At 46.6% G+C, this 71,710-nt stretch overlaps 3 protein-coding genes and 1 pseudogene across 5 annotated transcripts; 2 read left to right on the top strand and 2 right to left on the bottom strand.

Annotated features, from left to right (window-relative positions):
* Positions 1-31,216: 31,216 nt before the first annotated feature.
* Positions 31,217-39,884, top strand: LOC125511462 (eudesmanediol synthase). 3 transcript variants are annotated; one of them, XM_048676848.2, is made up of 6 exons: positions 31,217-31,434; positions 32,310-32,586; positions 33,272-33,623; positions 38,536-38,754; positions 38,941-39,076; positions 39,194-39,884. In XM_048676848.2, the coding sequence occupies exons 1-6, from the start codon at positions 31,222-31,224 to the stop codon at positions 39,731-39,733; spliced, it is 1,737 nt and encodes a 578-aa protein (XP_048532805.2). In that variant the 5' UTR covers positions 31,217-31,221; the 3' UTR covers positions 39,734-39,884. The 3 variants fall into 3 exon arrangements, with proteins under 3 accessions (XP_048532805.2, XP_048532804.2, XP_048532806.2); XM_048676847.2 differs by having other exon boundaries at positions 31,219-31,434; positions 39,188-39,882; XM_048676849.2 differs by having other exon boundaries at positions 31,220-31,434; positions 33,281-33,623; positions 39,188-39,882.
* LOC147973855 (uncharacterized) lies at positions 36,422-38,529 on the bottom strand (annotated as a pseudogene).
* A 12,970-nt stretch (positions 39,885-52,854) lies between the features above and the next one.
* Positions 52,855-57,923, top strand: LOC125511463 (cyclin-dependent kinase A-1). Its single transcript, XM_048676850.2, has 8 exons — positions 52,855-53,016; positions 53,124-53,308; positions 53,662-53,782; positions 56,676-56,849; positions 57,030-57,193; positions 57,296-57,383; positions 57,499-57,552; positions 57,631-57,923. The coding sequence occupies exons 1-8, from the start codon at positions 53,008-53,010 to the stop codon at positions 57,718-57,720; spliced, it is 885 nt and encodes a 294-aa protein (XP_048532807.1). The 5' UTR covers positions 52,855-53,007; the 3' UTR covers positions 57,721-57,923.
* Positions 57,924-58,677: 754 nt separating this feature from the next.
* Positions 58,678-61,381, bottom strand: LOC125511464 (uncharacterized). The gene is made up of 5 exons (XM_048676851.2): positions 60,971-61,381; positions 59,923-60,184; positions 59,616-59,815; positions 59,345-59,532; positions 58,678-59,202 (listed from the first exon to the last, which is right to left on the bottom strand). The coding sequence occupies exons 1-5, from the start codon at positions 61,078-61,080 to the stop codon at positions 58,916-58,918; spliced, it is 1,047 nt and encodes a 348-aa protein (XP_048532808.1). The 5' UTR covers positions 61,081-61,381; the 3' UTR covers positions 58,678-58,915.
* Positions 61,382-71,710: the final 10,329 nt, after the last annotated feature.

The following is a 71,710-nucleotide window of genomic DNA, read 5'->3' as shown; positions in this document are numbered from 1 at the left end:
TTTTCATGTAGAACACTCTCTCTAATACCTTACGGTTTAATAGCAGTTTCGATTTTACCGAAAAGCGGACACTCTGTTCTTCGCGAGACCAAAATCATCATATTTACTGCATCAGACAGAAGAACGCACTGCTTCAGACGAAATACCGCACTTCATTAGATGGTCAAGGGCATTGCATGGTTTCTTTTTGTTTAGACGTATTTTTTCTCGGACGGGGAAAGAAGAACGCACTGTTTCAGACGGAATACCGCACGTCATTAGATGGGCAAGTGCACTGCATGGTTTTTTTTGTGGGACGTAAATTTTTCCAAACGTGGTGGAGTGCACTTCGTGTCGAGCGTTGGTACTGCAGGGACGAGGTGAATGCACTGCATCAATTTTTCTTTTTCCAATATTCTTTCTACTGCACACAACAACAGAGTGAGCTGCATTAAAAAATCAACTTTTCCAATTTGTTTTTGCACTCGGCAACATAGTGAACCACTGGGAGAGAGAAGATCACTACGGCAATGAAACAAGTGAGCTGCACCTAAACTATTTTTTTGTTGTTTTCTTCAATGAATGTTTCCGAGAGAGCTGCGATCTGTACATATCTGGACTACGAGCCGGGGCAAACGAACTACAGTGATCCTCTTTTTAATCCATAGTACAAACACACACAAATTACAATGACGAGGAACTACTACAACAACAAAAAACGAACTCCACGTTTTTGCACAAACCGAGCTGCACTGGAGTGGCACCAGGAACTGCAACACGCCATGTAGAGCACCTCCTCTCTCACTCCAACGATCTGCAAAGGACAGCGTGGCCAACCACACAGAGAGCGGCCGCTGGCACATCCACGGCACTGCACCAAGATCATAGGCAAACTGCAGACAAGCAAAATCTGAAGAAAAAGAAGGTCCCAAAGTGCAATAGAACGACGGTGATGCACCGCACCATAGCGTGGGGAACCAAGCGAACTGTAAGCCGACGGCGCCCTATCCTCAACAGAATGCCGGTGATGGGAGACAAGATTGAGATGCCCATGGCGGCACCTGCGGGCATAAGGGAGATGAAGTTGCAGCCCACCACCACCACACCCCCAGCGGTCGAAGTCCAGCGGGCCGCGCGTGGCATGGCACGCAGGCCTGGTTGCCCGGATCCAGGGGCGCGCGGTCAGGAGGGGCAGCATGAGACGGACGGCGATGGAGGATGGTGGTCGGGGTCAACACAAGATGCACTGAAACGCATGCACTCACCGAACGCACTGCACGCACGAGCGCCACCGAGCTGCACTGCCACCGAGCTGCACCACAAGCGCCACCGAACTGCAGAGAGTCCTCTCGCCCAGGAGCCACCGGAGGCATGAGCGACCTGGACCCATCAACCATCAAGTCCAGGATGGGGAGGAGGCCGGACGGGGGAGCTGCCCCGGCCGCAGCGGCGGGGGTCTAGGCGGGACGCGATGGAGGCGGATCCCACTGGATCCAGCACAGGGAGAGGTTGCTGTGGCGGGGCGATCGCCATGGATGTGGAGGAGGCAGTGGTGCTGGCCGGAGGGGGCGGACCGGAGGGGCTGGATCCGGCGGCGGGCCGTCGCGGGTGTCCGGCGGGGCATGGATCCGGCACGGCGGGGTGGTGGGGCGGGGATCCGACGGCGCGGGGTTGGAAGGGGAGAAGGTCGGGGGTGGTGGAGCCGTGGCGCGGCGGGGCTCGCCGGGGTGGGCGCGGTGGAGGAAGGTGGGGGCGAGGCAGGGGAAAGGTGGGAGAAGGTGAGGTGGTGCTCTGGCGGCGGCGGCGGCGCCGGTAGAAGGTGGAGGGAGGTGGGGGTTTGGATTGGGGGAAGAGGGAGGTGGGTGTCGTGCGGGAGCTGGGGGTGGGCTTTGTTAGTGGCAGTGGGGTGGTTCGGTTCGCGGTGCGGTACGGAGAGAGGTGTTAGCAGAATAAGCGATTCGGTGTGCAGAATAAGACTCTTAAGGGTGTTATCATAATAGATCCACCGTATATATATATATAACAAGAATGCAATAATAGTCATAATGTCATGCATTGTTTGTTCAAAAAATTGCGTTAAAGCAGAGTGATACAGATAGTGCGATAAGCAAAGAGTAGGACTATGTCCCTTCCAAGGGCAAGCTGAGGAATGATATTAAATCGAATATTTTGCTTATTACTGTAATCCACCTGGGAATTCCGTGGTATGACGTAGCTGTCTGCCTCCTTGGTTGCTGCACCATGTGTTCGGCGATAGTGCTGCCAGACAGTGTTTCCAGAGATTAATGTCCTAAAAAAAGAAAATTAACCAAACGAGAAGCCCCTAGTGCAGTTTAAGCCGCGTCTTGGGGCGTGCCGCAGTTGTGCCCCCCTCCCCACTTGTCCCCATGGTATTTTTAATGCGTAATTATGTACGCGCGGCACGAGTTTCGCCATTGGGCTGGGACTGGGGGGTGTCCGCCGTATTGCTACGTGAGCTCAGATCGCGCCAGGCGGTCTATTTGCCGATTGCTCCGAGCGCGCTTGAAGGTGTCCAGGTCTTGAAACGCCGAACTGGTGGATTGCCATGAGAGGCTGTTTTGCGCTTCTGCTGCGAGGGCCGCAGTGTGCTCCTCTGTTCGGAGAGAGCGCTCTGTGTTTCCATTGACTGTAATAACCCCGGGAGGTCCTGGCATCTTGAGCTTGAGGTATGCATAATGTGGTATCGCATTGAGTACCGCAAATGCAGTTCGCCTGAGCAGTGCATGATAATCACTGCGGAACGGGACTATATCGAAGATTAACTCTTTGCTTCGGAAGTTATCCGGGGATCCGAAGACCACTTCCAGTGTAATTGAGCCTGTGCAATGGGCCTCTACACCTGGGATGACGCCTTTAAAGGTCATTTTTGTGGGTTTGATCCTTGAGGGGTCTATACCCATTTTGCGCAATGTGTCCTGATAAAGCAGGTTCAGGCTGCTGCTGCCATCCATAAGGACTCGAGTGAGGTGAAATCCGTCAATGATTGGGTCTAGGACCAGTGCGGCGAATCCGCCATGACGGATACTAGTGGGGTGGTCCCTGCGGTCGAAGGTGATCGGACAGGAGGACCAAGGGTTGAACTTTGGGGCGACTGGCTCCAACTCATATACTTCCTTGAGCGCACGCTTCCGCTCCCTCTTGGGGATGTGGGTTGCGTATATCATGTTCACCGTCCGCACTTGCGGGAGAAACCTCTTCTGTCCTCCATTGTGCGGCTGCCGGGGCTCCTCCTCGTCATCGCTATGCGGCCCCTTGTCCTTGTTTTTGGCAATTAACTTGCCGGCCTGCTTGAACACCCAACAATCCCTGTTGGTGTGATTGGCTGGCTTGTCTGGGGTGTCGTGTATTTGACACGAGCGATCGAGTATACGGTCCAAGCTGGACGGACCCGGCGTACTTTGTTTGAATGGCTTTTTCTGCTGACCGGGTTTAGAGCCTTTGAATCCGGCATTGACTGCCGTATCCTCGGTATTTTCGCTGTTAATGCGGCGCTTATGTTTGTTGCGACGTGACCTGCTATTGGCGTCCTTGGTATCAGAGGTACCATGGTTCTTTGATATGTTATTACTGCGAGCCAGCCAGCTGTCTTCTCCCGCACAAAAGCGGGTCATGAGCGTCGTGAGAGCTGCCATAGATTTCGGCTTTTCCTGACCAAGGTGCCGGGCTAGCCACTCGTCTCGGATGTTGTGTCTGAAAGCCGCTAAGGCCTCTGCATCCGGACAGTCGACGATTTGATTTTTCTTTGTAAGGAACCAAGTCCAGAATTGCCTGGCCGACTCATCTGGTTGCTGAATTATGTGGCTCAAGTCATCGGCGTCTGGTGTTCGCACGTAAGTGCCCTGAAAGTTGTCGAGGAATGTGGCTTCCAGATCTTCCCAACAGCTAATGGAGTCCGCTGGCAAGCTGTTAAGCCAATGCCGCGCTGGTCCTTTGAGCTTTAGTGGGAGGTATTTGATGGCGTGTAAGTCATCACCGCGGGCCATGTGGATGTGGAGGAGGAAATCCTCGATCCATACTGCGGGATCTATTGTGCCGTTGTATGATTCAATATTGACAGGTTTGAAACCTTCTGGGAATTGATGATCCATTACTTCGTCTGTGAAGCATAAGGGGTGTGCGGCGCCTCTGTATTGGGCTATATCGCGACGCAGCTCGAATGGGTCTTGCCCGCTGTGTTCAGCCCGACCGGATTTGCTTTTACTGTATTCGGCGTGACGTTTATCGTCTCGCAGAGTTGTGCGCCCTTGTGATCCGTAGATCGATCTTGCATGATTTTCTTTGTCCTCCAATATGTCTCGCAGGTCTGGCGTATCTCCCCATGCCTTTTTATTTGAATGGTGTCGGGGTGGAGGCTGAGTTTTTAGCTGGAATGTCTCTCTATCGCGGCCACGAGGTGGCCGATCAGCCGTATCATACGCTTCTTCCTCCAGTCGGGGTAGTAACCTGCACTTTGGGTAATTCTTGGAGGGGCGCTCGAGTTTACATTCCTCGGCCACGAGGACTGCAGTCCATTTGTCAGCTAGCAGATCTTGATCAGCTTGAAGCTGTTGCTGCTTTTTCTTCAGGCTATTTGCCGTGGCCATAAGCCGGCGCTTGAAGCGCTCTTGTTCGACGGGATCCTCTGGTACGGCGAATTCATCGTCACCGAGGGTTGCCTCATCTTCGGAGGGGGGCATGTAATTGTCATCCTCCTCCTCTCCGTCTGCCGCTCTCTTAGGAGGGCTGGCTCCTCCATCCTCCTGCTCTAAATCTTGCTGGAGGAGATTGTTGTTGTCTTCGGCACTATCCGGAGTGTTATTATCTCCTGTGTCGGTATCACCACTTTTGCTTTGGCGGGACTTAGAGCGGCGCCACTGACGTCGGCGCTTGGGTTGCTTCTTGGAGGGGTCATCCTCCGTTATCTCATCGACATTGCCTTCTTTGGGTGTATCCACCATGTATATGTCATATGACGAGGTGGCTTTCCAGTGCCCTATAGGTGCTGGTTCATGTTTGTCTCCTACATCGTCGTCCATACCGTCGATGTCTTCGGAGTCGAAGTCGAGCATGTCGGTTAAATCATCGACAGTGGCTACGAAGTGGGTGGTGGGTGGGCGTCAAATTTCTTCGTTGTCCGCATCCCAGTCCTGTTGGCCATAGTCCGGCCAGGGCTCTCCTGACAAAGAGAGAGATTTTAGTGAATTTAGAATGTCGCCGAAGGGCGAGTGCTGAAAGATATCTGCGGCGGTGAATTCCATGATCGGCGCCCAATCGGATTCGATTGGCAGGGGCACAGACGGTTCGGAGTCCGGAAAAGAGTCCGGCACCTTGGGGTCACGGGCTTCGTAGAGGATTAGGCTGGTGTTCGGCTCGATCGCCGTTGAGATTGCAGCTCCTAAGGCGGTGTCTAGCCACCCGTCCTCGATTGGCGCAGTTGGCTCCGAGCTAAGGGTCGGAGCTGATGCGGGCGCGACCTCTGGGGTACTGTTCGGCGGCAGAGCTAGGTCATACCCATCGTGACAGTGCAGCGCGCCCCGCTGTGGCTCGAACCCGTCGAAGATCAAGTCTCCGCGGATGTCGGCCATGTAGTTCAAACTTCCAAATCTGACCTGATGGCCAGGGGCGTAGCTTTCAATCTGCCCGCAGTGCAAAGCCGCCGAACACGAAGATCTGTCCGGGGAGCAAGGTCTCACCATGGACCGCATCGTTCTTGATGATCGGAGGAGCCATCGGGCCTAAAGGTGACGACACAGAGGAACTCTCAATGAAATCACCAATGTCGGTGTCAAAACCGGCGGATCTCGGATAGGGGGTCCCGAACTATGCGTCTAGGCCGGATGGTAACAGGAGGCAGGGGACACAATGTTTTACCCAGGTTCGGGCCCTCTTAATGGAGGTAAAACCCTAAGTCCTGCTTGATTAATATTGATGATATGGGTAGTACAAGAGTAGATCTACCGCGAGATCAGAGAGGCTAAACCCTAGAAGCTAGCCTATGGTATGATTGTCTGTTGTGGTTGTTGTCCTACGGACTAAAACCCTCCGGTTTATATAGACACCGGAGAGGGTTAGGGTTACACAAGGTCGGTTACAAAGGAGGAGATATCCATATCCGTATTTCCTAGCTTGCCTTCCACGCCAAGTAGAGTCCCATCTGGACACGGGATGAAGTCTTCAATCTTGTATCTTCATAGTCTAATAGTCCGGCCAATGGAGATAGTCCGGCTGTCCTGGACTCCCTCAGTCATGTTGAATTTTTCTTTCATTTTTTTATGCATCATAACTCATAATTGCAAACTTAATTTTTAGCGAACCCAACAAATGCATTCCAGAGAACCATCTTCTATGGACCCCTCAGCTCAGCGTTGTAATAAGGGCAGAAAGCGAAAAAAGAAATCAGCCAATGAACCTACCGCTAGTATGGACCAAGACAATATGTGGTGAATATTTCCGTTAGTCTGTGTATCATGCAGATATTTAAGCCCGGTGAACCGATGTTTCCACTGAAGGAAATATGCCCTAGAGGCAATAATAAAGTTGTTATTTTATATTTCCTTATATCATTATAAATTTTTAATATTCATGCTAGAATTGTATTAACCGAAAACTTGATACATGTGTGGATACATAGACAAAACACCGTGTCCCTAGTAAGCCTCTACTATACTAGCTCGTTAATCAAAGATGGTTAAGTTTCCTAACCATAGACATGTGTTGTCATTTAATGAACGGGATCACATCATTAGGAGAATGATGTGATGGAAAAGACCCATCTGTTAGCTTAACATATTGATCGTTTAGTTTTATTGTTATTGCTTTCTTCATGTCAAATACATATTCCTTGGACTATGAGATTATGCAACTCCCGGATACCGGAGGAATAACTTGTGTGCTATCAAACATCACAACGACACTTGGTGATTATAAATATGCTCTACAGGTATCTCCGAAGGTGTTTGTTGGGTTAGCATAGATCAAGATTAGGATTTGTCACTCTAAGTATCGGAGAGGTATCTTTGGGCCCTCTCAATAATACACATCATAATAAGCCTTGAAAGCAATGTGACTAATGAGTTAGTTACGGGATGATGTATTATGGAACGAGAAAAGAGACTTGCCGGTAACGAGATTGAACTAGGTATGAAGATACCGACGATCGAATCTCAGGCAAGTAACATACCGATGACAAAGGGAATAGCGTATGTTGTCATTACGGTATGACCGATAAAGATCTTCGTAGCATATGTGGGAACCAATATGAGCATCCAGGTCCTGCTGTTGGTTATTGACCGGAGAGGTGTCTCGGTCATGTCTACATGGTTCTTGAACCCGTAGGGTCCGTACGCTTAATGTTCGATGACGATTTTGTATTATATGAGTTATGTGATTTGGTGACCGAAGATTGTTCGGAGTCTCGGATGAGATCACGAACATGACGAGGAGTCTCGAAATGGTCAAGAGGTAAAGATTGATATGTTGGATGATAGTATTCGAACAGCGGAAGTGTTTCGCAATGTATCGGGTACGTATCGAAGTATCGGGGGGGTTACCGGAACCCCCCCGGGGGAAGATATGGGCCACATGGGCCATAGGAGGGAGGCAAGCCAGCTAACAAGGGTGCCCCCCCCCCAAGGGAGGAGTCCGAATTGGACAAGGGGAAAGGCGCGGCCCCCCTTTCCTTCTCCTCCTCCCTCTCCTGCCCCCTTTCCCCTTCCGGTAAAAGGAAAGGGGGGCAAATTGGACTAGGAGTCCAAGTGGGACTCCCCCCACTTGGCGCGCCCCTAGGCCGGCCTCCTCCCCTCTCCCTCCTTTATATACGGGGGCAGGGGGCACCTCTAAGAAACATCAATTATTCTTAGCCGTGTGCGGTGCCCCCCTCCACCGTTTACTCCTCCGGTCATATTGTCGTAGTGCTTAGGCGAAGCCCTCCGCGGATCACTTCACCATCACCGTCACCACGCCATCGTGCTGACAAAACTCTCCCTCGACACTTTTGCTAGATCAAGAGTTCGAGGGACGTCATCAAGCTGAACATGTGCAGTTCTTGGAGGTGTCGTACGTTCGGTACTTGACCGGTTGAATCGACAAGTGCTACCTCTTGAGCACTGCGTTGGTTTTCCCTTGAAGAGGAAAGGGTGATGCAGTAAAGCAGCGTAAGTATTTCCCTCAGTTGTTGAGAACCAAGGTGTCAATCCAGTAGGAAATCACACACAAGTCCCACGCACCTACACAAACAAATAAGAACCTCGCAACCAACGCGATAAAGGGGTTGTCAAGCCCTTCTCGGTCACTTACGAGAGTGAGATCTGATAGATATGATAAGATAATATTTTTGGTATTTTTATGATAAAGAGAAATAAATATGCAAAGTAAAATAAACGGCAAAGGAAATAACTAAGTATTGGAAGATTAATATGATGGAATATAGACCCGGGGGCCATAGATTTCACTAGTGGCTTCTCTCAAGAGCATAAGTATTACGTTGGGTAAATGAATTACTGTCGAGCAATTGATAGAATCGAGCACAGTTATGAGAATATCTAGGTATGATCATGTATATAGGCATCACGCCCGAGACAAGTAGACCGAAACGATTCTGCATCTACTACTATTACTCCACACATCGACCGCTATCTAGCATGCATCTAGAGTATTAAGTTCAAGAGAACAGAGTAATGATTTAAGGAAGATGACATGATGTAGAGGGATAAACTCATGCAATATGATATAAACCCCATCTTTTTATCCTTGATGGCAACAATACAATACGTATCAGTTCCCCTTCTGTCACCGGGATCGAACACCGCAAGATTGAACCCAAAGCTAAGCACTTCTCCCATTGCAAGAAAGATCAATCTAGTAGGCTAAACCAAACTGATAATTCAAAGAGACTTGCAAATATAAACCAATCATACATAAAAGAATTCAGAGGAGAATCAAATATTACTCATAGATAATCTGGATCATAAACCCACAATTCATCGGATCTCGACAAACACACCGCAAAAGAAGATTACATCGAATAGATCTCCAAGAAAATCGAGGAGAACTTTGTATTGAGATCCAAAGAGAGAGAAGAAGCCATCTAGCTAATAACGATGGACCCGTAGGTCTGAAGTAAACTACTCACACATCATCGGAGAGGCCATGGAGTTTATGTAGAGGCCCTCCGTGATCAATGCCCCCTCCGGCGGAGCTCCGGAAAAGGCCTCGAGATGGGATCTCTCGAGTACAGAAGGTTGCGGTGGTGGAATTAGGTTTTCGTGGTGCTCCTGGATGTTTGGGGGGGTACGTGGATATATATAGGAGGAAGAAGTACGTCGGTGGAGCAACGGAGGGCCCACAAGGGTGGAGGGCGCTCCCCCCTACCTCGTGCCTTCCTCCCTTGTTTATTGACGGCCACTCCAAGTCTCCTGGATCACGTTTGTTGAGAAAATCATGTTCCCGAAGGTTTCATTCCGTTTGGACTCCGTTTGATATTCCTTTTCTTCCAAACCCTAAAATAGGCAAAAAAACAGCAATTTGGGTTGGGCCTCCGGTTAGTAGGTTAGTCCCAAAAATGATATAAAAGTGTAAAATAAAGCCCATTAACATACAAAATAGATAATATAATATCATGGAGCAATCAACAATTATAGATATGTTGGAGACGTATCAAGCATCCCCAAGCTTAATTCCTGCTCGTCCTCGAGGAGGTAAATGATAAAAGAAGAATTTTTTTATGTGGAATGCTTCCTAACATATTTCTCAATGTAATTTTTCTTTATTGTGGCATGAATGTTGAGATCCATAAGATTCAAGATAAAAGTTTAATATTGACATAAAAATAATAATACTTCAAGCATACTTACTAAGCAATTATGTCTTCTCAAAATAACATGGCGAAAGAAAGTTATCCCTACAAAATCATATAGTCTGGCTATGCTCTATCTTCACCACACAAAATATTTAAATCATGCACAACCCCGAAGACAAGCCAAGAAATTGTTTCATACTTTTGATGTTCTCAAACTTTTTCAATCTTCACACAATATATGAGCATGAGCCATGGATATAGCATTATGGTGGAATAGAATGGTGGTTGTGGAGAAGACAAAAGGGGAGAAGATGGTCTCACATCAACTAGGTGTATCAACGGGCTATGGAGATGCCCATTAATAGATATCAATGTGAGTGAGTAGGGATTGCCATGCAACGGATGCACTAGAGCTATAAGTATATGAAAGCTCAACAAAAAAACTAAGTGGGTGTGCATCCAACTTGCTTGCTCACGAAGACCTAGGGCATTTTGAGGAAGCCCATCATTGGAATATACAAGCCAAGTTCTATAATGAAAAATTCCCACTAGTATATGAAAGTGATATCATATGAGACTCTCTATATGAAGAACATGGTGCTACTTTGAAGCAGAAGTGTGGAAAAAAGGATATTAACATTGTCCCTTCTCTCTTTTTCTCTTTTTTTATTTGGGCCTTCTTTTTTTTCTTTGGCCTCTTTTTATTTTATTTTTTTATTTTTCGTCTGGAGTCTCATCCCGACTTGTGGGGGAATCATAGTCTCCATCATCCTTTCCTCACTTGAGACAATGCTCTGATAATGATGATCATCACACTTTATTTACTTACAACTCAAGAATTACAACTCAATACTTAGAACAAAATATGACTCTATGTGAATGCCTCCGACGGTGTACCGGGATGTGCAATGATGCATGAGTGACATGTATGAAAGAATTATGAACGGTGGCTTTGCCACAAATACGATGTCAACTACATGATCATGCGAGCAATATGACAATGATGAAGCGTGTCACAATAATGGAACGGTGGAAAGTTGCATGGCAATATATCTTGGAATGTCTATGGAAATGCCATAATAGGTAGGTATGGTGGCTGTTTTGAGGAAGGTATATGGTGGGTTTATGGTACCGGCGAAAGTTGCGCGATACTAGAGAGGCTAGAAATGGTGGAAGGGTGAGAGTGCGTATAATCCATCGACTCAACATTAATCATAAAGAACTCACATACCTATTGCAAAAATCTACAAGTTATCAAAGCAAAGTATTAAGCGCATGCTCCTAGGGGGATAGATTGGTAGGAAAAGACCATCGCTCGTCCCCGACCGCCACTCATAAGGAAGACAATCAATAAATAAATCATGCTCCGACTTCATCACATAACGGTTCACCATACGTGCATGCTACGGGAATCACAAACTTCAACACAAGTATTTCTCAAATTCACAACTTCTCAACTAGCATGACTCTAATATCACCATCTCCATATCTCAAAACAATTATCAAGTATCAAACTTCTCATGTGAGTCTCTCTCAAAGGTGTGTAAAGAAAGGATGATTGTGGTAAACTAAAAGTCAAAGACTCAAATCATACAAGACGCTCCAAGCAAAACACATATCATGTGGTGAATAAAAATATAGCTCCAAGTAAAGTTACCGATAGACGAAGACGAACGAGGCGATGCCTTCCGGGGCATCCCCAAGCTTAGGCTTTTTGGTGTCCTTGAGTTTTACCTTGGGGTGCCATGGGCATCCCCAAGCTTAGGCTCTTTCCACTCCTTGTTCCATAATCCATCAAATCTTTACCCAAAACTTGAAAACTTCACAACACAAAACTCAAAGTAGAAAATCTCGTGAGCTCCATTAGCGAAAGAAAACAAAACACCACTTCAAGGTACTGTAATGAACTCATTCTTTATTTATATTGGTGTTAAACCTACTGTATTCCAACTTCTCTATGGCTTATAAACTCTTTTACTAGCCATAGATTCATCAAAATAAGCAAACAACACAAGGAAAACAGAATCTGTGAAAAACAGAACAGTCTGTAGTAATCTGTAGCTAATGCAAGTTCTAGAACCCCAAAAATTCTAAAATAAATTTCTGGACGTGAGGAATTTATCTATTAATCATCTGAAAAAAGAATTAACTAAATATAACCTTCCAAATAAAAATGGCAGCGATTCTCCTGAGCGCTAAAGTTTCTGTTTTCTACAGCAAAATCAAAAAGACTTTCCCAAAGTCTTCCCAACGGTTCTACTTGGCACAAACACTAATTAAACACAAAAAACACAACCAAAACAGAGGCTAGATAACTTATTTATTACAAAACAGGAGCAAAAAGCAAGGAATAAAAATAAAACTGGGTTGCCTCCCAACAAGCGCTATCGTTTAACGCCCCTAGCTAGGCATAAAAGCGAAGATAGATCTAGGTGTTGCCATCTTTGGTAGGTAATTCTTCAATGAGACACTTATAATTCTTAGGAGTTTCTTCATTTTTATTAATTATCAAACTCCTAGGCACAAAATCAAGAAAATCATTTGTATCAAATGGTTCCTTAATGATAGCAAAAAGATTAGGGTGAACACTTATTGATTTTAAATCCGCAGTTTACTTACTAGAGGATTCACCCTTATTCTTAGGAACATAAAAAAGCTTGGCAATTTTAGTAGGAGGATTTGGAGTATTTCTAACGGAAGAAAAAGCGGATCCCAAGTTGGTGATAATTCCCTCAAGTTTATCGATTCTAGTAGAATCTTGATCTATTCTTTCTTTAACTATGGGTTCTTTTTCCTTAAAAAAATTCAAAGTAACTCCCACTTTAGATCCATATTGGGTAATTTGCTTGTGGATCTTTTTATCCAAATTCTCAATTAACTCTACAGTGGCAACTTTATTCTCAATAATTTCAAGCCTTTGCATCACATGTTCCAAAGTTAACATAGTTCCATTAACCAAAAGAGGTGGTGGGCCAAACAAATCTATCATAGCATTATAAGAATCAAAAGTATGGCTACCCAAGCAATTTCCTTCGGTAATGGTATCAAGAATATATCTATTCCAAGGAGTGATGCCTACATAAAAATTGCGAAGAAGAACGGAAGTAGATTGCTTCCTAGTAGATTTATTTTGAGCATTGCAAATTCTGTACCAATCATCTTTTAGATTTTCTCCCTCCCTTTGTTTAAAATTAAGAACTTCATTCTCAGGATACAAAGGAGTAGATAAAGGACTAGCCATAACGATGAAGCAAACAGAAAAGAGGCGAATAGGGAAGGAGAAGGGGAACGGAAAGAGAGGGAGAGAGGAAAAGAGGGCGAATAAAACGGCAAGGGTGAAGTGGGGGAGAGGAAAACGAGAGGCAAATGGCAAATAATGTAATGCGAGGGATAAGAGTTTGTGATGGGTACTTGGTATATTTTGACTTGGTAATGGCGCCAGAAATGACTCGTTGTGGGAGTCAAATCTTGACTTGACTTGGCGCGAATCTCCCTCTTGAGCACTGCGTTGGTTTTCCCTTGAAGAGAAAAGGGTGATGCAGTAAAGCAGTGTAAGTATTTCCCTCGGTTTTTGAGAACCAAGGTATCAATCCAGTAGGAGATCACGCACAAGTCCCAGGCACCTACACAAAAAAATAAGAACCTCGCAACCAACGCGATAAAGGGGTTATCAAGCCCTTCTCAGTCACTTACGAGAGTGAGATCTGATAGATATGATAAGATAATATTTTTGGTATTTTTATGATAAAGAGAAATAAAGATGCAAAGTAAAATAAACGGCAAAGGAAATAACTAAGTATTTGAAGATTAATATGATGGAAGATAGACCCGGGGGCCATAGGTTTCACTAGTGGCTTCTCTCAAGAGCATAAGTATTACGGTGGGTAAACGAATTACTGTCGAGCAATTGATAGAATTGAGCATAGTTATGAGAATATCTAGGTATGATCATGTATATAGGCATCACGTCCGAGACAAGTAGACCGAAACGATTCTGCATCTATTACTATTACTCCACACATCGACCGCTATCCAGCATGCATCTAGAGTATTAAGTTCAAGAGAACAGAGTAATGCTTTAAGGAAGATGACATGATGTAGAGGGATAAACTCATGCAATATGATATAAACCCCATCTTTTTATCCTTGATGGCAACAATACAATACGTATCAGTTCCCTTTCTGTCACTGGGATCGAACACCGCAAGATTGAACCCAAAGCTAAGCACTTCTCCCATTGCAAGAAAGATCAATCTAGTAGGCCAAACCAAACTGATAATTCAAAGAGACTTGCAAAGATAAACCAATCATACATAAAAGAATTCAGAGGAGAATCAAATATTGTTCATAGATAATCTGGATCATAAACCCACAATTCATCGGGTCTTGAAAAACACACCGCAAAAGAAGATTGCATCGAATAGATCTCCAAGAAAATCGAGGAGAACTTTGTAGATCCAAAGAGAGAGAAGAAGCCATCTAGCTAATAACTATGGACCCATAGGTCTGAATTAAACTACTCACACACCACCGGAGAGGCCATGGAGTTGATGTAGAGGCCCTCCGTGATCAATGCCCCTCCGGCGGAGCTCCGGAAAAGGCCCCGAGATGGGATCTCTCGAGAACAGATGGTTGCGGCGGTGGAATTAGGTTTTCGTGGTACTCCTGGATGTTTGGGGGTACGTGGATATATATAGGAGGAAGAAGAACGTCGGTGGAGCAACGGAGGGCCCACGAGGGTGGAGGGCCCGCCTAGGGTGGTAGGCGCGCCCCCCTGCCTCATGCCTTCCTCCCTTGTTTCTTGACGGCCACTCCAAGTCTCCTGGATCACGTTTGTTGAGAAAATCACGTTCCCGAAGGTTTCATTCTGTTTGGACTCCGTTTGATATTCCTTTTCTTCGAAACCCTAAAATAGGCAAAAAAAACAGCAATTTGGGCTGGGCCTCCGGTTAGTAGGTTAGTCCCAAAAATGATATAGAAGTGTAAAATAAAGCCCATTAACATCCAAAATAGATAATATAATAGCATGGAGCAATCAAAAATTATAGATATGTTGGAGACGTATCAACAAGACGTTCGACTACATCAACCGTGTTAACCTAATGCTTCCGCTTTAGGTCTACTCCGTACGTGGACACACTCTCCCCCTCTCGTTGCTATGCATCTCCTAGATAGATCTTGCGTGATCGTAGGAAATTTTTTGAAATATCATGCTACGTTCCCCAACAGTGGTATCAGAGCCAGGTCTATGCGTACATGATATGCATGAGTAGAACACAAAGAGTTGTGGGCGGTGATCGCCATACTGCTTACCACCAATGTCTTATTTTGATTCAGCGATATTGTTGGATGAAGCGGCCTGGACCAGCCTTACATGACCATGTTCATGAGACCGTTTCCACTAACAGACATGCAACTAGTTTTGCATAAAGGTGGCTGGCGGGTGTCTGTTTCTCCAACTTTAGTTTAATCTAATTTTACTGCGGCCGGTCCTTGTTGAAGGTTAAAACAACAAACTTGATAAATCACCATTGTGCTTTTGATGCATAGGTAAGAATAGTTCTTACTAGAAGCCCGTAGCATCCATGTAAAACTTACAACAACAAAGTAGAGGACGTCTAACTTGTTTTTGTAGGGCATGTTGTGATGTGGTATGGTCAAGACATGATGTGATATACGTTGTTGTATGAGATGATCATGTTTTGTAGAAGTTATCGGCAACTGGTAGGAGCCTTATAGTTGTCGCTTTATTGTATGAAATGCAATCGCCATGTAATTGCTTTACTTTATCACTATGCGTTCGCGATAGTTGTAGAAGCTATAGTTGGCGAGACGACAACGACGCTATGATGGAGATCAAGTTGTCAAGCCGGTGACGATGGAGATCATGACGGTGCTTTAGAGATGGAGATCAAAGGCACAAGATGTTGACGGCCATATCATGTCACATATTTTGATTGCATGTGATGTTTATCTTTTATGCATCTTATTTGCTTAGTACAGCGGTAGCATTATAAGATGATCCCTTAACTAAATTTCAAGGTATAAGTGTTCTCCCAGAGTATGCACCGTTGCGAAAGTTCTTCGTGCTGAGACACCACATGATGATCGGGTGTGATAGGATCTGCATTCACATACAATGGGTGCAAGACAGTTTTGCACATGCGGAATACTCGGGTTAAACTTGACGAGCCTAGCATGTATAGACATGGCCTCGGAACACTGGAGACCGAAAGGTCGAACATGAATCATATAGTAGATATGATCAACATAGAGATGTTCACCATTGAAGACTACTCCATCTCACGTGATGATCGGACATGGTTTAGTTGATATGGATCATGTGATCATTTAGATGACTCGAGGGATGTCTATATAAGTGGGAGTTCTTAAGTAATATGATTAATTGAACTTAATTTATCATAAACTTAGTCCTGATAGTATTTGCAAATTATGTTGTAGATCAATAGCTCGCGATGTAGTTCCCCATTTATTTTTGATATGTTCCTAGAGAAAAATAAGTTGAAAGATGATAGTAGCAATGATGCGGACTGGGTCCGTGATCTGAGGATTATCCTCATTGGTGCACAGAAGAATTATGTCCTTGATGCACCGCTAGGTGACAGACCTATTGGAGGAGCAAATGCAGATGTTATGAACGTTTGACAAGCTCGGTATGATGACTACTTGATTGTTTAGTGCACCATGCTTTATGGCTTAGAACCGGGACTTCAAAAGGGTTTTGAACGCCATGGAGCATATGAGATGTTCCAAGAGCTGAAATTGGTATTTCAGACTCATGCCCGCACTACTAGGGAAAAGCCTAGTAGTAGCACGTGTTAAATAGCTAGTAGTAGCGCGGGCACCCGCCCTACTACTACGGCTTGTAGTAGTAGCGAGGGTGCGCCCACGCTAATACTACGTATGTTAGTAGTAGCGTGGGTGCTACCCGCGCTACTATTATTAATTTCAAAAACAAAAAAATGCTCGATCATGTGTGTGTGCTGTCAATGGAAGCAATGCTTCGATCCAGCGATGCTAGGGTTGCCGGAGCTGCGGAAGGGCAGAGGCAGACAAGATCCAACGCCAGCTGCTGCAGAGGGCCCGGATCCATGGCTAAGCAAGGTGGCGGCGTGGGGCTCCTCTTCGCAGCCAAGGCAACGAGCTCCTGGTCGTCCATGGCGATGACATGCATGGACAAGGACATGGGAGGGTAAGTTAAACCAGAGGGCAGAGGGAAAAAGAGAAAGAAGGGAGAGAGGAAGGAGATGGAGGGAGCACTGGGGCTAGTCGTTGGTGGTGAGGTGCTCCAGTGTGGTGGCGGGAGGCGAGGGGGAAGATCGGCGAGCTCCTGGATGCTAGCAGCGTGAGGCGACGACCTCGTTGGGCGCCATGGAGGAGGAGATGCGCATGGGCAGTAGCGCCATGGGAGAGCCTATTGAGAGAGAGAGAGAGAGAGGAGGAGGATGAGATGGATGGGGGAGAGGAGTGATTTGGACGAGGAGATGGTGATTTCAGGGCTGTTAAAAAATCCAGTACTTAGTAGTAGCGCGGGTTTTTACCCCTCGCTACTACTATGGCATGTTCCGGGGGCACGGTAGAGACCGCTTAGTAGTAGCGAGGGGTAAAAACCCGCACTACTACTATCAACTTAGTAGTAGTGTGGGTTTATAAGCCTCGCTACTACTATGGCATGTCCCGGGGGGCACAGTAGAGACCGCTTAGTAGTAATGGGGGTTTAAAATCCGCGCTACTACTATCAACTTAGTAGTAGCGAGGGGTAAAAACCCACGCTACTAGTAAGTAGCAGTAGCGAGGGGTATAAACCCGCGCTACTAGTAAGCATCTGTATATAAGCTTTTCCCTAGTAGTGTCGTGTCGAGAGGTATGCGACTTTTGACAAATAATTTGCCTACAAGATGGAGGAGAATAGCTCAGCTACTGAGCATGTGCTTAGAATATCTGGGTACTACAATCACTTGAATCAAGTGGGAGTTAATCTTCCAGATAAGATAGTGATTGACAGAGTTCTCTAGTCACTATCACCAAGCTACTAGAACTTTGTGATAAACTATAATATGCAAGGGATGAAGAAAACGATTCCCGAGCTCTTCGCGATGCTAAAATCGGTGAAGGTAGAAATCAAGAAAGAGCATCAAGTGTTGATGGTTGACAAGACCACTAGTTTCAAGTAAAAGGGAAAGGGAAAGAAAGGGAACTTCAAGAAGAATGGCAAGAAAGTTGCCGCTCCCATGAAGAAGCCCAAAGCTAGACCCAAGCCTGAAACTGAGTGCTTCTACTGCAAAGGAAATGATCACTGGAAGCGGAACTGTCCCGAATACTTGGTGGATAAGAAGGATGGCAAAGTGAACAAAGGTATATATGATATACATGTTATTGATGTGTACTTTACTAGTGTTCATAGTAGCCCCTGGGTATTTGATACCGCTTCAGTTGCTAAGATTAGTAACTCGAAACAGGAGTTACAAAATGAACAGAGACTAGTTGAGGGCGAGGTGATGATGTGTGTTGGAAGTGATTCCATGGTTGATAAGATCACCATCGCATACTCCCTCTACCTTCGGTATTAGTATTGGACCTAAATAAATGTTATTTGGTGTTTGCGTTGAGCATGAATATGATTGGATCATGTTTATTGCGATACGGTTATTCATTTAAGTCAGATAATAATTGTTGTTCTATTTACATGAATAAAACCTTATATGGTCTTACATCCAATGTAAATGGTTTACAGAATCTCGATCGCAGTGATACACATATTCATAATATTGATGCCAAAGATGCAAAGTTGATCATGATAGTGCAACTTATTTGTGGCACTGCCGCTTAGGTCATGTTGGTGTAAAGCGCATGAAGAAACTCCATGTGGATGGACTTTTCGAATCATTTGATTATGAATCATTTGATGCTTGCCAACCATGCCTCATGGGCAAGATGACTAAAACTCCGTTCTCCGGAACAATGGAGCGAGCCACTGACTTATTGGAAATAACACATACCAATGTATGCGGTCCGATGAGTGTTGAGGCTCGCGGCAGGTATCGTTATTTTCTAACCTTCATAGATGATTTGAGCAGATATGGGTATATCGACTTAATGAAACACAAGTCTGAAACATTTGAAAAGTTCAAAGAATTTCAGAGTGAAGGGGCGAATCATCGTAACAAGAAAATAAAGTTTTTACGATCTGATCGCGGAGGAAAATATTTAAGTTACGTGTTTGGCCTTCATTTAAAACAATGTGGAATAGTTTCACAACTCACGCCACCTGGAACACCACAGCATAATGGTGTGTCCGAATGTCGTAACCGTACTTTATTAGATATGGTGCGATCCATGATGTCTCTTACCGATTTACTACTATTGTTTTTGGGTTATGCATTAGATACAGCTGCATTCACGTCAAATAGGGCACCAACTAAATCCGTTGAGACGACACAGTATGAATTATGGTTCGGCAAGAAACCTAAGCTGTCGTTTCTTAAAGTTTGGGGTTGCGATGCTTAGTGAAAAAGCTTCAGCCTGATAAGCTCGAACCCAAATCGGAGAAGTGCGTCTTCATAGGATACCCAAAAGAAACTGTTGGGTACACCTTCTATCACAGATCCGAAGACAATATCTTTGTTGCTAAGTATGGATCCTTTCTAGAGAAGGAGCTTCTCTCGAAAGAAGTGAGTGGGAGGAAAGTAGAACTTGATGAGGTAATTGTACCTTGTCTCAAATTGGAAAGTAGCTCATCACAGAAAACTGTTACCGTGATGCCTACACCAACTAGAGAGGAAGCTAATGATAATGATCATGAAACTTTAGATCAATTTGCTACCAAACCTCGTAGGTCAACCAGAGCACGTTCCACACCAGAGTGGTACGGTAATCCTGTCCTGGAAGTCATGTTACTAGAACATGACGAACCTATGAACTATGAGGAAGCAATGATGAGCCCAGATTTTGATAAATGGCTTGAGGCCATGAAATCTGAGATAGGATCCATATATAAGGACAAAGTGTGGAATTTGGTGGACTTGCCCGATGATCGGCAAGCCATTGAGAATAAATGGATCTTCAAGAGGAAGACGGACGCTGATAGTAGTGTTACTATCTACAAAGCTCGACTTGTCGAAAAAGGTTTTTGACAAGTTCAAGGTGTTGACTACGATGAGATTTTCTCACTCGTATCGATTCTTAAAGTCTGTCCAAATCATGTTAGTAATTGCCACATTTTATGAAATCTGGCAAATGGATGTCAAAACTACATTCCTTAATGGATTTATTAAAGAAGAGTTGTATATGATGCAACGAGAAGGTTTTGTCAATCCTAAAGGTGCTAACAAAATGTGCAAGCTCCAGCGATCCATCTATGGACTGGTGCAAGCATCTCGGAGTTGGAATATACTCTTTGATGAGTTGATCAAAGCATATAGTTTTATACAGACTTGCGGTGAAGCCTGTATTTACGATAAAGTGAGTGGGAGCACTACATCCTTTCTGATAAGTATATGTGAATGACATATTGCTGATCGGAAATGATGTAGAATTTTCTAGAAAGCATAAAGGAGTGCTTGAAAGTAGATTTCCAAAGAAAGACCTCGGTGAAGTTGCTTACATATTGGGCATCAAGATCTATGGAGATAGATCAAGACGCTTGATAAGACTTTCAATGAGTACATACCTTGATAATATTTTGAAGGAGTTCAAAATGGATCAGTCAAGGAAGGAGTTCTTGCCTAATTTGTAAGGTATGAAGTTGAGTAAGACTCAAAACCCGACCACAACAGAAGATAGAAAGAGAATGAAAGTCATTCCCTATGCCTCAGCCATAGGTTCTATAGAATATGTTATGTTGTGTACCAGACCTATTGTGTACCTTGCCATGATTTTGGCAAGGGGGTACGATAGTGATCCAGGAGTATATCACTGGACAGCGGTCAAAGTTATCCTTAGTTACCTAAGAGGACTAAGGAAATATTTCTTGGTTATGGAGGTGATAAAGAGTTCGTCGTAAAGAGTTACGTCGATGCAAGCTTTTACACCGATCCGGATGACTCTGAGTCTCAATCTGGATACATATTGAAAGTGGGAGCAATTAGCTAGAGTAGCTCCATGCAGAGCATTGTAGACATAGAAATTTGCAAAATACATACGGATTTGAATGTGGCAGACCCGTTGACTAAACTTCTCTCACTAGAAAACCATGATCACACCTTAGTGCTCTTTGGGTGTTAATCACATAGCGATGTGAACTAGATTATGGACTCTAGTAAACCCTTTGGGTGTTGGTCACATGGCGATGTGAACTATGGGTGTTAAATCACATAAAGATGTGAACTATTGGTGTTAAATCACATGGCGATGTGAACTAGATTATTGACTCTAGTGCAAGTGCAAGACTGAAGGAAATATGCCCTAGAGGCAATAATAAAGTTGTTATTTTATATTTCCTTATATCATGATAAATGTTTATTATTCATGCTAGAATTGTATTAACCGGAAACTTGATACATGTGTGGATACATAGACAAAACACTGTGTCCCTAGTAAGCCTCTACTAGACTAGCTCATTAATCAAAGATGGTTAAGTTTCCTAACCATAGACATGTGTTGTCATTTGATGAATGGGATCACATCATTAGGAGAATGATGTGATGGACAAGACCCATCCGTTAGCTTAGCATATTGATCGTTCAGTTTTATTGCTATTGCTTTCTTCATGTCCAATACATATTCCTTCGACTATGAGATTATGTAACTCTCGGGTACCAGAGGAATACCTTGTGTGCTATCAAACATCACAACATAACTGGGCGATTATAAAGATGCTCTACACGTATCTCCGAAGGTGTTTGTTGGGTTGGCATAGATCAAGATTAGGATTTGTCACTCCGAGTATCGGAGAGGTATCTCTGGGCCCTCTCGGTAATACACATCATAATAAGCCTTGCACGAAATGTGACTAATGAGTTAGTTATGGTATGATGTATGACGGAACGAGTAAAGAGACTTGTCGGTAACTAGATTGAACTAGGTATGAAGATACCGACGATCAAATCTCGGGAAACTAACATACTGATGACAAAGGGAATAATGTATGTTGTCATTACGGTACAACCGATAAAGATCTTCGTAGAATAGGTGGGAACCAATATGAGCATCCAGGTTCCGTTGTTAGTCATTGACCGGAGAAGTGTATCGGTCATGTCTACATAGTTCTCGAACCCGTAGGGTCCGCACGCTTAACGTTCGATGACAATTTTGTATTATATGAGTTATGTGATTTGGTGACCGAAGATTGTTTGGAGTCCCAGATGAGATCGCAGACATGACGAGGAGTCTCGAAATGTTCGAGAGGTAAAGATTGATATATTGGACGGTAGTATTCGGACACTGGAAGTGTTTCGGAATGTATCGGGTACGTATCGAAGTACCGGGGGTTACCGGAACCCCCCGGGGGAAGATATGGGCCACATGGGCCATAGGAGGGAGGCAAGCTAGCCCACAAGGGTGGTGCGCCCCCAAGGGAGGAGTCCGAATTGGACTAGGGGAGGGGGCACGGCCCCCCTTTCCTTCTCCTTCTCCCTCTCCTTCCCCCTTTCCCCTTCCGGTAAAGGAAAGGGGGGGCGAATTGGACTAGGAGTCCAAGTGGGACTCCCCACACTTGGCGCGCCCCTAGGTCGGCCTCCTTCCCTCTCCCTCATTTATATACAAGGGCGGGGGCACCTCTAAGACACATCAATTGTTCTTAGCCGTGTGCGGTGCCCCCTCCACTGTTTACTCCTCCAGTTATATTGCCGTAGTGCTTAGGCGAAGCCCTGCGTGGATCACTTCACCATCACCATCACCACGCCGTCGTGCTGATGAAACTCTCCCTCGACACTTTTGCTAGATCAAGAGTTCGAGGGACGTGATCGAGCTGGACGTGTGCAGAACTCGGAGGTGTCGTACGTTCGGTACTTGATTGGTTGAATCGAGAAGATGTTTGACTACATCAAGCGTGTTAAACTGACGCTTCCGCTTTCGGTCAACGAGGGTACGTGGACACACTTTGACCCTCTCGTTGCTATGCATCTCCTAGATAGATCTTGTGTGATCTTAGGAAAAAATTAAATTGCATGCTACGTTCCCCAATAGCCACAACACAAGTTGAGTGCACTAAGCGTTGAAATTTAGCTTCTACACAAAGACGTAATAGCTAGGTCAGGAAAGGGTGAGATGTATTACACCGCCAATGTTATAGAGGGCCTTGGATTTGTCGACAAGTACCCTGCTGATAAAATATATCTTGGATTTGAGAGCGTGGTCACCGACAATATTTTCTATGTGGACGTAATCAAGCCGTCTTTGATGAGTCTTTGGTCGCTCTGGCATGCTACAAACCCATTACTCCAGAATGAGGAAGTTGGCTTCCTTGATCCGTATCTCATGCATCGGGCCAATGTAGATTCTGATAAAGGCCAACGTATGTCTTATGACAGATTACCTCCACAAGACCATTCTTTGTAGTCCTCGGACCAAGCACAACTTTATCATGCCTTACTTCGAAGCGTAAGTTCATTTCTTTTTGCTTGCACAATACACATGGGTACTTTGATGTCAATCTAATTAATGTTGCGTTGTTCAATTGTTTTGCGCAGCAATGAACACTGGATCGTCATCCACTGATGCCCCGGGATGGACGAACTTATGTCTTTGATTCCAGGAGAGACCCTAAGAAGCCGTGGACTGATCTGAAGAAAGTTCTCAATGCTGATCTTCTTATGTGTCATAACTCCGACCGTAAGAACATGTCGCATTCGCAGTACAAATTTAACACTTGCTTTTGTTGCCGGCAACAATTGAAAGGGGAAATCATGCACATGTCTGGCTACTATGCCATGGTCTTAATGGATGACTATGTGCGCGCAGGACCACTATTAAGAAGTGATTCAATGTTGCAGAAATGGTCTGAAGAGAATGAGAAGGAAGTTAAGCTAGCTCACTTTTGGACAGAGCACGAGCGCCTTTAGAGAGTGCTCACAAATATCATCAATCGCCATGTAGTGAGGGATGAGGGGATGTTCTACTTCGGGGCAGAGAGTCAAGAAGAACGAGACATGAGAATGAAACATCAACATGGCGATATACATGATCCTTTCTAGTCTAGTAACCCGTGAAAATCATTAAACTATATCATGACACAATGATTGTTACCTTGTGATCTCTACTTTATATGTATAAGTGTCATATTTTTATATATTAACCTTGTGATCTTTTCTATATGTATATATTTTGAATGTTATTGTCTATTAAAAATAACAGATGGGAGCGCCAGAAGATTTGTGGAGGGGGTATTTGCGGTGGACATGGAGAAGCACTATCTAGGGACACGGGAAAAGTATCGGGCAGAGCGCCTCAAGGAGGCGATGTTAGCTTGGGTCAAAAGTGTTCCAATGGCCCATTGTTCTTTCACGGCGATTGAGAAGATTGTAGAGAGGCGGTTCACTGACCTCGCAGTGTGCATCCTTGCGGAGGCGGCCCTAGATGAGAGGCTGAGGATCTGGCCAGGTATGAGTCCAACCACTATACCCACGTCCGATGAGGTTGTGCAATGGGCTCTTCGAGAGGCCAAATCTCTAATTTTAGAGCAAGTGGCCCGTTGGTCCCCGTTTGTTCTGTCAAGTACTAATTCATGTAGTATGTGCGGCTTTTACTAACGGTCTGGGTGTTGAACATCTGCCAACACTCATTTCACTCAAAAAAAACTCGTCAAACCATTAATTATGTGATGAGTGCGACATATGTATGCTTATTAATTATTGTAATGCACTTGTTATATTCTATAACTACTACTTTCCATTAACCTGAAATCATTGTAATGTGGTGCATGTATGTGGATCAAGGTTCAAACCAGAATTTATGTACCAAATGCAATATGTGGATCAAGGTTCAAATCATTGTAATGTGGTGCCTGTATGTGGATCAAGGTTCAAACCAGAATTTATGATCTGATCCAGGTGCAATATGTTGTAATTCAATCATGTCGACATGCAACAATAGCAATGGCGAGCGGCAGAAAAGGACCGCCACAACAGTGTGAAATTCCTGTGGCGGGCATGACGTAGAGCCCACCACTTCTCATGGCCTAATAGTGGCGGGCGGACGCCCGCCACTGATGGTGTTCTAGTAGTAGCAGGAGGTCAGTGGCGGGCAGCCTTGAGAGCCTTGCCCGCCACTGCTAGACTTTTCTCACCCGCCGCTACTAGGCATTCCTGCAGTAGTGCCGGATCTACAACGAGCGCGCGAGCGAGGAGGCCGTGGCGGCCATGGCCGCGGCGAACCCCAACTTCGCCGCAGAGTAGCGTGCCATTTACGATGTCGTCCGCACTCAAGCTGCCACTTGCCAGGAAGCGGCCGCCACGGAGGCACTAGTCCAGGCGATTGCGAAGGAGAACAACGCCAGATGCGCCTCCTACGCGCCGGCGACGAACCATCCGGCGGCCTGGTGGGAAGGGGACAACGTGGGCGCCACCATTTTCATCGTGCACCTCACGTCCACCGTTGACGGACAAGGCGCAGACTCCTCCGAGGATGATTAGAGCACGGGAGGCGGCAGGGCCTTGTGTCCCATGTGGGCCGATCCGTCTCCCGTGATCTACTCTTCCTCGCCGGAGACCGCATCAGCTTCAGTTCATCGGTCTTATTGTTGGTGGTCATGGAGACGAGGATGAAGGACGACAAGGGGTTGGATGTCGGACGCCGTCGTAGGATAGATTTAGGGTCGGGTCGGAACGGATTTTTTTTTCTAAATGTTCGAAATCTAACAAAATTCCGCTGTGTTTGCATGAATGTCGTCTGGTTTGTATGAAACCTGTCTTGTTTGTACGAATTTTGTTCAATTTACTGACAAAGTGTTTGAAATGTATGCGAGCAGCTTTGGATAATAGCCTCCCACATTCGTATCCGTGAATTAATCACCTGTCCGCGGACAGACGCGGAAAAAAAATTACGGGTTACCGTTGAAGATGACATAATAGGGATTCCTAGGAAAGTCCCTTAGGGCAGTTGAAGCGGTCAGCAATGCTTCGAGTAACTAATAGAGATTTTACATTTTGGTACGTGTCACCTGTAATTTGCAAGAGTAGTGGTGGGTGGCGAGAGATCAACACGTGAAAACTATGTCTTGGTGAGGACTCCCGGACTTGTGTACATATGAACCATTAGATTATTTATTTATTTTTGCGGCTGATATAAACCATTAGATTGAGATGTAGAATTGTTCAGGTCCAAATCTTTTAGAATGATGACTTGGGGTGAACTCATCGAATTACTAGAAAAGAAAATTAAAGGTTGTATGCATCACTCGATGCAGAGGCCAAGGGATGTCCCCTCTTTACAAAAGAAAAAAGACTAAATTTTTGTTTAGACCTCCTGCAATACTGAGGGCATTTCTAACCGATCCCCTAAAAGACCATAAGGAAGTAAAAATTCGATAATACTCCCTTACGACGCATCTAGCCGATCCTCTATCCGGTTTAGTTGAGTAAATTTTTTACTTCAACTCCCAATATCCCCCCAAATCTCCTTATTTTTGCTTACTCCCATGGTGGCCGAGTAAAACTAGCGCCTCTCTCTTTCTCCCACACCGCGCCTCCTTGTCTCCTGCCGCCAAAGCCGCTGCACCCTGCCATCGCCACCGATGACCATCCAGCCGGCCGGAATGGATAGCTTGGGCCCTTCCCTCACCCCCGCCGTCCATCGTTGTCGGAAATTATCCATGCGCCGCCACCCGTGCCGAAGAAGATTTTGGGGATGAAAAAACCCACCGCGTCAAAGCTCCTCCAAGGGAGGCCACCGCCTCTCTAGCAACGGCCCATTGCCCTCCCGCCGCACCCTTCGGAGCCAAACGAGCTCGAAAGCCAATGGTGGAGGCAGGGATGCTCGCTGAGGCGGTCGCGAAGAAGATGAAGAAGGCCAAAGTGGCGCCTCGTGCAGCTACTCTGGCGCCCCCTACGGCCACTGCTCCGGCTCGGGCGGCAGCCGTAGCCGACAACAAGCATCGCGGCCGCCAAGTGCTCGGTGAAATGCCTACAAGGTAAAAACAAAAACCTCGCGTGTTGTAGGTATCCGATAGTGATTGTTTGTAGCCGGTAGTGATTGTTGGTAGTGTTTGCTTTGTTTATTGTAGTGCGGAGATGAACATGGCTGAATTCCTCACCTCCTTGGAGTCCTTGGCTGTTGTTGGACTTGATGAGCTCCACTATGACTCGTTTTGGGATCATTCGGAGGCCACCCAAGACATGGAGCAAGAAGTGATCGGGGAAGAGGAGGAGGCTGAAGAGGTGGTGACCGGGGAAGAGAAGGTTGTGGAGGTGGCCAAAGAAAGCACGAAGGTGCCAAGGTGCCGCACCCAAAACTACAACCAAAAGGAGGATATTGCTCTTTGCGATGCTTGGTGTGTGATCTCCATGGATGCAATGATCGGAACGGATCAAACCAAGACCATGTTTTGGGAGAGAATTACCGACCACTATAACAACTCCGTGGATGTGCGATCAAGCCATACTCATGGTTCTCTTGGGCATCGTTGGAGCACCATTCATGACCAATGCAACCGATGGTCCGGTTACATCAACCAAGTGAATCATGCACCACCGAGCGGTGTGCAAGTGGCGGAGTATGCCCCCTACATCCAAGAACTATTCAAGCATAGAAACACCAAGTTCGGCCACAAGCCTTTCACGTTGCATCATTGCTACAAACAGCTATGTAAAAATGAGAAGTGGATCCAAAGAATCGTGTAGACCACTCCAAAGAGATCAAGGTTGAGCATTTCCGTTGAGGTGGACGATGAGATTGATGAAGATGCCAACAATAGACCGGAAGGAAATAAGATTGCAAAAGAAAGAAAGAAGATAAATGCATTCGGTGGCACTACAAAGAAGAACTTGTGGCAACGATCGAGACTAAGAAGATGTTGGCGACCGAGCACAAAGAAGAGAAGATGGCGAGGTGGGATTAGCTCAAGGCATTCGACGATGAGAAATGGAAGGCCAAGTCGGCGGCCGAAGAGAGAAAGTTAAAGGCGGAGGAGCGTAGGCTTACACTTGAGAAGGAGAGGATTCGTGATGCCAAGAAGGCCGAAGAACACGCTTCCATGTTCATGAATCCAAACACAATGGATAAAACTGCAAGAAAGTATTGGGAGCTCACTCGGGGAGAGATTTTGGAAGCCTCTCTTCGGAATGTTGGTGGTGGCCAAGGAGGTGGTGTTGATGGTGGTGGCCGAGAGGATGGCGATGGTGATGGTGGCCGAGAGGATGGTGCAGTTGATTTCTTTGCCGACGACATCGTTTTGAGTGGTGGTGGCCGAGGGGGTGGTGGTGCATGCCATTGGTTGACTCGTTTCACAACATATACATGCTATGTTCGTGGTGATTTTGGATCAAACGTTGTGTTTGAAGTGATGTTTTTTGGATGAACTTCGCATGTTTTAATTTAAAAAGTGCGATGACGAAACTTTATGTTATGGTGGTTATGCTATGCATGTTTTAATTTGAATGTTTTTAAAATATCCATTGTGCAATGTTTGAAGTTTGTACAGCTAGGACACAAAATCTACAAAATTTTATTTTTACTCCACAAACTATAGGGGATCGGCTAGGTGTGGCCACCATTAGTGAAGTAAAAAAATTACTCCACTAACTTTACTTCGTCGGATACTCCACTAACTTTTAGAGGATCAGTTAGAATGCCCTAAAAAAGAAAACATTCATTCACGAAAACGAAGGAAGTTACCCCGCAAAAAACGCGAAGGAAGTTAGACGCACTAAACACGAAAAACACACCGAACTTGTGTTATTCTTTCCTCTTTCGACGGCACGCCGCTCTTGAACTATTTTCACATCAGTAGACGATCCATCGCCGACACCGTGTGTTGAGCAGAAGCCAGAAGCTGACCTCTGAAGTAGCAAAACTTGATTCATCAGCCTGTCCACTGCCTCCTTCACGGTCTGTCGGCATGCCCTACTTGATACCAGACGTGCTGAAAATCCTTAAGAACGGTTAGCTCTACACGCGCGCGCGCGCCCACACACAGCAGAAGCAGCACTAGACACTACACATCGGCAAACTACTATTCCAGATAGATTGTGGTCAGAATCAGATCCGCTGTGGCGTTCACAAGTAAAGAATCAAATAATGCACGCACCCACACACACTAGAAGCATTACTAGACACTACACACGGGCAAATACATGTTCCAAAGATACTGTGATCAGAATCAAATCAGCTGTATATAACAGACGTACTCATGCCCAATGAAAAAAATAATGTGGCCCTTTAAATATGTTATTAGCGTGCTATATCATGCTATAACATGTTATTAGCTAGACACTGTATATCGATGTATTTAGTGATACATTGCATAGTGCACTATTTTTTTTCACTGCTCATGCCTCAAGTCTCGTGCTCGTAGATCAACGTTGTTACGCCGCTAGGCGCCAGCAAAGCTCGTGGCGTCACGCGCTCCAACAAAGTCTTCCTCGACGAGGCCTCCTCCGGTCCTCCCCTTTCTCTTAAAACAGACTTTCGCCCTGTTTTACAGATAAAGCAAAGTCATCCCCTTCCTCTTGTGGCGGCCACCGCTACATCTATTCTTCATCACATGATCGTGTACCGGCCGCTTGACAGTATACACAGTTGTCCGATCCCGACGAGCTCCCCTTCTTTGGCAGCCGCCGGCTACCAGGGAAATTAGATGTGTTAGCTCAGTTAAGCTCACACCAGATAGGCTAGGCTGCTTTGCTTTGTTTTGTTTTTCGTTTAAAATAATGTGCAGCAGGGTCGGATGTGACCCATGCATGCATGACGATCACGTAGATCGTGGAGGGGGGAAATTATATGAGACCAGGTCTCACGGGTTAGCAGGTGAGACCCACCCTGATGGATGAGACGTGGCATCACAAATCATAAAGCATCTAATCTCTTCTCCCCCTGATTTCAAGTGGGGGATGGGATAGATGCTTTGTGATTGTAAATAACACGTGTCATCCATCAGGATGGGTCTGACATGCTAGTCCGTGAGACCTGGTCTCATATAATTCGTTTCCATCGTGGAGACGCTGTTAGCAGGCGATCTCCTTTTCTGTTACCTGAACTCTCTCCTGGTCATGGGCCTTGGCTGTGAACACAATTGCGGGACCTCGCGCATTGTGCGGATCATAGCGGTCAGACTGGGAGAGAAAGTCAGCTCGTTTTGTATTCAGATAAAAGAAAAGAGAAAAACCGGAAAACGCTGCGCAGTTACAGCAGCATCAAAATCTACTCGTCTCTCTCGTGTTCGTCTTCCTTCCTTGCTCGTTCCTCTCTCTCTCTCTCTCGCTGATCCGACGATGACAAGATGTAGTGCCTATTTCAGAAGCTACCAATGGAGGGACTCTATAGATCAACCAGACGTCTCCACTGACCAAGAGTTAAGTGATGAACCACCATGGTACCAATTACCAAAGACATAGAAGTTGTGAAAGTTTACGATCTGCACTCTAGTTTTTGGTGGGATGCGGCCTATACTGACGGACGTGGATCGTGCGTGAGAGGGCCATGCGAGGCACAGCTGGAGGAACAAGGACGGCGAAGTGGACGAGCGCCCGGCAGTCGAGGTCAAGTGCACCGGCGGAGGGTGGTGGCAGGAGTGCGCCGGGATATAGAGACACGACGGCGAGTGCAACTACAGCTCGGGTAATTGAACGAACAGAGCGACCGATTGCTGCTGGGCTGACGTTACAATGGAAAAAAGAAAAATATGATTAGATTACCCTCACGAAATCAACGGCGGGATGATTGTATACTGCTCTCCCCCCTCTATAGCAGTAGAGGGTACCGTAAAAATGCTCATGAATCAGGAACTAATGATTGACCCATCAAACCAGAGAGTTGCCAAACTAGAAACCATTCATGGACGTACGTAGCACGGTAGCAGTAGTTTGTGGGTCAGCGAAGCTGGGAGAGCGATTTGCCAGATAGGGACACCACACGCATCGTGTTCCGCGTGCCTCGAGTCCGGCTCGACCATTTTTAGCTTGGAAAATACGCGTGCTTACGTAGCGTACATCCATTGGCGGTAAGGTTGTTTCTCTCCTCCTGCTTCAAACTTACTCTGTCGTCCCTGTCACCCTGATCTCTTACGTAAAATTAATCAAGTAACACGGCGCGCACTTGGACCTTGAGGTTGTATTGTCGTCCCTGTCACCCTGATCTCTTGCCATATGATGTCGTTGTAACGCGTAGTACAATGCAATAACTGACACATGAATGAGAATCCAATAATTGCGCCCCCTCCCGACAGTGTAGAACGTTGCCTTGTTTCATTTGCGAGGCTGCGGCAGTGTTGAACCTGTTGGCGCACTCGATTAGCTCGCTCCCTCGCTCTATAAATAGAGACCGCTAGCAAGACCATGCCATGCACAAGATATACACACACTAATAGAGAAGTACAAGCTCTGCAACCAGTGCAACTGTGCAAGTATAAGCTTATACTCATATTACACATGGCTGCTAGCAAGCCTGCCACTGCTGCCGCTGCTGGTCCTCATAAGCTGGAGATGGGCGCCTTCCAACCCTGCGTGTGGGGTGACTTTTTCGTCACCTACAACCCTCCCCTCTCGCAGGTCAGTCGCATACACTTTTACATACTCTTTCTGTTCCAGTGAATAGGCGCACACGCGTTTTGGGATTTAAGTTTGACCAACAAGATGTCGGTTTTCCCCCGGATCAAGAGATTTTTTTACGGTGCATCATACTACCTCTGAAAGCGAGTAGTATTGAATCATCTCGGCCGTTGATTAGCGGGGTAGTTTTGTCATTATTTTCATTTCCTAATTTGTCAAATCCCTCGCGGTGACGATCCTCGTGAGGCCTCGTCGTTGCCATTGCCCATGATCAACAGCGCATGCCCAATATCGATCAGAGCTAGCCTGACTGCCTGAGTGCCCTTCAAGTGGGAGCTCCAAGCCCCCGACCTGGCATCAAATCTACCAGCAGGCCACAGAACCGGCGGTACGACGTCCTGATCAATCGCGGCGTCGTCGCTGCAGCTTCCTATGAGGCCACCGCCGCCGGCTTGATCGCCGGAATCACTAATGCATGTATCCCCAAATGATCAATCAATCTATTGTACATGGTGATTTCCTCGGCCAAAAATACCAGCCGGCAAGGATCCATCGCTGTGTACAATTGTCTCTGTTGCATTGAATGTCGGCCGGAAAGTATTCGGCCGGACCGGTCCAAGCAGGACAAGAAAACACACGGATTCCTCAATGGATGTAGAATTTGGGTATTTATTTTCTAAGTCTTCCAATTTTACCCCCTGAACAAAATATACTACTGAATTGCTTTGATAGTATTGGTGGATCTAGTCCATTAACTGACTGAAAATGGACGGCTCATATTATTTTGATGCACCGTAAAAGGTCAAAAAAAAAACAAGATGTCGGTTTTGTACGAGAAAGGTTATAATGTTGAATTTTACGTGTGTGATGTATAGAGCTCGGAGATGACGATGCAAGAGAGGGTGGAACAACTCAAGGTCCAAGTGCGCGCCCTGTTAGAGGACAACAAGAACAGGAGTGTGGCTGATGTTGTGACACTCGTGGAAATGCTCGAGCGGCTTGGCATCGGCAACCACTTCCGTGGGGAGATTGGCACGGCACTAAGGCACGTGCTAAACGAGGAGCCGGAGTTTCCAGCTAGCTCTGACGACCTCCACATCGCCGCTCTTCGGTTTCGCCTACTTAGGCAGCATGGGCTCTGGGTATCTGCTGGTATGTATATTTCCTTAAAACAAACCAATGATGTATATTGAGTTGTCTTTGAATCGGTACACCGGCCACTGTAGAAAAGTTCAGTGATCTCAAAGTCAATCTAAATTTATGTTGGGACTTCGGACAAAAATTCGTGGATCTAGCAATTGCTCTTTTTTTGTTCAGATCAACCCAAAACCTTCAACCTATCCTATTCTATCATGTTTGTTTAGGATTGATATTCGTTATGCTCTTTGATCTGAAAAACATGTTGCCATGTTCATGATTTATTCATGGATTAAATTAATCAAAATATTGCTAGTATACTCGACAAAACATACCATGAATCAACCAATACATTAACTGTTTTGCTAACATCGTAAAGGGGCACACATCATGATGCATGTATATACCTCGGGGTGGGTTTATAACTAGGGCATGTTAGGTCTAGAATTTAACTAACAAAACATGTGTAATTATGCCATATAACTTATGTTTAGAAATTTCGTTCGACGATGAATCTCAAGTTATATTTTTTGTGGCATCCAACACATGGTTCCCTAGGTGAATTGAAAACCTAAAATACCATGCCCGACTTACAAACCCAACCAGAGTGAGTAGCAAATGTGAGAACACGCACCTAGAAACTGAACTGATATGATCAAACTTACATGACTGCATGCAAACATATTTGACAAGTTCAAAGATGAGACAGGAAATTTCAGCACAAGCCTATGCAGTGACCCAGTGAGCCTTCTGAGCCTTTACAATGCAGCGCACCTGGCAACACCTAGTGAGGATGCACTAAGTGACGCAATCGTCTTTTCGAGGTACCACCTCGAGGCAATGAGAAACAAGCTTAGGCCACCAATGGCAGAACAAGTCTCATGTGCCCTCGACATTCCTCTCCCACGGACCGTCAGGCGGTTGGAAACAATGCATTATATAAAGGAGTATGAGCAGGACGAGTCTAACAATGGCCCGCTCTTGGAGCTCTCCCGGCTTGACTTTGAATTGGTCAGGTCCCTTCACCTCAAGGAGCTTAGGGATCTATCTTTGTAAGTTGATGTTTTCCCCTTTCTATGTAATGTTGTTTTATTACCTCTAATAACGGTTTTGCTAATTGCAAATTGTTTAATATTTTCTTATATCAAAGCCTTCTGAAAAGTCCAACTTAAATTCAAATTTCACTTTTCTAGATGAACTTTTCTAGACCAGCTGACGAGGGTGGCGCCAAGGTAAACACAGTATCCGGAGGTTGAGCGGCGAGTGTCAGGACAACCCGCCCAATCCGCGTCGGAGTAGGCAACTATCTCTGTCGACGAGGAGACTGGCAGCAGGAGTCCATGGGCGGTTGTGCCACGAATGTACCGCAAGATACGCTTGACGAGTGTGAGGTGACTGTCCCGAGGATCATGCATGTGAAGACACGCCTGTTGGACAGCATATGCCAGGTCTGCACGCGTCATGGTGAGATATTGCAGGCCGCCGGCGAGACTGCAATAGTTGGAGGGATCGGCGACGGGCCGACCGGCATCGGCGGCAACCTTGGGCGAGGTGTTGACCGACGTGGCCGCGGGGTGGCAGGTAGACATGCCGGCGCGATGAAGAAGGTCCTCGGCGTACTGGGCCTAGTCGAGGAAGAACCCACGCGATGTACGCTGAACCCGGATGCCGAGGAAGTAGTGGAGAGCACCCATGTCCGTCATCGCGAACTCGTGCTGTACCTGATCGACGAGTGTGCGAAGAAGGGCAGTCGAGGAAGTCGTGATGACGATGTCATCAACGTATAGTAGAAGGTACGCGGTGTCATCACCCCGCCGTAGGATGAACAGCGAGGCATCGGACCGCGACGCGACGAACCCAATGTTGGCGGCGAAGGTGGCGAACCGCTGAAACCAAGCCCGTGGGGCCTACTTGAGGCCGTACAAGGACTCGGAGAGACGGCGGACGTGATTCAGCCGAGTGGTGTCGACAAATCCGGCGGGCTGATAGCAATAGACTTGCTCGTCAAGGACGCCGTGAAGGAAGGCATTCTTTACGTCAAGCTGATGCACCGGCTAGCCGCAAGACCACGCGAGGGTGAGCACCGTCCAAATTGTAGCCGGCTTGACCACCGGTGAAAATGTCTCGCCAAAGTCGATGCCGGGCAGTTGAGCGAAACCCCGGACAACCAAGCGGGCTTTATACCGCTCGAGGGAGCCGTCGGTGTTGGTTTTGTGCCTGAAAACCCACTTTCCAGTAACCACATTAGTGTGAGGTGGGCGAGGAACAAGTGTCCAGGTGGAGTTCGCCATGAGAGCATCGAATTCAGACTGCATGGCAGCGCGCCAGTTTGGGTCGCAAAGGGCAATACGGACGGATGAGGGAAGGGGGGGTATGGTAGAGGCGTGCAAATTTGTGTAGCGAGGGTTAGGCTGGAAGATCCCGTGCTGTGCGCGCGCCATCATCGGATGTGGCGCACGAACAGGAGGCGACGAGGGAGAAGGATGAGGCGAGGGGGGTCGGGAGAGGTGGTTGGGCCGGAAGGTGGGGTAGGCGGCCCATGAGGCGAATGGCTGGCGGGCTGTGGAGACGTGGGAGGGTTTGGTGCGTTGGTGGGCTTGGGGGAGCCAGTTGGCGATCCAGGAGGGGAGGGCGAGGGCAGCAGCCATGTAGGCCATGCAGGATCGACATGAATCGCGGGAGGTGGATCAGGAGCGGATAAGGGCGCAGTTTGAGGAGGAGTAGGTAGCGATTTGAAGGGGAAAACAGTTTCCACGAAAGTTATGTGCCTGGAAAAGATAATGCACCGGGATAAGGGATCGTAACAACGATATCCTTTCCTATCGTCGGGGTAGCCTAGAAAGACACAAGAAACCGAACGTGTGGAGAGCTTGTTGGGGTGGTGGCTAAGAGGTTGGGATAGCAAAGACATCCGAATACACGGAAGTGAAGAAAGTCGGGTGCATGCCCAAAAAGAAGCTCGTAGGGGGTGGTCAGAAGTTGAGGTTCGTAAGGACGCCGGTTGAGGAGATAAGTGGACGTGGCTAGAGCTTTAGCCCACCAACGGGGAGGCATGGAAGCGTGAATTAGAAGGGTACGAACACCGTTGTTGAGAGTACGAATAATGCGTTCGGCCTTGCCATTCTGTTGGGACATATACGTGCAGGTGAGGCGAAAGAGAGTGCCGCAAGTTGCGAGAAGAGAACGATTTGCGAGGTTGTCAAATTCTTTGCCGTTGTCGGTTTGAAGAGCGAGAATGGGACGAGAGAATTTTGTGTGGACATAGGCAAAAAATTGAACTAATAGGCCATGCACTTCGGATTTGCGACGTATAGGAAAGGTCCATACAAAATGTGTGAAATCATCAAGAATGACCAAGTAGTATTGGAGACCAGACACACTTAATATTGGACTTGTCCATAGATCACAATGACAAAGTTCGAATGGAAAAGTAGTATGAGAAGTACAAGAACTAAAGGGGAGCCTAGTGTGCTTGCCGAGATGACATGCATCGCAATGGGTCGACAAGCTCTTATTAAAGCTGAAATCGAAATATGTGGAGGCCTTGGCGAGGACGGCAGCACCGGGGTGGCCAAGGTGCTGGTGCCAGAGATCGGCGGTGGCGGTGAGGCAGTGATGGGACGGAGCGAAGGTCTACAGATCGCCGATGGAGTCACATCGGAGAAGCACCGTCTTGGTTGCGAGATCCTTGATAGAGAAACCATAGGGGTCAAATTCAATCGAGACTAAATTATCACGAGTGAAAGCACGTACGGAAACGAGATTTTTGATAAGAGAGGGAGATATGAGAATTTCTAAGAGGGAGAGAGGGCGGGAGGGAGTGGGGAAGGAGGTGGAACCGACGCCGGTGATTGGCAGCAGAGACCAATCACCAACGACGATGGAGGAGGGAGAAGAGGATGTGGGAAGGGAGAAAGGAATACCAGAACCGGAGCTCATGTGGGAAGAAGAGCCGCTGTCGAGGACCCATTCACCATCGGGGCAGAGGGTGGATGCAGCACCATCTGATTGAGGGCGGCAATCAGCGCCGCCTGATCCCAGTGCGACGACGGCGAGGCCACGGTCGTGTCCTGGTACGCCTGGGGTGTAGAAGGAGCGGGCGGGCGTGCACCGAGGATGCCTTGGAAGGTGTCGGCGACGGTGGTGGGGGAGCGCTGGGCAGGAACGTAGCCACCAGAGATCCCGCCACTGAAGGAGGAGCCGCCAGGGAGAGCCCTGCCGGAGGAGGAGCCACCAGGCCCGACCGAGGGATTCTGCTTGCACTTCTTCTGTCGGCCGCCGCGGTTACCGGAGGAGCCGCCTGCGCCATGCTGGGTGGGGCCGAGAAGGGCCGTGGGAGCGCCGGCGTTGAAGAGGGCCGGCGCGGGCGCAGGGGGCTGCGGCCGAGCGGCGTAGTAGGCATTGGCCGGCGCGATGAGGACCGTGCAGGTGGCGTTGCGCGCCAGCCGGCTGAGATGTTGTTCCTCCAGCTGCAGGAAGGAGAGGAGCTTGACGAGGGAGGGCCGGCGACCACGGGTCATGTGCGGCACAGCGTGTTGGAGGCGCTCATCGAGGCAACGCAGGACGTTGTGAACCAGTTCGCGATCCTTGATGCGATGGCCGAGATCACGCAGAGTGCCAGCCATCTGTTTCAGCCGAGAGGTGTAGTCGACGATGGTGAGGTCGCCTTGGATGAAGCTGTGGGACTCGTCGAGGAGGTAGGTGATCCGGGCATCGCGGTTGCTGCGGAAGAGAGAACGGAGGGAGCGCCAGAGGGTGTACGTCGTGTCCTTACGATCCTCGACGATCTCCAAGGTCGAGGGGTGACCGTGGCATTGTACCACGACAGGACGACGAAGTCGTTGAGGACCCAATCAGAGGTGGCGTGAGCCGGCGAGCCGTCGACGTGGTCGGTGAGGCCGAACTTGGCGAGGGCGGCGAGAAACTGGCGGCGCCAGAGGCCATAGTTCTCCTTCTCATAGTCCAAGGTGAGCAAGACGTGATAACGAATCCGCGGGCTTTGGATCTGAATGGTGGGAAGGGTTTGGGTGGCCACGGGGAGGTCGAACTACTCATCGGCGGAGGACTCGCCGGAAGAGGAGACCGAGGAGGAGGAGGTCATGGCGGCGAGGTGGGGAGAGAGGGCAGCGGAAGAGTAGGATCTTAGTTAAACTGATACCATGTTCGAGCCAGAGCGATCGGGAGAGAGAGATGGGTCGTGCAACTCACTGTATTCACAATATGGGGTTACACAGTTATATACATGCCGACTCAGCCAACTAACTCACCCACTAGCCTGAAGACTAGGACTAGCAAATTACATGACACATACGTTCGCTAACAACTTAGACATAAAAAGAATCTCAATCTACTAAGACGTAGACATATCCTATCTTTAGTTCCTACTGACAAACTAAGCTGCAGTTTTATTTTAGCTCAAAAAAAACTTTCCATATGTCGGCAAGTGAGATCCAACTGACAGCATAACATCATCTCATTTATTTCCTTCATTTCCACTATTCCCCATGTCCCTCCGGTCTTTCATGGATTCCTCTCTAGCAATGGCCACACCTAGTGGATCATGACATAGCATCATCTGCACCACGAATGGCGGCACCACCACTGGCCCTTGCACCTCCCTCTTCCTCTCCCTTGATATAGGAATAGGAGTACGGCACAACTACTGCACTGAATGATGCAATTATTCCCTATTAACTTCTACCAATATTCTTTTAGAATGAAGGTGCAAAGAGCGCTCGGTTTTATATTATAAATTCCATAAATGGAAAGCAAACAAAGTCGTACGACACGAAAATTTATGGCGTGAGGTAAAAGACAATGTTGCGGATGCCAGCTAACATAATGCAGCTCAAAGGAGTACACGGACTTGAAATTAGAACAAGCTAATAGGGAACATAAAGTAATTATAACAGTATGCACCAAGATCTTACTTGATATTTGGGTTAAAATGGATGCAATCTGCAGGTGGTGGAGAGATCTTTATGACAATGTGAAGCTAAGCTATGCCCGGGATCGTCTAGTGGAGAACTATTTCTGGACATGTAGCATGTTCCATGAGGAGGAGTACTCTCGCGCACGACTGATGTTTGCAAAGACGTTCGGTCTGCTATCCCTGATGGATGACACCTATGATGTCCACGCGACCCTGGAGGATTGCTATAAACTCAATGAAGCTATACAAAGGTGAGATGGGATTTTATGCAAAATAATAGTGCTTACATAGGCCAATCGCTGAACTAAAGCTTAACATGGCTAAGTTTAATTATAACGGAAATTTAAACCATCAATCTTGTAAAACTATCCAGCTGGATTGATCAAGATTTGAGCTCATAGCACTCTCCTAGACTCCTAATTCCTAATTTATTGCAGATGGGACCGAAGAGCGGTGTCTATTCTACCTAAATACCTGCATATGTTTTACATCAGATTGTTGGCTAACTTCAAAGAGTTTGAGGATACGTTGGGACCACATGAGAAATACCGTGTATCTTACGCAAAGACAGCGGTAAGAGCTTGTGAAAAGAAAATAAATTGCACTGAGTTTAACAGTTGCGCTATTCAAGCTATACTCATCATGCTACATCTCAGTATCTCACGTTTCTCTGTGTGGATGTAGTTTCAGTCATCGTCTGAATATTACCTCTGTGAGGCCAAATGGTCCAACGAAAAGTATGCCCCGAGCTTCAAGGAGCACCTAGAGGTTTCACGTATGTCGTCAGGCTTCCCCACATTGGCCCTTGTGCTACTCATGGGTGTGGACAACACAGCAACCAATGAGGCATTTGACTGGGCAGCCGATGTCCCAGACATTGTCTGCGCAAGCGGAGTGATCGCTCACTTTCTCAACGACATCGCTTCTTACAAGTTGGGAAAGACCAAGAAGGATGTGGCTAGCTCTGTGGAGTGCTACATGAAGGAGAACCTCGTAGGGGGGCAGGAGGCTATCGTGGCAATCTCGGCGTTGGCCGAAGATGCGTGGAGGATGATCAACCGAGCATGTATGGAGATAGAACCCACACTGTTGTCGGCGGCACAATTGGTGGTGAACCTGACAAGGACGTTGGAGGTTATATACCTTGGTGGCAGGGACGGCTACACATTTGGTGGTGACCTCAAGGGTCTCATCGCCGCGCTCTTTCTCAAGCCCATATATGTCGTTTAAATTATCACTCATTAAGTTTGATGGATTGTTCATGTTGTTATTTGCTTAACTTCGGCTAGTTTGTATGCTGGGCAACATTTCCACTTTTGTGTAATCTAATAAATTTATAATCTTTGTGTCTACCTTTTCTTGAAACATGAAACCGAGCTGAACTTATGACGTCATGTTTAAAGTACAAATACACATTTTCTTTTTTAACGAGCCTTAAATCCATGCAGAAGGCCTGAGAGTTTTGTACAAGTTTCAATTGCATGTATATTCACTCTCTCGAACTTCTCAACTAAAAATTGAATGGCTCAAACAGTTGGGAACTCTAAAACAATATCAGGTTTAAATAAAAGGCATATATGTGATCTATTAGTAGGAAGCACCAATACAAACCCCATGAATTTTGGAATGCAAATAAAAACATAGACTCTAAGTGTAAAACGATGTATAGAGTTTGATACATGCTCAGTGCTGGAAGGTCGGAAGGAGAAGTGTGATAAGCTTTGCATGGAAGCCTGAAAAACAGCTGCAGTGACGTTAATTGTCATAAGGTGGCGAAATTCATTTGTCGGATAAGTGCTTAACTAGAGTAGCAACCTGCACGGATGGTGTAATGACTGCCCCATTGTCTTCGACATGGACCCGTTGAGATTGAATTCTCTATGAATATGTACAATACTAACGGGTAGATGGTAAGACCCCGTGCACCTTGACTATAAATTCACAATGACAACCTTGACCAATTGTGTAGGATAGGTGGGAGGTGGTAACACACAAGGACCAATCATGTAAGACCACTCTTTCATCTAGGGATGCCTAATCGCCTTAACAATCATTCAGGGAGTGGGGGCACTGTGATGTGAGTAGTTTATTTGGATCGAATGCCTCCTAAATAGTAATGTAGGTGTCATGCACATTTCACACTCAAGCTTCGATACCTACGGAACCACCAATATCGATCAAGTTTTTGTGCACGTCCATTTTTTGACTCCTCATTGTCATGCATGCTTATCTATGCTAGTCCTTATCTTCTAAATCACAAGAGATCGTCATGGAAGTGAGGATAGTTAATACATGCATTTTGCATCAAATTTTGAGGATGAATTTCCCAATCATCATGTATAGGGGGCACGACCTGGCCCTAGTGCGAGTGGCATGGACACATGGGTACCACAGGGACCCACCTACATGCCCTTTGTACCCGAAGCTAGAATGGGACCATCGAGGACACCCTGACTTCCTCGAATTATCTTCTTGACAAGGCTTAGGGTTACTATAGGGTGAATATGTTTATAGAAACCCAGGAGCATTGCACACGCTCGTTGAACACTCACCATGTGCGGTGAGTCAAACTTCACAAAGTAGCACTCAATATATAATACGTGTCGACAATGTGACACCTCACATCACACATGGGTGTTCCTAGCCGGTCGTGTATCACGAGCCACATCAATCATGCTAGGTCCCATCACTTTGCAAACATGTGCAGATTGGCCTACGCGTGTGACACTTATTTCACAAATGCTTTTGAACCAACCATGTGCGATGAGAGGTTTTGTTGGACATCATCCGTAATAGTGCTTCCTTTCTCGGAGGACACCACACCCGAGAGGTCTCTACATATCGGATTCCTTGCTCTCCTCTGGTCGGTGGATTGGATCTACTGATTCTGTTGATGTGGGTTGGATCTTAATGTAACGCTCCTTCTACCCTAGACATCTAGGTTACCAAATCCAGTCGATGTGGTGCTAGGAAGTATTTATTGCTCCATGTAGTTTATCTTGCCAAAAAATATTTTGCCCCCAAGTAGAAGGGTTTGTCGGTAGCACCAAGTTTTCCCTCGGTGAAAAACTAAGATATCAATTCCTGGAACTGATTCCCACACCAATCCTCAGCTTTGTAATACAAATAAAACTTCACTTGTCTCCCCAAAAAGTCAATGAGGGTTTCAACCTCATTAGCTTTGCACTCTTTGATCGTGATACCTCTGGATCATCCAAGTATTAAGTAATAAAATAGAATATTGCCTTGGGAAAGATGACATATTGTTGATCGTGATGCCCATGGATCATCCAAGTATTAAGTAATAAAACAGAGTATTGATTTGGGAAAGATGGCATAATGTTGACAACATAACTTCTTCTTGGGCAGTATGCAATCATTTATCCTTAGTGGCAAAAGTACAATTACTCATTTTTCTCTCTTATTGTTCCTTACCACATTCCTTCACAACCATATCGATGTGATATTTGGAACAATTCATCAACTCTAAAACTAGTGGTCTCTACTAGTAAACACAAAGCCCACCATTATGTCATTGCTGCCCTCTCCATATGCACAATCATACTGCAGAGTACCTGCTGAGCCCTCCATGTGATTCTAGGCTACTTGTGTTTTCTCCATGCATAAGATCGTCGACGCACGTTCCTGAGCAAATATTGTATGGCTCATGAACTGTCGCGAGGTCGCCCTAGCCCACGACACTTCTAGCACATGGTATTCATTGGTTCCAGCGAATACCAAGTTTCCTAGTTTTTTGGTGATACAGATCGCCATTGCTTCTTCATCTCCCATGGCCAAATATATAACAGTGGGGGAAGGTCGTGAGAAGAGGGCCCCCAACACCATCTAAACCTCCCTCATTTTGTTCTCCCATCGTACTGGGTACATCAACTAGTCAAGCTTCTTCCTCAGTGCATCTCCCTTCTCCTAGGCCTTGTCAGTAACTCCATCCCCTTTCTTCACTGGGCCGGTAGCGGTGTCATTCTCTTCCTCCTCCTGTGAGCACATCGATGCCTCTCGTGAAGACCTTATATTGCCATTTTCAATCCAAGACCGCCACTTCTACTTTGTAACCTACCTCGTTAGAGCACGAGTTCCCATTGGACGGGGACGTGTATGGTATAGCCCTCATCCGTGTTATCATTCACCTTCCAAGTTGCATGTTCTTCGCCTCCCATACCTCATATCCGCATTCTTCATGGTTGTATCTCGTGACACCATAAACATTACATAAGAACGAAATGTTCTCGTACTTTAATTGCATCCACCGGTGTCCTTCTCCTACCACATTTAGTGGTACAAATTTGGATACAGCTTTCGCAATGAGTACACACACATAGTTCAGCTCATGTAACATAGAAGGACTCATGTACACCCCCCAAAACCGGCCAATACGGTGAGCAAGTTGGTCAATGACCTCCCCCCCCCCCCCCGACGATGCAACTTTAATATTTTGTATAGTTGTAGGCGATTAAGGTCCATCACCTCTAAACAACCATTGTGGTCCTCAATTAGCAAGAGCATCTCTCTGAAAATCCATGGCCCTTGATGCACCAGCTTCTTCCAGTCCCTCAAACACTGCATCTAAAAGATGGACAATTTCTCCTATATGTTCTAAAACTTCGGTAGCTAAGTATGGTCCCATGTAATTTTAAGGAATTCAAACATTGAACTCGAGCCGACGAGCATGTCTATATTCGACTTCCCTATAGCTAGCCACTGAGCATGTTCCTCAAATTCCTTTGCCTCGGCCTCGCTGACAAAGACATCATCGAGCTCATCTTCCTTGAGATTGAGGTGTTCCAGCATCTCATTAATCCCTCCATCAAAGAACTCCCCTATCACCGAGGGTCCCCCTTTCACCATCGTCTAGGTTATTGCTTCCTCCTATCACCTAGTGGACAACTCGACCACGTTGTCTGCATCCTGATAAGATCAGGGATCGACTCATTGAGATCGGTGGTTAATGCCGATGGTAAGCCACCACCAAAGTACAAACACTAATAGGGAGGGTAGAACCGAAAGTGTCTTTCTAAACTCGAGCTCGTATGAGCTCGAGTGAACAGTAAAATCCGGAAAAAAAATCAAAGAATAAAAAATTCTAAATTTTTTTGTGACAACATTTGACAAATGTTTTCAATGCTTACAAAGTTTCAACATAAATTGACATTCGTGCAAGTCGTTGCAAAAAAAAAACAAAATCAGCACTCCAAAAGTAACTTTTTTGAAGCATCGATTTTGCTTTTTTTCACGACTTCCAAGAATGTTATTTTGTGATCAAATTTTGCAAGCATGTAAAACATTTGTCAAATGGTGGCACAAAAAAATCAGAATTTTTTGAATTTATTTTCATGTTTTTCCCGGATTTTACGGTTCACCGAGCTCATATGAGCTCGAGCTCGGTTTATTCGCTTCCAGGTAGAAACCTTTTTTAATCCTTCCATGCACTTAGCAGCTACAACCAATCCTTCCAGCTGGAGACGTTCAGTGCGAACCAATCAGTGGTTGGATATTTAGGTGGACAATGGTATCCCCAACCCACCAGGTTTCAAGTCCTGATGCTTGCATTTATTCTGAATTTATTTCAGGATTTTCGGCGATGCTCGTTCAGTGGGAGGAGACGTTCCCGTCGACTAGGAAGCGCCTACGGTGACTTTGTAAAATCTCAAGGTGATACGTCTGGTCAGTCTCTCGAAGATGCTCATAGGGGTAGGGTGTGCATGTGTGCGTTCAAAAAGATGGGTGTATGTGCATATATTTAAACGCTTGCGTGTGTACTGTGTTTAAAAAAAACTAGAGACGTTCAGCCGCATGTGTGGAACTTGCAACCCAAGCAAACAAAACCATATTTTGTTACCAAGTGGTTAGCTTGATAAGATAAAAAATTGCATTCAATGAAAACCATATTTCGTTGATCAATTCTTGATTTTTTAGCATAATTGGTCAAAAGAATGAGAAAGCATAATTGGTCAATTGTATGGAGAACGAGATGCCTCAAGTGGTATATGGGCTTCCACCAGAATTCTTAGAACTGTCAGGTCCAGTACACCGGCAAGGCCCATTTGTACCACCAAGCCGACATCGTCTGTCAAAAGAAAAAAGAAAAAGCCCAAGCCGACATCGTTTCTCGTAAACATCCATTTCAGCGAGCTACTAGCAGTGGTGGTAAGTACTTTCTTAAAATACAAAGTCATTTCAGCTAACTAAATTAGCTAAGTACTCTACGCCTATTGTCTGGATGAATTCGTCACCAGATGAGCTGATCTCCTTCCTTGTAAGTGATACAATCATTTTGATGGAATAAAGGAAGAGAGTAATTATCAAAAAAATAGTCATTTCAGCTAAAAGAATACAAGTAATCTCTGGCACGTCGTCATGTTGCAATACCATGGCCTCTATTTGCCCATGATCTAAACACTTCGGGAGTTTTTTATAGCTGGAATCCTCAATGATCATGTAGCTAGCGTGCGTGCATACGTGTGGACAATGTGGATTAAGCAAGGTATAGGTATCACGGGGAAGACTTGTATAGGATCTGCTTTTAGATGAGATCAATGTGATCAATCTTTTTAACGACACAAAACATGTTCAAAAATTATGAAAAAAATTGGAGACACGCATCCATCTTTGATGTACAAGCTTATAAAGTTTCAACTCCTAATTTGAACTACACTTAGAGGAACAAAAAAGACAAAATCAGATGTAAATAGTGTCAAAACTATTCACCTAAAGCTGACACTATTCATATTCAAATTTGTCTTTTCAAATCTCTAATTGTAGATTGAGTTTTGAGCTGTTTTTTTGGAGTTGTAGACATAACCTGCAGGTATGCTATAAATTATTTTCAGAATTTTTTTAGATTGTCTAAATATGAAAAATTTAGGTTAACCCTACGATCTCGTCTAAAGAGTTGATCCTATACTAGTCTCCCTGTATGTATCACGCCATCCCGGCCTTGCCGTCTCGGGGAGGACACACACATCAACGGCAATGCGCGGTGGCACCACCCTACATGACGATGGGGTCCTACTGCCGACAGCACCCGCGGCTTGCCTTGGCTCGGCACAGCAAGAGCATCTACAACCGGGCGCCCCGAACCCGCTTCAAACGTCTGCGCGGGTCGTACAGTCACTAGCCGGTCATGAAATTTCAACCCAGACGAACATCTTAAACGCATCTCAAATGTTTGGGCTGACCGGCCTTCTCATATCCGGCCCAAATATAAGACGTATATGGTGCACCCAAGCGTGTCCGCCACGTCGTACTCAGCCCACGCTGGCCCATCCGACCTCACATATATTCGGCCTCATCCGCTCGTCGGACCAAACCCTAACCACTTCACGCTCCAGTCCCCTCCACTCCCTCCGCCACCCAAACTCACCTCCGACGATTTTCGGTCATCTCCGGTATGGCGGACAGCGAAACCGAGTCCTTCACCTCGAGTTCTATCAACCCCGAGCTCATCCACGTAGCCCCGAGAAGGAGATGGTCGTCCGTCTTGTGCTCTGCCGCTCCCAGGAGGAGGCCCGTGCCCAGCAGCGCTTGGACTCCTTCCATCGGGAATCCATTGCGTCCACCCAAATGTCGCATGGATCCGGCGCTAGGTGTGCCATCGCTGCCTCGCTGGAGGTGGTGCAGTCCGTCGGGCGTCCGAACGCGGTGGCGGACGCGCAACCCCTCTGTTGGCGCGTCGAGCATCGACGCACCATGGCCTCGTCCAACGAGAACTTGGCATGGCGTGCCCGCCGTGCGAGGCAGAGGACACGGGAGACGGCGGCAGCCCTCGCGGCGGGGGACGTCGGCGAGGGGGAGTTGCATTCTTCAGCACCACGTATGGTGCAGCAGTTCAGGTGCCGCAATCGCATCGTAGTGGACGTTGCCGGCTCGTCCTAGGACAGATCCATCATCTATCTGACGTCCACCGGCACCATTCGGGTTCCGGGCTCCGGTGAGGAAGAGTAAGGCATGGAAGACGGCAGCGCCTTGAGTCTCGTGAGCCATCTTGTGTTCCATGTCCTACTCTACCTTGCCAGCAACCGGACCAACGCTATGTGGGGCGCAGCGGCCGTCGGACATGGACACGGCAAAGCCGGACAAGCTCCGCTTAAAAATCGTTGTGTTGCATGTAATAATATGGATTTGGGCTTTTATTTTTTGAGGTATTCAGATATGAATGCATTATTTAAGATATGATCGGTTATTGAACGCGTCCGTGGATGTTTGAGGGTCGGATTTGTAAGTCCGGCTGTATATGCTCTAAGGCTGGTCACAATGGGGAGGAATTTAGGAGTAACATCACACACGCTGTATATGCTCTAAGGCTGGTCACAATGGGAAGGAATTTAAGAGTAACATCACACACTTCAATACAACTTTGCTTATGTGGCACATATTTAATGAAGAGAGAGGTGCTTGTGGTAACTAGCTAAGTTACCGGAACATCACACATTCCAAGAAACAATGAGTCTATAACCTAATAAATATATCGTTGCATGACACTATATAGATGTTCCTACCCACTATGGAGATAGTAATATAGTCTAAGGAAGTATGTAAGTTACTAGTTTATGTTCTTGCCCATTGTGACCAGCCTAATGGGGAGCAACTACTCCACTGAGTGCGGGAGGAACCGAAGCAGCATCCTTGACCTGCATTGACCTGGGCGCTCGACACGACAAGACACGACGGGGTAGACGGGTGGTGCCGCGCTCTCGGGGGCCGGGGGCCAGGGCCAATTGGCCGAAGCAAGGCCGAGGACGAGCAGAGGAGAGGCTTTCCGCTGTGGCGCCTCGTGCTCGTGCTGTTTACTTGGCGGGGCCGGGGCCAGCCACCTTTACGCCGCCCGCCTGCCGCTGCGTGCTGCACTGCACTGCCCTGCCCTGCCCTGCTGGGCGCGAGAGGCGCCGATGATCGCTCCCTCTGATGGGCGTCACATGCGCCATGCATGCATGCAGTCCCACTCCCAGTCGAGTGAGCTCCTCTTTTCACGCAGCGTCGCGGTGCCGACTGCCGCTGCCGATCTCGCCGTGCCACCACCCCGCCGGCCGGCCGCTGTCTCCTTGCTCCGTGCCGGCGCGCCGCGGCGCACGAGGAAACCGGCCGCCCCACTCGACACGTCGACAGCGCGCGACGCTGTTTTCCAAGCGGATAGCGAGCGCCCGCTCCCTGGTCCGAGGGGCGTGGAGATCCAAGCGCAAGCGCGCACTGCCGTGCCGCGCTCCGTCCTCGGTGCGCGCGCGCGGTGCTCCGGCCCTTTTTCCTTTTGCCTGACCAGACGTCTTTGTACGCATGCGTCCACGCGACCCTAAACTAAAGCTCGCACACACGCACGCACGGCCATGCGGATAGATGTGGCGTGGTGATGGTGTCGTGCCTGCCTCGCGAGACATGCATTCCGAGCATGTGCATCGTCCCGTTTTCCCGGCGCAACGCGTACATGCGTGCTGTCAGCGTCTGTGCGAACACACTAGGGCATCTCCTGCGGCGACTCTCAAGCCGCCCGTGGACGCTGCATCCCAGCCGTGCTGTCCGGGCGGGTTGTGCCATTCAACACAGGTCTTTATCGATCCACAGGACAGTGTAAAACATGTTTTTTACTATAAACCGAAGACAAACGTCGGGTTTTACGGACGTCCGGACTAAGGATGGAAATTTTACTCATGGGTACGGATACCCGCGGATACCGTACCCGCATGGACAGGGTATGTGTACCATTTTATACCCACAGATAGTACCCATATCCTACCCATTAAGTCATGGGAAATGCACGGAGATGGCCTTTTATTCATTGATATACCCATACCCTATCCGTTTATACTAATATGTGAAACTTACCCATGATTCACAAGTGTATCTATGTTAAAGTTGTGTCATGAGCTTGTGAATCTTGTTAAAGTTGTCATCAATTTTTAATTTGAATTAAGATAATCCTCATGTATTCATCTATCAGTTATTGAGTTGAGATTAATGTTTTTTTTGTCAAATGTGTTATAGATGAATGTAAAATTTTCAATAATTTGTCCACAGTTCGATCTACCCGGTGGGTATCCAATGGGTATGGGTACCATCGGGTATGGGTATAGGTAAACTTTTATACCCATGGGTACGGGTATGGGTAGAATTTTGTACCCATTGACTACACGGGTATGTGTATGGTATTGCTCTACCCGCCCCATACCCCTACCCATTGCCATCCTTAGTCCGGACTGCTACCATGTTTGCTTTCTGACCGCCCTGACCCAACCCCCCTCCCCCCCTCCCCCCCCCCCCCCCCGCACACACAAACATCGCCCCTCCCACGCTCTGCGCCGCTTGCCGCGCCGCATTCATGCCGACCCAGAGCATGCAGCGGCCTGCATTGATGCTCGTGATTTGATCGGACGGCAGGGCAACGCAGGCGGACACGACCTCTCATTGCCGGCATTGTAGCGGCGAACCAACCGAAAAGATTGTTGCTTGCTGCTCGCCCGGCTAAACACGCCTCCTCGACGCATTCAAACGGTTGGAGACTGGCCGCCTTCCTTCATTAAAATTCGCGCGTGTGCCAAAAAATCTACTCCGGCCACACGTCCATTCGCGAGCCGCCTGTCATTAAACACAACACATGTTGGCTCCGGCCTCCACACCCCCCTCCCGCTATTTAAACGATGCCAGACACCGGACAAAAATCGCACCATAATCTGCTCCCATCTCCTACTTGCACATCATTTTCTCCATAAAGCTCCATGGCATCCATCGAGCAGGAAGCCGAGTTCTCCGGCATACAAGTTGGTTGGGTGGCCAATCAAGCCCGCCGGATATGAGCCAAGCAACTCCCTGCCCCGCCTTCGTCGACGGTCCTAGTGGTTGCAGGCTAGCTCGCGAAGGCGGAAGCTCTAAGCCGACGCGTTGTTCAGCAACTCGCCGCTCCAAGCCAGCTCGTCGAGGAGTGGCGTGTTGCTCCATGCCGACACGCGGTGGATCACAGTGGCACATGCATCGTGCCTCCGTGGACAACGTCGTGCCGCACTGCTCCTCCTATGTCGCTACTGCTCGCGCCATCCATCGTCGATGTGCCGGCAGATGTCGGCGGCGCGGTGTCCAGCACGTCCGTGTCCGCCGCCATCATCGGGAGAAGTAGAATACAGGAGGCCTCCGGCGTTTGGGTCCCATGGAGGCTACCGTCGAGGCGACGCTGGCGTACACAACTGGTGTCTTGCCTGGTTCAGCGCAGATCATCGTCGTCCCCTGTCTGGGCTTCATGGATGCGGAGCCCCCAATTCTCTTCGGCTGAAGCACCCCATTTGCCACTCCGATGAGCAACGCATCCGTACATAGGGAAGATATGAGGGAAGAATATATCTCCGGGGTTCATGGTAATCCAGCAAAGCGGACTGCCGGACATGGGGAAGACAATGCGATCCACGGTGGCCGACCATAGACTAGTGTAGTGTAACCGTGTCGTGGGAGTGGAGCTCCGCACGGCCAGATCTACATATAGTTTTAGCTATTTTAGTTAACATGTGTCCAAAATGTAATGAATTTCGTCTGGTTTGTATGAAATCTGCTGTGTTTGCATGAATTTCACCTGGTTTGTTAAAAAGGTATTTGAAATGTATGCGGGTAACGTTGGATGGCGGTCTCCCGCATCCGTGTTCATGAACTGATCCTCTCTATTCACGGACAAATGCAAGAGAAAAATTTTACGGTTGGAGATGCCTTTACAGTCATGTTTTTCTTTTATAAAAATAATCAAGGAGTTGCTACATGTGCAAGCCGCATACGCACGGGCATATCCTTAAGAAGGATGTGCCCTCTTTTGGCGTTAGAGCATCGGCAAACGGACTCCTTAGATTGATAGGGGTAAATTATGTATGTTTGCGTTCATAAGGATGAGTGTATGCGCGTGTATATGAACACTTGTGTTTGTACTGTGTTTAGAAAAAAAAAATCATTGACCGAAGAACAAAATCAAACGAGTTGCTACATGCACGGACGTACCCGTGGGAAGGACGTGCTCTCTTCTCGCATTTACAATCCCACACGTTAGTTCGTTACTGCGAGTACTCTGCCTGCTTGATGGAACTACAGTAGTGATCGGTTAACAAAGACGGTTTGTGTACATGCAAGTCAAGTCCTCGCCGAACACATGCCACTTTTCTTTAGCTTACGCAAGCCACTTTGTTGCCTGGCCTTGGACGTACTTGTCAACTGAATTTGGTTTATAAGGCTAAAAGAACTGAATTTGATTTCACATCGATTTTCAACTTTTTCAAAATAAAAAAAGAAACTATTGACGATGGTGAAACCTACCTAATTTGTTTTCATGCGATCTATTGTACGGTCTTCTTTTTAACAAAAATCTAATTATGCTCTTGGGAGCATATGCTCCTATCCGCCAAAACATATTTTTGCAAATGCCAAAAATTTGAAAAAAGACAGGTGTGTTTATTGTCACACTCAATTGCTACCTGCAAATTGTTTTAAAAAGATTAAGCATTTTGACATGTCAAAAAAATCGACACTAAATGTTACCTCTAAATGTTACACTTAATTTTATTTTATTTTCACTGACAAAAGCACTGCTGTCTCCTTCCGCATGAAAATGACAGGCACGCTTGTTAGACTAACATGAAAATCCACAAAAAACAAAATTTTAAAATTTTATTTACTATTTATTTGAATTTACTGTTCATCCAGGAGCATATACTCCCAGAGTCAAAACGTATTTTGTAGCAATAATTTATTAATTAACCAAACAAAATACATCAAATCTTCCCTGTATGTAGATGGATGGCATCCTATACGTTAACGCAATCTCTAATGTATACTATGCTTCCCTGATCACTACTCTCTCCGTTATTAAATATTTGTCTTTCTAGATATTTTAACAAGTGACTACATACGGAGCAAAATGAGTGAATCTACACTCTAAAATATGTCTACGTGCATCTGTATGTGGTAGTCCGTTTGAAATGTCTAGAAAGACAAATATTTAGGAACAGAGGGAGTAATATCTATTGGAATATTCTGACAAAATTAATAGTATTTATTATCCATATATTTTCCACGACAATTCTGATGATTAATGTTTACACCTTGCCAAAAAAAACAGTGGAAGTTAGAAAAATAGATAGTCTAAGCACACACTTCCTATAAGATTGTCTATTTACGAACCGAGGTAAATGCATGCTTGTGTTTAGACAGTTTGCTGAAATTGTTTTGGCCTGGATAAACTTTGCAAAAATGCATTGTGATTTGCTAGCATCTTAAACATATTGGTGACCATGGCTTTGCAGGCATGTATACTATACACAAACGTTTCCCTTTTTTCACAAGTAATGGCAGCAAACTTGACCTGCTCCTGGAAAAAACAATGGCATTGTCGATGCCAGACTTTTTGTTTCCTTTCAGTAGTGTAATTGAGTTACTTTATTTGTCGTTGTTATCCAAACTGTAGTTTTCGTCATTCATATAATAGATATTTTACAGCGAGAACGAAGGAGGCACCTTGCAATAGATGAAGAAACGGGAGAGATTTGTAGAAAGAAGACGAATTCCACGTGAGGCATCTCGAATGATTACCAGGCTTCGGGAACCGCTAGACCAACTAAAATTGTGTGGCCCAGTCAAGTTATAACACTTACCGGGAGTGTAACAGTCGAGCCGGGCACAAATTCAATACACCATTGATGAATGCAAGAACAGGTAACATGCATTACTAGTACCATCCAGTAGACATCTTGACAATCCAAATAATAACCCAAAAGAGGTCCCAACAAGCAATAAAACAATAGAACATAATAATGCACTAAACAGCGCCGCTAGACCCACGAAAACCACACAGTCCAATCAAATTATAATGCCTACTTGTTGTTCGAGCCGAGCACAAGTTCAACACGCCATGATAATGCAAGCTAGAAGACGTGACATGTCGTACTTAACAATGCAGATGGTAGCACAAGAGAGGGTCCAAGAGACGATAAACAACAACATTTTTTTCGAGAGTACACGATAAACAACGACATCAGGGCTCAGATTCCGCCAATTTTTCCTAATCTTATTCAACTTGAACGAATAAAAAATAGGAGGAGGCTCACTAGATCCATCCCAATCCAACAAAAAGAAGGGGAAGAAAGATAAAACCCTTACAAAAACCCCACCAAGATTGATAAGAAAAAAGCCACCAAAAAGCCAGCCAAGAGGAGGGGAGGGTGTGGGGTGGACTGAAGGAGAAAAAGCTTCAGGCTTCAGTCAACACAGCAGATAAAAGCGAGCGAGAAATAGAAGCGAGGAGGACCAGCCCACCCCCCAACGGCGCGACCCCCTCTCCCCCTCCCCCCCACCCCCCCAATGGCGGCAGCAGCAGCAGCAGCTTCGCCCGCCGCAGCCGCTCTCCCCCGCCCCTCCTCCCCGTGATCCCCTTCCCCTCCCCCTCCCCGGCTTCCCCCTCTTCCCCTCTCACCCATCCATCCATTTCCGCCGCCCGCGCCGCCGCCGCCGCCGTAGCATTGGACGCCGACCCGATGGAGCAGGTAACCCGGCGCCGCGCGAGCGTACGAGGGTTTCGGTCCTCCGATCCGATCTTGTTTTTGTTCTTGTCTTCTCAAAGCGCGCGCGTGTGGTGTGTTTGTGCGCGCAGTACGAGAAGGTGGAGAAGATCGGGGAGGGCACGTACGGGGTGGTGTACAAGGCCCGGGACAGGGCCACCAACGAGACCATCGCGCTCAAGAAGATCCGCCTGGAGCAGGAGGACGAGGGCGTCCCCTCCACCGCCATCCGCGAGATCTCGCTCCTCAAGGAGATGCAGCACGGCAACATCGTCAAGTGCGTCGTCTCTCCTCCTCCTCCTCACCCCGTCCCCCCGTTTGTTAGTTACCTGCTCCGGATTTATTTATTTAGGATCGGGCATTGGTTTGCCTCAACTAGCTCGGATTAACTGCTTGATTGATTGATTTTGATTGATTGAAGTGGGCATTAAGTCGAGATGGAGATGGAGATGGATGGCCTTCGCTTTTATGCAACAGTAAATGAACAGGCCGGATTTAGAACCTATGAAACGTGCTAGTACTGCCAGTGATGTTGCTATTTATTTATCCATCTATTTATAGGGTGAGTGTTAGTATAGATGGTTTGCATTGTTGCTATACTGAGAAGCTCTGCGCATTCCTCGCCCGCAGGCTGCACGATGTTGTCCACAGCGAGAAGCGCATATGGCTCGTCTTTGAGTACCTGGATCTGGACCTGAAGAAGTTCATGGACTCCTGTCCAGAGTTTGCCAAGAGCCCCGCCTTGATCAAGGTGAGCAATGTCACATCGACTTGCTTCTGTTGCTTTCCGTATTTATTTGCTTGAACACATATTTGTACGTTTGTTATTGATCAATGATTATGCATGCCATACAACTCGGTAGTGCTGGGAGTGATAGAATAATGTGAGTGTGGAGCAGCACAAGTAATGTAACCAAGGGACATCTCTTGGTTTTACACTTGTTATAGATCACAGTGTTAGTCCAGCGGCTTCTTGTTTCGTGTAAAAGAATCGTTAGCTCTCCTTTGTTGTGCAATTATTCAAGACAAGACAGAGACAGAACCCACATTACGTCTTGTGCCCTCCGTATATGGTGCATCACCTGTCTTCTTATGTCACTCTGTTTTATATGGCAGGACAGTGCCCGTTTTGCTGTTCACTTGGGCCACACATAGCGTAAACCAGTATGCACAGTTGGGGAAGAGTACCCTTGTCTGTATTGTGTGTGTGCTAGTTCATTGTTTGCACATGTGATGTTTGGACATATATGCATGTTTACTTTAGAGGTACCGTGTACCTACATTGTTATGGTAAGATTAGACTTTTATCAGTCTTGAACTAGCTGAATTCCTGTCACAAGAGATGTTCAAAATCAATAGTTGGAAAACAGGCTTGTACTCCCTCCGTTCCTAAATATAAGTCTTTCTAGAGATTTCAATAGGTGACTACATACGGAGCAAAATGAGTGAACCTACACTCTAAAATATGTCTACATACATCCGTATGTTGTAGTCCATTTGTAATGTCTAAAAAGACTTATATTTCGGAACGGAGGGAGTATTTGATTTCTACAGATGCAATGTTTATTGTTGGAAATGTAATTCTATTTCTTCACCAAATATAATCATTTCAATATTTATTAGGTTATCACCATCGTTATAAACTGGGCCCACCAGAATAAATTGTTGCAATCTTTCTCTATTTCATCTGCTTAATGTTGGAATTTCTGACATCTCAAAGCGAAGGTTGGAGTTCTTTTTAACCTGTCACGATATGTGTTGGTACACGACTCCCGGTAGCATGGATACACTACAGGAGCAGATAATCCATATTGCTTTCTAGGACTGCCTTGGGCTTTAGTACCGAACATGATAGCTGGCTAATGGAGCCTATCTCCTCCTCAAATTAGATGTACTGTATAACACTCTTTGTTCTACAGTAACTCCTGTAAGTTGTAAATAAAACATGTCTTCACTGCTACCGGTAGGTTTGTTGCTATAAATGATTGGCAGGGTGGCACCACCACCATCAACCCAGTACTGTATGATCTCCATGTGGGCACCATTTCTGTCATGCTTGCTGTCTTTATGTAACTATTTACTGCACACAGAACTGGCACTATGTCCTTCAACTAACACTTCTTACAGCCATGGCCTGTGGTCTTTGGGTCAAAGTAGTTGGTGCATTTCTTGACATATTATTTTCTGATTAGTATTACCTGTTTCTTGGCATCATAGTATTGCAGGTAATGTTAGAGTTTCCTTACAATATGAATTGTTGCAACTTGCAATACATTTTAGATCAAACGAATTGTATAGGTAAACATGAAGTTCATGTAATGTTACTTTATTAAGAGGCTTACACTGTTACACAGAGAGTAACAAAATATAGCACCAGTTCAAGCCTTGCATCTTATTTTGCTGGTTTTATGCCTCCATTCAAGCATATTCATGTCTGACTCAGAGGTACCCTTGTCTGTATTGCGTGCACATTAGTTCATTGTTGAACTTATTGCACTGAATGTCACTGGTATTTAGGTTTTATGCACATTGTGATGTTTGGGCATATGTGTATGTTTAATTTAGAGATACAGTACACTGTAACTACATTGTTGTGGTAAGATTCGACTTTATTATTCTTGAGCTAGCTAATTCCTGTCCCAACAGATGTTAAAATGAATAGTTTGAAAACAGAGCTGTGTTTGCTTTACAAATGGAATGTTTGTTGTTGGAAATGTAGTCGTATTTCTTTTACAAATGTAACCGTTTCAATGTTCATTGGATTATCTTCACTGTTATTAACTGGGCCAACCAAAATAAATGCTGTAATCTTTCTCTATTTTATCTGCTTAATGTGGGAATTTCTGAGATCTCAAAGTGAACGTTGGAGTTCTTTTTAACCTTGTCTCAAACTTTCAACAATGTTAGTACATGGCTCTGGGTAACATGGATACACTGTAGGAACAGATAATCAGTATTGCTTTCTAGGACTGCCATGGGCTCTAGTACCAAACAGGATAGCTGGCCAGCGGAGCCTATCTCCTCAAACTAGATGTACTGTGCAACACTCTTTACTCCAGTAACTCCTGCAAGCTGTAAATAAAACATGTCTTAACTGTTTAGCAGTAGGTAGTTTGTTGCTATAAATGATTGGCAGTGTGGCACCACCACCATCACCCCAGCACTGTATGATCTCCATGTGGGCACCATTTGTGTCATGCTTGCTGTCTTTGTGTAACAACTTACTGCACACAGAACTGGCACCGTGTCCTTCAACAAACACTTCTGACAGCCATGGTCTGTGGTCCTTTGATCAAAGTAGTTAGCACATTTCTTGACATATTATTCTCTGATTAGTATTACCTGTTCGTTGGCATATAGTTTTGCAGGTAATGTTAAGAGTTTGCTTACAATATGAATTGTTGCAACACATTTTAGATCAACCGAGTTGTGTTGGTAAACATCAAGTTCATGCAACATCACTTTATTGAGATACTTATACTCTTATACAGAGAGTAATAAATGTAGAATGAGTGCAAGCGCTACATCCTGTTTTGCTGTTTTTGCACCTTCATTCAAGCATATTCATGTTTGACTCAGAAAATGCATTAACTTCTGGTTGCATCTTGGTATGTGAGTATGTGACTGTTTTCTTCTTTCTCCAGTCATATCTCTATCAGATACTCCGCGGCGTTGCTTACTGTCATTCTCATAGAGTTCTTCATCGAGATTTGAAACCTCAGAATTTATTGATAGACCGGCGTACTAATGCACTGAAGCTTGCAGACTTTGGTTTAGCAAGGGCATTTGGAATTCCTGTCCGTACATTTACTCATGAGGTACTTTTCTTCATTACTTGTTTACATGGGGCCATGAAAACTGTCCTGGGCGATCTTTGTCATAAATTTGTTGATGCTATATTGCTCGTAGTGTGTACATGTGATTTTGCATCTAAACAAGCTCATACTTGTTCTATCTATCCAATTTCATGCCACATCAACTGACCAAGTATTTTTCAGGTAGTAACATTATGGTACAGAGCTCCTGAAATCCTTCTTGGAGCAAGGCAGTATTCCACACCAGTTGACGTGTGGTCAGTGGGCTGTATCTTTGCAGAAATGGTGAACCAGAAACCACTGTTCCCTGGCGATTCTGAGATTGATGAGCTATTTAAGATATTCAGGTTCGGATCTTGCCACGCCCTCCTATTCAATTTCTCATCTTCTGAGTGCACTTCTTGCCTATTCATCTGATTTGTGTGTTGCGTTCTGGTTATCCAATGAAGGGTACTCGGCACTCCAAATGAACAAACTTGGCCAGGCGTGAGTTCCTTGCCTGACTACAAGTCCGCCTTCCCCAGGTGGCAGGCAGAGGTGCGAGACCACCGCTTAAACTTTTCATTAGACGTTCATGGCAAGCACGTTTATAGTGGCCTATATATATCATGTCATTGACATTCCTTTTGGAACCTTCACTGATGCTCTCCAGGACCTTGCAACCGTTGTCCCCAATCTTGAACCTGTTGGCCTGGACCTTCTCTCGGTAAGTCAAGAAGACACCCATCTACGACCGTGGACATCATGTAATGTAACTGTATTATATCCTCTTGTTTCTTTGCAGAAAATGCTTCGGTTCGAGCCAAACAAGAGGATCACGGCTAGGCAGGCTCTTGAGCATGAGTACTTCAAGGACATGGAGATGGTACAGTGAGCTGGCTATGTGGTAGTGACTGGCATATGTATGAGCTGAGCTGAGCTGAGCTGCTCGTTTCATTCCTTTTGTGAACGCTCTGCCTTCCCCTTTTCGGCATTTTTGTCTGTCAACTGAATATTTCAGATCTGGTGTGTTTGAGGTGCACTCAGGATTGCTACTAAATAGATTACCATCTTGGTCTCTATTTTGTTCAACGTAAATATTGTCATGTGTTCGTTTTTCAATGAGGCATCCATTATTTTGCTCCTCTCTTTTAGTTTTCTTGTTTACTCAACACTTAAACATATTTAGAGTTATACCCCCCTCCGTTCCAAAATTCTTGTCAACGTGACTTGATACATCCGTATTTAGACAAATCTAAGACAAGGATTTTGGGACGGAGGGAGTACAACGGGCTGCGTCTTTAGCTATCTCTACACATTTAGGTTGATTGTATGTAGTTCAGTGCTAAGCCTAACCAGTCCTTATGTGACCGTTCTAGGAAAAAGCCTATGTGGGGACCAAAACAAAATTTAGCGCTGTGGATTTGTACATCTCACATATGTAATAAATATAGAAATTTCATAGGTTTTTTGGAAGATTTGGATCTTTAGGATTTTTTTCCTACGATGGTCGTTTGATTCGTAGGATTGAAATCCTTAGGAGTTTTTCATAGGATTCATTTGTACTACATTTTGGAGAAAAATAATAATCCACTCAAACCTCTTTGTTGGATTCCTTTGTTTTTTCCTTGTGTTATCAAACATTACCCCAAATCACGTAGGGTACAAGAGGACATGACACTATTCCTGTGTTTTTTTGAGAATCCCACGGATCAAAGAGGCCCTTAGTGTGCTTGTATGCAGTCCATATTAATAGTGAACGAAGGGGGTACCATCTTATAATCAATCAAAGACACAAAAGCATAAGATCATGTTCCGGTATCAAATCCATAGAGATCAGAACTGCTTCCAGTGCAGCTAAAAGAGATGGACACACTCAATTGGTTTGTAAATGGGAGAAATACAAAGGGCTATCACAAGTTTCAAACCATGTAAACCTCCTGAGCTGAGGCAAAAAGTAGCATGGAAAAAACAGTAATTCACATACGAGATCTCCTAAATTTACAATGAAAAACTCATCTTTACATTGGATGAGTGGAGACAAGTTTTCACACCACCAAAGATGGAAGTATTTGGTCTGGCGAAGCCTGTTATCGTTTCTTCTTCATGATTGCCGCCGTGCGCATCTCGGCGTCTTCCTTGGCGAAGCTCCACCAGAGGTATGACAGGGGGATAGCCATGGCGAGGCAGATTGCGTGTCCATCAACATATCCCCATCGCGGAGGGACATCATGTGCTTCCAGGTATAGTGAGAGGACACCACCGATGGCAACAAAGGCGACCTTCAGGCGTGAAGGATGCCTTGTGATAGCAGCCCACACTGTCCATAGAAGGAGCTGAGCAACGCTAATAACAGTGCAAACCTTCATGTTCAGGCCTGCAGAATTAGAAGGTTAGGACAGCCAAGCATTTTAATTTCCAGCACTACCACCAGGAAGTACCAATCTCAGAATTTAACTGCATATAGTTTTCTCTATGATCGTGCAGAAGCAAAACAAGTTATCATGAATTTGGAATACCTTTGTCGAGTTCGTAGAAGTTGAGGTACAAAATGTGGGTTGTCACAAAAGCCAGAATTGGAGCTGCAACCATCACTCTTGAAGCTTCATCCCTCAGATTCGAAGTTCGCAGTATGGCCAAGATGAGGGAGTAACCAAAAAAAGCAGCAGCTGATGACAAATACAGCTTTTCTGTCCAAGCAGTATCACTGTAATAGAGATGGCCAAGCTGGATTAATTAACTGTCGACAGACAACTCATCTGAAAACGTAGACTGCTAGACTGAACGTACCAACTGTGATATATGGCACACCAGAACCACGAATTCATGGCCAAGAGCGCGTTGATGTGCCATAATCCGGTGTATTCGTAGTATGTGGCATGAGTTTCTGGCCTAAGAGGCAGCTTGTAAGAAAGCAAGAGGAAAAACGATAGCCATCCATTAAACTGCACGAGAAGAGTCAGGGCAGATAGAGCTGCAGAAAGAGGTTCCTAGAAATGAAACAATAGCCAGTATGTAAGTAAGTGAACATGAGACAGAAAATGCTTTAACTGTGGTACTGATGAAGACATAAAGACTAACACGGAGCTAGAGGTACCTGAAACACAGAAGCACGTTTGAGAGGCCATTTGCCATGATACTTGACGGGCCCTAGCCCAAGCTCTTCCCTTTCCTGCTCTCTTTCCATCATACAATGGTATCGGCATTCGCTGTTGCAGTTCCACTCCTTCCACTGGAGGTACAATGGCTCGTGCGCGTACCATGCCTTGTCAGCGGGCTGGTCATCGGTCGGCACAACACAGTGTTTGATAGAATCCTCTTTCAGGGTGCCAGTCCTTTGACATTCTTCGAAGCAAGCTCTGGTAAAAAAAAACGCAAGGAAAACATGAGTAATTACTAGGATGCTGGTTGGTTGCTGGCCAAGTCTCAAACTGTATGAAGAAATCAGCGCATCTTCATCATCATAAAGCCAAATACAGCAGTGGTATGAAAAGACGGTACAGAGTAGTATTTCTTTGTCGTTGCTAATGTTCCTGAATTCGAAATTCTGAATATGACTGAATTCGAGATCTGAATTCAAGCATCCAATGGAGAGTTGGTAGACAGATTTCCAGGTCCAATGCTGGTGATGTTAACACGAGATCTGGCACGGCTGCGGATCACGCGAACCATAACACGGACGCACTGAACCGACAAGGTCGATGATACGGGCAGCAGTAAGCAAACATATGTCGCTGAAATTACTATATTGTTGGGCAAACACAACCGGACGGAGGGAAGTAGCACACAGTGCGGGCAACCATCCCAGCTCTAGGGAAGTACTACAAAACTAGTTGAAGTTGCAGTTCCCCAGAAACCACAGTAGTGCTAGTACTAGTACTGGTAGTATCAATGTTAATCAACCAATCAACAGCATGTGGTAGAAGATGGTAGCAGCAGCAGCAGCAGCAGCAAGAAGGCGAGAGCCGCGTAGCGTACTATTAGCACGCAGCTCTGACAGTCGGCGAGACTGTTCCACGATACGCAATCGGCATCAGAGACGGGCAAGACCAAGGCACACGCAACTCAAGGAGCGGGAACCGCCCCCAACTGCCAAGGAGAGTAAACAGGCAAGGGCGGAATCTCGGGGAGGAAGGGAGTCTCACCTGTAGAGCGGATCGGCGTCGCCCTCGGAGGCGGAGGCGGAGGCGGCCAAGGCCGTGGCCGCCAGGCCGAGAAGCATCAGCAGCGGCGGCCCTCTCCTGCGGAGCCCCATCCCCCCTCCTCTCCGTCCGCGCGGCTCCGAATCGGGCGGGGCGGGGCGGGGAGGACTAGCAAGCAGCGGCAGCAGCTAGAGGGAGAGGGAGAGGGAGAGCGGGGCGGGGCGGAGATCCATTAATCCACGCGAGACGGAGTTCCGAGGGGGGAGGGGGAGATGGGGGTGATTGGTTGGCTGGCTGGCTGGCTGGCTGGCTGGCTGGATGGTTGATTGACTGGCGAGGAGAGGCGCGGTAGGGGTGGTCTCTCTGTGTTCCGCGTGTGTTGGGGGGGGAGCAAATCGACACGGAGGACGATTAGACGGAGGCCAGGCCGGACCACCGATGGATGGCAACAGGTTTTGTTCGGGATATTTACTTGAGTTTCCTTGCTCTCCCCCGCCCGCCCGCTGGCTGGCTGGCTGGCTTTGTGGATGGACGGACGTGCGTGCGCCGTGCGCCAGCCTTCTTGGTGTGTCAGGATTTGGTTTGGTTTGGCTGCTGGCGGTGATGGGGCGGGGGCGCCCACGAGACCGGCGAGGAGGTGGCGCAACATAAACAAACTCCTCTCCAGCTGACAAGCGCAGATCGAGGGGATCCCGCCCACGCTACGCCTTGCGTCTCCCTGTATTTCACATGGTCCTCCCTCCGTCCTTGGAGTAACTTCAAAGGACCGATCCATTTCGTCCGCGGACTTCCGTTTAAGTCGGCATGGACAAAAGTGGCGGCCCAACGCGCCGACCCAAAACCAAATCACGTCCGTGTCGTCCGTGCCGACGCATTTGCGGTCCAAATTTGCGCCCCAAATGCGTTGGCGCGGACGCCGAACGGACGCTTCGGGCGCCTTCCCGCTGTCCGCAGCGTCCCCACATGGCGGCCGTCCAACTACCTGCTGCCCACGCGGTCAGCTTAATTTATGACGACGGGCCCACGCGTCAGCGACGACGCTTGTCCTTTTTTAAGCCGACCGTGCAGCGGGGCCGTCCTCATCCATACTCGCCGTCCACATCTGCCCACCTTTGCTCCCTCGTCGCCGGCAAACCCTAGCCACCACAACCACAGCGAGATGGGCCTCTTCTCCGGCGCCAGCGGCAGCAAGGCCAAGGCAAGTCACCCGCCACCCCTTTCCCCTCCGAGTTCCTCCCACCTCCGTCGGCGCCTCGCCGGCAGAGGCAGCGCGTCAACGTGCCAGTGCACCAGGCGGAGTGGCACTGGCAGAACCGCCAGCCTCTGTCGTATCCGGACGTGACGCTGCCGCACGACTGGCATCTGGATCCAGATAGGATCCCAGTGCCGGCGGCACCGCGGACGGCTCATGCTCACGCAGAGGAGGTGCGGCGCCGGCGGGCGCTGCTGACGCCGGAGCAGCGCCTCGACAAGGCCTACGCAACCCACTCGCCCAACTGGGCAAGGTGGTTCGCCTTCGAGCACGAGGAGGCGAGGCGACGGGGCGTGCGCGAGGTCGACCGGAGGCCAACGCTGCTCGTCGTCCGCGAGGAGGACCAGGCGGCGGAGGACGCCTACCAGGCGACCCTTGCGGCCGTCTACCGGGAGAGCTAGGAGGACGAGCGGCGCAGAGCGAAGGCGGCGGAGGCGGAAGAGGAGGCCCGCTACGAGGCGGCAAATGGCGCAGGCCCTTGCCCTCTCCGCGGCGGGCGACAGCGTGGTGCTGCCGGTGACCCCGCCGTCCCCCATCAAGCCGGAGCCCGAGCCCGAGCCCATCGCGCGTTTCTCCTGGAATGGAGTGGTGCGCGAGTGGGTGTCCGCGTCACCGGTTTGGCTGGGGGCGACGCCGGTGCAGGAGCAGGCGTACCTCGAGATGTGGCGCCAGCGCCGGCTGGCAGAGGAGCGCCGTCGCGGCGAGTACAAGGAGATGCTCGAGCGCGACCTCGAGGAGGAGCAGCGCGAGGCCTAGGAGGAGGCGCGCCAGGCCGCGGCTGCACAGGCGGCCGCACACCCCCCGCCCCGGCACTGCCTGCGCCGGCATAGCCCGACATGGCGGCGCTCTGGAACACGACGTTCGCTTGGGCCGGGCCGGCGCCGACGCTCATCGACCTCACGGACCCCGAGGACGACGACGCCTAGGGCAGCGCGCCGCCTCGTAGTTTAGGCTGTTTTTTTAAATGCAAATGTGTGGACGCGTGGATTCTCGCCGACCTTCGTGGCCGGCTTTAATGTTTAATTAATGTTGTTTCTCTTTTTTTAATATGCATGCGTTCATTTTTTTGGCGCCGTCAAAATGGGTATCGGCCAGCGTTGGGCGCAGGCGCCGACCCAAATGCCGAAGCGGGCATCCGTGCCCGTCTGGCCGACCCAAACGGACAAAAAGCGGACGAAATCACCGCCGCCCGTTTGGGTCGGCCTGTTGAAGTTGCTCTTAGAGCATCTATCTATAGCTAGACTTAGGCAAATCTAACCCCTCAAACACCCGCGGACGCTTCTGTGGGCATTGACCGAACTCCTTAAAAATGTAATCCATATCCGGACACCTTAATTACCATATCTCAAATCCATATAAAATCATGCAACTACGTCGACGCACATGCATCGTCCGGCTACTCCATCACAGTACACTAAACATGTCATCGGACTACCAAAATTTGGCATGTTTGGCTATGGTGGAGTTCATCCAGAGCCGCCCTTGTCGTCCTTCTCGCGGAAGTGCCGGTCGAAGACGCTGTACGGATCGAGCCGGATCTGCTCGTCGCCATCGTTGCCCTCCTTCTCCTCCTTCGGTGGCAGTCCGACCATGACACAGACCGCCCGATTCTGCTCTCGGGCGAGGGCACGCGTGTTCCTCCGCTAACATTTCTTCACAATGCGCGCACAAATGGTTTCCTCCTCTGCGGCCGCCGCCATTTCCGTTGCGATATGGGTGTCGTTGGAACTTATCCTCTCCTTCCCACGGCGGGCCGCCCGTTCTCGGTGGGACTCATACTCTGCCCAACCGGTGATCAGGAAGGAGAGGTGTTTCGGCTGCCGGGACCACAAGGATCCAGCACTAGAGGAACCGAGCGCCCCGTGAGCCGACGCTATGGCGTCGCGGCGGACGGATCCGTCCGTCGGTCGGGTGCTGTCCTCCGGGGAGCGGCGGAGTGCAATGCAGACTGCCATTGCCTCCTCCGACCCACATGGGATGACACCCTAGTCGACAGATCCGAACTAGTTGGAGTCCGATTTGCTGCTCGCCACGCCGGAGACGAGTTTGGGAGGCGTAGGGGAGGGGAGCGAGTGGAGTGAAGTGGTTAGGGTTTGCTCCGGCGAGAGGATGGGGACGAATATAAGTGGGGTCGGATGGGCCAGCATGGGCCGGGTCCGACGTGGCGGGTGTACCCGGGCGCCCCCATATCTGCCCCATATTTGGGCTGGATATGGGGGGTGCCGGTCAGCTCGGGCGTCTGAGGCCCGTTTGAGGTGTTTGTCTGGGTCGAAAAAACATGCCCAGTCAGTGATCTGGCGGCCCGCCCCAGCGTATGAGGCGGGTTTGAGAGGTCCGACTATAGATTCTCTTAGGCCTTGTACAATGCTATGTCCTTAGAAAAGTGCTTAAAAAATAAATCAGGTTTTTCTGAAGCACCAATGTCTATTTCTAGAGGAGGGACGCCTAATTAAGCGTCTATCCTGTATAAATAAGCACCGGTTCTTAAGAAAAGCTTGGTTTATTTCTTCAAGCACCTCTTAAACACCTTGCATTATACAAGGTCTTATGGGGTGGGTGCTCGACTTATTCGGTTATACATAATTTGGTTCGGTTTATTCGGGTTTCAAAATTTCCAGTTCCTTGGAAATTAACAACCGAAATAATCAGAATAGAATCCGACTTCTTCCGGTGAGATGCTTCATCGGCATTGGCGATGATGAGATGGGTTGAGAAGTTCCACTTCTTCCGGTGGATCTTGGATCCGACCTGACATCGAGTCTGACAGAACCGGGTCCTGCTGCTCTTGGACCTTGTGTGACACCAAACCATGGAGGATTAGCTCTCCGCGGAGTCCGCAGAGTGCTCCAGGTTGCCAAACCTGGTGATTTTCTTGGAGTGTAGGTCTTGACCTGGCCGAGGTGACTAGTCGAGTCAGCGCCGCCAAAGATGAACACCTGGCCCGACATTTAGATCGCGCCGGCACCGATCTAAATTCTAGCCTTGACTCCCATCAAGCTCATGAGTTCACCTAGCGGGGCTTGCATGGGCCACCACTGTCGGAGCTAAACTTGGTAGATCCCTTGGTGGGGTATCCTGGCTAGGCAATTGAGCTAGATGGTAACAAAGAGCAAGGTTTTACCCAGGTTCGAGCTCTCATGGTGGAGATAATATCCTACCCCCGCTTGTATATATTGTGTTGGGGTGTGTACAAAGTACATGTGAATATCATGGGATTGTAAGTTGTCCTATCGATGAGCCCGACCCCCGGCTTATACAACATACTAGGGGTACTAGGGTTACAGATCTTGTTCGGCTACGTTGGTGGAGGCAGAGTCCTCCATGGCTCCGATATCTTCGGATTGTATGCCATGTCTTCCAGAGTCTTCATATAATTCGTCATGGGGTGCCTCTAAATGTGGCCCATGATGGAACCGACCTAGGGGTCCTCAGCCCGACCCATGAGGTAGGGAACCAACGTGTTGAGAGACCCCTCGGTCGGGACACCATCAACCGATGTAGGGGAATGTACTATGCAATATTTTTTACGCTATACGATCAAGCCCATGATCACTATGAAGATAATGGATAGATCCAATTTCACCAACAAGAACGCATTAGAGAGGAAGAAGATGTTGGTGATGATTCAACGATTCCTGCAACTAGGTTTATACCTCGCAACCTTGAGAATTTTCCACTCGTCGAGAGTCAAAGTACACATCTCCTCTGCGGTATCCACGCGCACTGAAGAAGTGATCCGCTAGCACTTCATCGTTCAGGACAAAGAAAGAACGCCGAGAGAACTAGAGGGAGGAGCGGCCTAGCAGCGTGCCGGTCAAATATACAAGAGGGGGAGGTGGCGCGGGGGAGGGGAGCAACTGCCTTGGGACTTGTATCCTTTGGGGTGCGCCCCTCCCCACTATTTATAGGAGGCCGGGGAGGGCCAACCAAATTGGGGAGGGAGCCACTGTTGGGGCCGACGCACCAGGAGGTGGAGTCCTCCTAGGATTCTGCCTCCCGGCTTTACACCCACTCCTCCTTCCTGACCCCACTATAGGGGCCCATCAGGGCCCATGTGGCACTGCCCCTTGGGCAGCCAAGTGGACAACTCATTATCACCGTCTGGAATAGTCTGAAACCTTCTAGTGCCTTCTAAACATTTTGGGATGCTCCTGGGTACTTCTGAGACACTCCGGGCATCCACGCGACGCTCCCGAATGCATCTAGAACACTTCCAGGGCCATCCAGAGTTGTTTCGGTGTTCTTCTCTCATTCTCCTATGACCACCTGGTTCTCTAACAAATCACTAGCCATTAAGTGTGTGACCCTGCAGTTTCAGTAATATGCAGACATAACCTGGAATATCTTTCGGTCAATAATTAACAGTGGGATATAAACACCCATGTTAACTTCCACACATAGACGATGGTCTTTATCTAATGAAGCTTTTGTTTTTCACACACAGTTCCCTTTACTTCACAATATGATACAAAACTCGGGGCAAGACTTATAGGTATATAATATCAAATTATCCTCTTTAGCAGTTTTGCTCTCTTTTCTCGTTTTCTTATTGTGGTATCCTCGTGATCACAACCATGCTTGTCTGGCTAGACGATAATGGATACTGTAATACTACCAAAAAAAGTTGTATGCCACAAAGCTTATATTGTTGGATTCATATTCGAAAGAGGTTTTCGATGATAGTATTTTTGTGGTATATAACTTATTTTTGGTCGTTAAATTAAAGGTCAAAGTATGGCCCAAAATACAAGGGGGCTAATAAACTAGGACAGAGGTAGTAACTTACTATATGATTATACTGACAACTAAGTGAAGATATGATCTTGCAATATATCATAAATTTTGGTGTATCCAACACCATTGTTCAACCAACAATGTGTTCTCATTACTGTTGCCATCCTCAGTACTTTAATAATTTCTATGATCAAGAAAACAGGATCATCTGCAATATATGAGCTAGTATAAGAGGCGAGACTAGGGATATATTTGGTGTTTATGTTTCACACATGCAACTGAGTTTTCCTCTGAATCTCTCATTCAAGAATCATTGCAATTATAACATAGAAATATATACATTAATTACTAATGTGGAAATAAGTAATACTTTATTATTACCTATAGGGTATATTTCTAACAAACGGTGCCACACCGGTTCTACGTGCAGATCGCATAAGATTACCTATACTTCCTTGTTGTCACACAAGCTTTTTCGAAGCCTCTGCAGACCTGGATCCGCATGCCTTTTCCCCGGTCTGTGCCAGTTGCCGTCTGCAACTGGTGTGAGACCTTTACGAAGGTGAAGGAGTTCGGTAGTGAGGTGGTGATGGGGCGGGACTGGCATGTGTTCTACCTGAATCACAAGGTGCAAGTCAACGACGTTGTAGTCTTCAAGCTCGACCCATGGTGTTTCAAGGTCAAGATCTTCGATGCTCACAACTCCAACACCAACTGCTACCACTGCGTCTGTCATGGCTAGGTTGTAACTATCAAGGGCCTTGTAAACTATAGTAGTAGTCTACTATATTGTGTTGCAAATTGTCCATATTTTGATAGGAATATCACCTGCTATTATGCAAGTGAACAAGATGCCCCTTCTGTCTTAAAAGCCCAGCGTCTTAATGTTAGCATTGTTAGATGTTAATGTGTTGTGTTAATAATGTGCATGTTTGTGTTAACTAGAGAATACCTCGCGCGTTGCTGCGGGAATTATTTGCAATATATTTCAGTGATTTGATTAAGCTTCCATCATTGAATTAATAATATAGTTTCTCCGTCCCAAAATAAGTGTCTTGACCTTAGTACAACTTTGTACTAACGTTAGTACAAAGTTAAGACACTTATTTTGGAATGGAGGGAGTATGAACTAAAGCTAAAAATAAATATTATATATTTTATTTGATTATTGTGTAGTCAAAAAATATTTTGAATATAAGTAGCATAATGTAATGGAAATCTTTTTTCATGCATGTTGAGTGGATCTTTAATGATGTGGCATGTATGGTGAGATGGAAGGAGTGCATGCGATCAACTGATAATGGATTTTTTCTCATACATGTAGTGGTGGGCCTTTGATGAGGTGGCATGTGTGCATGTTGAGATAAATATGATAGCGGGGATTAACTTCTTATGTATATAGGATGTGTTGTGTGTTCATAGTGTGCCTGTTGGTGTTAATATTCTCTAATGTGCTTGTTAGTGTGGTGCATAGCGGTGTGAGATCACTATGTTTGAAAGGGTGAGAAAACACCCCATTGCACACAACAAACAATTGTGTTTTCCATCCGCTCACCCTGTAATCACATATGCAGGTGACCAAATAATAGACACAAGAAATACCATCGACGTGATGTGAGCTACCAAACGAGGTGTTGAACATGGTCAGCCGCATTTTAGTCTAGCAACTGGGCCAAAAATGCAAGAGGCCCAAAAATGATGTAGGGAAGCAAGGACGTTACATGTGGTCATTGTTTTGTTTTGTTTTTTTTTGCGACAACACAATGTGGATTATTCACATGTACTTCTTGATGATCAATGTTTATTCTCTGGCCAAAGGTTTTTTCTAGAGATGTGGTTCCATATCATTTTGCGAGCATAGATCAATTCACCATGGGGTTAGAACCCCTCTACCAGCCACCCGACTGATCACTAGTTCTTCAAATGTTGCGCTTTGCATCGGTACAATCCATATATTATTGCAGTTTGCACTAGGATTACTTCACCGGTTCATATGTTTGAAAGGGTGAGAAAACACCCATTGCACACAACAAACAATTGTGCTTTGCATATGCTCACCCTGTAATCACATATGCAGGTGACCAAATAAGAGACACAAGAAGGTGAGATGAAGAAATGGAACATATATAGGTTGGACAACACTCGTGGGCCTTACATGGACAGAGCATGTTGATGACATGCGTTTTTTCTTCATTTGATCCGAAGTGGATTGGGTTCCAATATCGGATATAACAGAACGAAACTGAAGTGAAGCAACATCCTAGTGCAGATCAAAAACTAAAAAAGGTTCGAGAACTTAAAAATGCAAGTTCCAGGTGCCCAACACATAACACCACCCCTCTTGCTTCATGCATTGTTAGCAGCAAAACACAGAGGAAATACAAATAACCTAGCAGTAGATATTACACACGAGTGGATCTCCACCATCGCTCCAACATTCATCAACATTAGCATAAGTTGCTCTGTTATCTTGTTCCATTGCTTCAGCACCACTGTCTTCTCTAGCTTCATCTCATCATCTGCAGGTTGTTGCTTCCAGCATGAGTGTGTCTCCTCCCAATCCAACCTCTCTTCCATCATGCATTAATTCCTGGTGCCACATTATGCAAAGTTTCGACTTCTCTCTCCAGCTCCAGACGATCTCCTTCATTTTTAGTCCTGCCCAAATAACTCATAAACTAGCACGCACAACAGATAAATTCAGTCGTACCCCTCCCTCCAAATAAGCTTGATTATGCAGTTTTTAGAGAGCCCAGCACTTCGCGACAATTCCTACAATATGTAGGTTCCTTCTTTGTGGAATAAAGTTGGGGATCCACCAAAAATATTATGTAAAACATGCAGGGCAACATATTGCTCCTACGTATTTACAAACAATACTCCACATATACTTTACTGCGGGGCATCTAAAGAAGAGGTGATTAATATTCTCAACCTCATGAGAAAAATGACACAAAAGGTCATCCATCCACTTTCTTTTTAGCATGTTATCTTTTGTGGTAATTGCATTATGCCAAAGTAACTAGCGACAAATCATGATTTTTAGAGTAGAATTTTCTTTCCACATATGTTTAAATGATCTACGAGGGCCCACATCAAACAAGTGATTATAAATTGATTTAACTATAAATTTACCATTTCTATTCCAAATCCATCTTTGTATATCTTCCTCCTTATGCGCCAGCCAAACAGGTTACACCATTAATTATCAATATATGCAACTGGATCATCTAGTTAGAGTCTAACCATCTTCTAAAGGTAATGTTCCAGTTGCTCTCAGCCATTTGTTTCACAATTTTAGTTTGTTCATTACATATCCTGAAGAGATCAGGAAATTGGTCCTTCAATGGCCCATTACCACTCCATGTTTATGTCCAAAAATCAATATGCTTACCATTCTTCACTATCATGATTCTGTAAATTTGCTTGATTTTTAGTAGATCAAACTAGCGTTGCTGAAGACCATTTTCAATCTTGTATTCTTTTCTAACAATTTCTTGCCAAAACACTTCTTTACTTTCAAGATTTCACCACGACTCACAGAGCAAACTGACATCAAATCTCTTTATTTGGTGCACTTCTTTACAAAACATTTGCTGCACTTTATTTTATTTGGCGTTCGATCTATCAATATTTACAACTCTCTCACGTCCGTTTGCCAATTTCTGGCGCCGTTACCCGAAAGGGATTGACAACCCCTTTAATACGTCGGGTTGCGAGTATTTGTTATTTGTGTGCAGGTGTTGTTTACGTAGTGTTGCTTGGTTCTCCTACTGGTTCGATAACCTTGGTCTCATCACTGAGGGAAATACCTACCATCGATGTGCTGCATCATCCCTTCCTCTTTGGGGAAATACCGACGTAGTTCTAGCAAAAATCACTCCCTGACCCAACTAAGCGCACCTTGGAGCCATGGAGTGTTCGAGAATTTGGTTGTCTCACGCGTCGGGTGAGACAACTACAGAAGAAACTGGATCGTATGAGCTCTGAGTGTCGATGGATTCACACCAGGTTTTTATCAACGCAACTGGAACCTGTTACAAAATGACATTACATAAGCGATGTTGGATGATGTCTACTACACAACCTTCTTCTTGTAGACATTGTTGGGCCTCCAAGTGCAGAGGTTTGTAGGACAGTAGCAAATTTCCCTCAAGTGGATGACCTAAGGTTTATCAATCCATGGGAGGCGTAGGATGAAGATGGTCTCTCTCAAACAACCCTGCAACCAAATAACAAAGAGTCTCTTGTGTCCCCAACACACCCAATACAATGGTAAATTGTATAGGTGCACTAGTTCGGCGAAGAGATGGTGATACAAGTGCAATATGGATGGTAGATATATGTTTTAATAATCTGAAATTATAAAAAACAGCAAGGTAGCAAGTGGTAAAAGTGAGCAAAAACGGTATTGCAATGCTCCGAAATAAGGCCTAGGGTTCATACTTTCACTAGTGCAAGTTCTCTCAACAATAATAACATAATTAGATCATATAACAATCCCTCAACATGCAACAAAGAGTCACTCCAAAGTCACTAATAGCGAAGAACAAACGAAGAGATTATTGTAGGGCACGAAACCACCTCAAAGTTATTCTTTCCGATCAATCTATTGGGCTATTCCTATAAGTGTCACAAACAACCCTAGAGTTCGTAGTAAAATAACACCTTAAGACACAAATCAATCAAAACCCTAATGTCACCTAGATACTCCAATGTGACCTCAAGTATCCACGGGTATGATTATACGACATGCA

Source organism: Triticum urartu, chromosome 5A, assembly GCF_056163025.1.
Source record: "Triticum urartu cultivar PI428250 chromosome 5A, HENAU_Tu73, whole genome shotgun sequence".
In the NCBI taxonomy this organism is placed as follows: domain Eukaryota; kingdom Viridiplantae; phylum Streptophyta; class Magnoliopsida; order Poales; family Poaceae; genus Triticum; species Triticum urartu.
Note: the sequence above shows the minus strand (reverse complement) of the source record. Positions and strands in the feature narration are given on the sequence as shown.

Coding starts and splice junctions, on each gene's coding strand:
- LOC125511464 (XM_048676851.2), bottom strand. CDS start 61,080: ATGGGGCTCCGCAGGAGAGGGCCGCCGCTGCTGATGCTTCTCGGCCTG. Junction 60,185..60,970: donor GACGCCGATCCGCTCTACAG/GTGAGACTCCCT, acceptor TTTTTTTACCAG/AGCTTGCTTCGAAGAATGTC. Junction 59,816..59,922: donor AACGTGCTTCTGTGTTTCAG/GTACCTCTAGCT, acceptor TTTCATTTCTAG/GAACCTCTTTCTGCAGCTCT.
- LOC125511462 (XM_048676847.2), top strand. CDS start 31,222: ATGCCATGCACAAGATATACACACACTAATAGAGAAGTACAAGCTCTG. Junction 32,587..33,271: donor TGGGCTCTGGGTATCTGCTG/GTATGTATATTT, acceptor ACAAGTTCAAAG/ATGAGACAGGAAATTTCAGC. Junction 33,624..38,535: donor GAGCTTAGGGATCTATCTTT/GTAAGTTGATGT, acceptor TGCAATCTGCAG/GTGGTGGAGAGATCTTTATG.
- LOC125511463 (XM_048676850.2), top strand. Junction 53,783..56,675: donor AGAGCCCCGCCTTGATCAAG/GTGAGCAATGTC, acceptor TTCTTTCTCCAG/TCATATCTCTATCAGATACT. Junction 57,384..57,498: donor TCCCCAGGTGGCAGGCAGAG/GTGCGAGACCAC, acceptor GATGCTCTCCAG/GACCTTGCAACCGTTGTCCC.